The 72,089-nt window shown below is 44.7% G+C and overlaps 1 protein-coding gene and 1 long non-coding RNA gene across 4 annotated transcripts; one reads left to right on the top strand and one right to left on the bottom strand.

Moving 5' to 3' along the window:
* Positions 1 to 34,484: 34,484 nt before the first annotated feature.
* On the bottom strand, positions 34,485 to 48,321 carry Dyrk2 (dual specificity tyrosine phosphorylation regulated kinase 2). 3 transcript variants are annotated; one of them, XM_037196741.1, is made up of 3 exons: positions 47,485 to 47,503; positions 46,445 to 46,726; positions 34,485 to 40,321 (listed from the first exon to the last, which is right to left on the bottom strand). In XM_037196741.1, the coding sequence occupies exon 3, from the start codon at positions 40,292 to 40,294 to the stop codon at positions 38,708 to 38,710; it is 1,587 nt and encodes a 528-aa protein (XP_037052636.1). In that variant the 5' UTR covers positions 40,295 to 40,321; positions 46,445 to 46,726; positions 47,485 to 47,503; the 3' UTR covers positions 34,485 to 38,707. The 3 variants fall into 3 exon arrangements, with proteins under 3 accessions (XP_037052636.1, XP_028725459.1, XP_037052637.1); XM_028869626.2 differs by lacking the exon at positions 46,445 to 46,726 and adding an exon at positions 48,089 to 48,321 and having other exon boundaries at positions 34,662 to 40,321; positions 47,485 to 47,633; XM_037196742.1 differs by lacking the exons at positions 46,445 to 46,726; positions 47,485 to 47,503 and adding an exon at positions 48,089 to 48,173 and having other exon boundaries at positions 34,662 to 40,321.
* Positions 48,322 to 49,031: 710 nt separating this feature from the next.
* LOC119086191 lies at positions 49,032 to 61,680 on the top strand. Its single transcript, XR_005089417.1, has 3 exons — positions 49,032 to 49,457; positions 58,267 to 58,342; positions 61,374 to 61,680. It is a non-coding gene; the product is annotated as an uncharacterized LOC119086191 (long non-coding RNA).
* The last annotated feature ends 10,409 nt before the right edge of the window (positions 61,681 to 72,089 follow it).

Raw genomic sequence — 72,089 nt, 5'->3', positions numbered from 1 at the left:
GGCTAACAATTCCTGAGCATGGGGGCCTGCCCCGGAGTGTGGTTGATGCACCCAGTGTCACTTCATTCAAGGAAACTGCCTTTCCTTCTCTTAGCAGCTACCAATTACAAATAACTTGGAGTGGGACTTTGTGCCACTTGCCCTTTCTACATTGAGATTCTTGTCTGGCTCTTACAATCTTTCTGCCTCCTCTCCCCAGCAGATCCCTGAGCATAGAGAGGAGGGTGTGATAAAGACCTCCCAGTTAGGACTGTGGGTTTCAAAGTCTTTCACTTTCTGTGTCTGTAGGAATTGATTACCATCTACTACAAGAAGCAGCTTCTCTGACGAGGGTTTAGCCATACGTTGGCCTGTGCGTATAGCAGTACCATCAGGAGCTGTTTCATTGCTATGTTCATTTGGAAGAATAATTGTGGTGATATTGTGTTCTCCAAAATATCGTGCACCCTAATAAATTTATCTGGGGTCAGAGGACAGAATAGCCACTAGATATGGAGGTCGGAAAATGGTGGCACACACACCTTTAATCCTAGCATTCTGAAGGCAGAGATCTTTCTGGATCTCTGTGAGCTCAAAGCCACACTGGAAACAGCCAGGCATGGTTACTCATGCCTTTAATCCCAGGAAGTGATGGCAGAAAGGTATATAAGGCGTGAAAACCAGGAACTGGTTAACTAGAGCTGGTTAGGCTTTTAGGCTTTTGAGCAGCAGTTCAGCTGAGATCCATTTGGATGAGGACTCAGAGGCTTCCAGTCTGGGAAACAGGATCAGCTGAGAGGTTGGTGAGGTGAGGTTAGCTGTGGCTGGTTCTGTTTCTATGATCTTTCAGCGTTGACCCTAATACCTGGCTCCAGGTTTGTTTTTAATAAGACCTTTTAAGATTCATACTACAAATAATAGTAGCAGGGTTTGCCCCAAGACTCATGACCTATTTAATCCCAAGGTCTTGGTCTCATTAACTGGGTCAGGTATGGGCTCCATTAACTGGTCTTAACTCCAATTATAAAAAAGAATTGGTTACTCCCATAACATTTTGTGCCACTATTGTGTTAGGGGCTACGTGGCAAGGTGAAGCTGCCTGGGCTTTGCTACCTCTCCATTAACTCTGAAGTTCTATACTGCAGTACCAACAGCTCTAGACAACAGACAATACCCAGTGAACTGTTTTGATGGTGCATCAATGAAACTTTATTTACAAAAGCCAATGGCAGTTGTGTTTGTGGCATAGAGCTGTGGTCCGGTTGATCTGTGTTCTCAACGATGGACATGTTTATAACGACAGTTATAAGGCTGCTCCTGGACTCCAGGCTTTAACCATCATTTAGCCAATGTAGAGAGGTTTTTTTTGTTTTTTTTTTTTTAATGTGAGACATTTTTAAAGGTTAAAATGAAGATGAATGCTTTCATGCAAAACTATTTAAAAGGAATAGGTCGTTTCCAAGTATGATGAAGATTGGTTATTTTTCTGTCACAAGAATGTAATAAGAAATACATCACTGGAAAAAGAGCTCTTGCAGTGTGCTTAACCAGTGCATGAACTGGGGATCTGCAGCCACAGCCTCAGCATCGTTGGCCTCCAGCTGGCAGCAAGGCTCATAGGTGGTCTCCCTGACAGGAACGCTAATTGTTAGTCACGAGTTTCCAAGATTAGCCCTGCCTTTCATCTTGGTGGCATTGTTGTCCACTGCCCTGACTCCACTTCACTTGAGGCTTGTAGAGACAGGCTGGCTTTTTTTTTTTCCCCCAATGTCACTGAAAAAAGTCTTACTTTCCAATTGGGCAGAGAGAATGGCAACCATCTTTTCCTTTATTCATGAGTTCCCTGGTAGTTTAACAGATATTTCCTACCCATGATTTTGTTCAACTTTCAAATAAACAAATGGAAAAGCGCCCCATTCCAGGTGGGACACTGTTTAAAGTCCAGGAAAAGCAGTATTCTTCTTCCTGCAGAATCAATCCCCTGCATCACTTGTGAAACATCGGCAGGCAGTCTAAATGAATTATTCCAATATTAGTGCTTGCATACTAATAAAATTTACTCCAAAATGTGGAATGCAATGACATATAAATCAAGAGCCGGTGTAAACTGCTTGATCCTTACTGTGGTGTGAGTTGCCTGGTGGAGTCCCAGGAAACAGGAGGCAACATGCCAACCTGGAGCTAAGGAGATAGAGCCTGTTTCTCAAGTTCCTCACCCATGATTTCTTGGTTAGCCCTGGATTTCAGATCTTTTCTTGTGTCAAATGGGAGTTTTCTACAGCATAGCAATTGAGAACACCATCTTATGCTATCTTAGTAATGTGTCCCTCGTTCTGATATTAAATTTTGTGCTTGACATGTCTGTTCTCTTTGAGGTTCTCCTATAAACGGAGGGGCTGGTTCATCGTCGGTAGTCAATGTCTCTTGAATACATGAACCAATGAAAGTCTTTATTCACTTTTTCTTCTACAGCACTAAGATTCATTGAACGCTGGTATGTATTAGTAAACAGAACAGGAAAAACCCTGGTTCCAATTGAGCTCATATTCAGACCTTGAACTTAAAAATCCCCTACGTCATCTTCCTGAGCACTGGCATTGGTTACAGGCATGTACCAACCTGCCTAGTTTGATTTTCTAAGTGCCTGATTTTCTAAGATTTGAAATGGGAAGACCAGCAGTGGATTTTTCTTATAGAGACCTTTGAAGGCATCTAATGGCCACCACCATGGGAACATAACTTTAAACTGTGCTACAACCTCACCGCAAAGCTATTCATTTTATCACGAATGTTTAGATCTATTAAATGGTTAACAGAAGGGGGAGTGCCATTCATGTTTGAAGGTATCTAATGGCCATCACCATGGGAACATAAGTTTAAACGGTGCTATAACTTCACTGCAAAGCTATTTATTTCATCAATGAATGTTTAGGTCTATTAAGGGGTTAACAGAAGTGGAGGATGCCATTCATATTTGGAGCAGGCCGAAAAGCAAAGCAAAATCCATCCAAAAAAGAAGAAGCAAGACTGGGGAAATGAAGGTGTTAGTCCATGTTTCTAATAACAGATATAATGACCAGGACATTTGGGGCTGGACTGATACAGCCTTATAGCAGATATGGGACCTTGGATAAACCACTAGTACAGCGGTTCTCAACCAGTGAGTAGTGACCCCTTTAGGGGGTCGAATGACCCTTTCATAGGGGTCACCAAAGACTGTCGGAAAACACAGATGTTTCCATTACGATTAATAACAGTAGCAAAATTACAGTTATGAAGTAGCAATGAAAATAATGTTAAGGTTTGGGGTTCAGCACAACATGAGGAGCTGTATTAAAGGGTCACAGCATTAGGAAGACTGAGAAGCATTGATTCTGGAAAAGCTTAGTGATGATTCCTCAGTGATGATTCGACATTCAGCACGGACGCAGGAGGCCTCGTGTGGCTTGGATAAAGATCGTAACGTATAAGCAGTTCCAGGAAAAGTAGAAGATGGATTCGGAACTGAGCAATTCGGAAATGGAATAGTGCTGCTGAGCCAAGGCGGAGGGGATGGGGTTAACCGGAAGCCTGCTTTTCCATTCGGGACAGAGGAGGTTCCCGGCAAACACAGCGGAAAGACTTGACGCTCACGCGAATCTCATGAATCGGTCTGAATTGATTCTGCGGTGTAGAGGGCACCTGCCAACTCTTTACCTGCCTGGCTTCCGTTTACTGTGAAAAACTGCCCCTCCCCATCTCTGGATGATTCTCTGGAACCTGTCAGTCAAGGAGCCCTGCCCTCCCCGTGGCGAAGGTAGCTGCTTATGCTTCAGAAATACCCCAGTTCCTAGGCCTTAGTGATTGGTCCAGAGCTGAACATAGAACTCAAGCCGGATACTTGTCAGTGTCACGTGATCCCCGAGCTGAGTGGAGCTTTGTAGCTATACCATGGGGAGTGTGTGTGTGTGTGTGTGTGTGTGTGTGTGTGTGTGTGTGTGTGTGTTGGGGCGGGGCGTGAACACTAAGAATTAAGCCGAAAGGCTAGGCAGAACCAAACTGGAATCACAAGTAGAGAGAGAAAGAGGGAGAAGGAAAAGTAGGGAAAGATGGAGGGGGCGAGAGAGAGAGAGAGAGAGAGAGAGAGAGAGAGAGAGAGAGAGAGAGAGAGAGAGAGCTGTCATTCAGCCATCAATGAAGGAGCCACCTCTAGAGACGCTAGAATGACTTGGCAACTTGAACAGACACATTACTGTTTTTGCTAATTTAAATTTAAAATTTTAACGTATCACTAAAATAACCAATGAGGACAAGTGAGCAGGGAATGCAGCCCCGTCTCGGTGCCGTGAGCTGAAGCAGACCGCATGGAAGAACTACGCCGTGAGCAGCGGTGAACTAATTGGAGCATCTTCACGGAGCCAAAGCAGAAGCGAAGGACGAACAACCGAAGTCACAACAGCCAGCCAGCCAACAACTGATTCTTTCGCTCGTTGTTTTATTCAGAAGCTCCTTATCAAGCATATACTATGTGTCAGGCTCTGCCCCAGGAGTTCTGGAGTAGCGAACACGCAGGTCGGAGGTAGGATTGGAAAAGGCCGTCAGAGAGTAGCAGATAAACGTATTGAGAACAAAAGGCAGAGGCAGCTTTGCTTGAAGGAGGAAGGACGACCCTGTCACATCTCAAGTTCCTCATTTTTGTTCAGTGTCACAGCACAGGAAATAAGAGACGAGCACATCTCAAAGCATCCATGGAAGAAAGTGTAAGAAGGGAGAAAGAGGCAATATTTTCAGAGACAGAGGAGTCCAGTCTCCAAGGAAGGGGCCAGTAATGGAGCTCAGCACAGGAGGAGGGGATGGGAGGACTCAGTACAGGAGGAGATGGGAGGACTCAGTACAGGAGGAGGGGATGGGAGGACTCAGTACAGGAGGAGGGGATGGGAGGACTCAGTACAAGTGGAGGGGATGGGAGGACTCAGTACAAGTGGAGGGGATGGGAGGACTCAATACAGGAGGAGGAGATGGGAGGACTCAGTACAGGAGTGGATGGGAGGACTCAGTACAGGAGGAGGGGATGGAGGACTCAATACAGGAGGAGTGGATGGGAGGACTCAGTACAGGAGGAGGGGGTGGAAAGGGCACAGTCATGATGCAAGCTAAGCATCGGACAGCTGAGTTCAAACAGACACTTTCAAAACCAGTCTACAGGGCCCAATCACAGGCGGGAAGGCACGGAGTAGAGACAGACAGTCTTCCTACCTTGCTCTCTATTGCTGTGATGTAACGCTGACCCAAACTACCTTGGAAAGGAAAGAATTTTTATGACAACCTACAGGTCAGAGTGTGACGTCAAGGAAAGCCAGGTCAGGAACTGATAGGGAGGCCAGAGAGGAATGCTCCATATTGGCTTGCTCAGGCTTACACTCAGCTACCTTTCTTTGTACCTCCCAGGGCCACCTGCCCAGGGGTAGCACCACCCATCATGGGCTAGGCCCTTCTACAACATCCAGTAAGGAAGAACATGCCCCCTCACAGACTTGCTTGCCGGCCAATTTGATTAAAATGTTTCCCAGTTGAGGTTCCTCCTTCCCAGATGTCAACCAGCACCACAGTATGGTTAGTAAGGAAAAGCAAAGCTATACGAAAGCACTCAGTCTGTGTGATTCCAAGCAGACAGTATGAATGAGCTGATAAAAAAAAAAAAAAAGATAAGGCCAAATATCAAGACACCTTGCTCTACAGGACTTGGAGGTCTCTTTGTGCAGGTGTGAAGAGGGAGGGAGACCCACAGAATTTTTGTAGCTGAAGAGGAGAGGCACAGGGTCATACTGGAAAGGAAGATGGGTTTGCTCTTGATGGCTTGCTGTCCGTTCATGGACAGCAGATAGCCCTCAGGTCAATAGTCAGAAAACAGAGTGAGAAGGAGGTACAACTGGTACTGTGGGGTGGGCCTAGCTTTGCTTTGATTATTGTTTTGAATATTCATAATATATAAGTCAAATACATTGTGGTGGTTTGAATTAGAAACAAGCCTCCATAGGCTCGGACATTTGAACAACAAGTCCTCAGTTGGTGACACTGTTTGTGGAGGTGGCACAGCCCTACTGGTGGAAATACGTCACTGCTTTGTGGTTGTAGTCAAAGATGTGACCTCTCAGCTTCCTGCTCAGACTCCTTGATGCCACACTTTCCCTATCATTTCATTCCTTTTTTCCTAATATTTATACTTAATTTTATTACATGCATATGAGTGTTTGCTTGAATGTGTGTATGTATGAGTACCACGTGTGTGCCTGGTGACCATGGAAACCCTTGGAACTGGAGTTATGGATGATTGCGAGCCACCGTGTGAGTGAAGGGGACAGAGCTCAGGTCCTCTGCAAGAACAAGTGCTCTTAACCACGGAGCCACCTCTCCAGTGCCACCATTTCGTTCCACAAAAAAAGACGAACAAACAGACAAATGAACAGCAATAGCAACAACAAAGCAAGTCACCACCCTAACCAATGGCATTTCTAATTAGTCTTTCAAAGGTTCGCGGGAACGGTCAACCATCCCCAATCTGTCCTGAAAGGTGGCAGTGATGGTCCATTTCACAGGAAATGTAGTAAGCAGGATTACCAAGTTCCAGGCAAGAGGACAGCTTTTTAATCAACTAGTGCAAGTACCTGAAAGATACAGCTAGTGAAAGATACCTGCCATATCTTTTATCTACAGAGTTGCTCTCAAGCAGTTATCAGACTACTGGTCGACCCGAATATATCAGGATATATACATACATTCACACACACACACACACACACACACACACACACACACACACACACACGCCTCGGCCAGCGGGGTCTTCAATGGGGACCTAAAGGGAGGACCAGCAAATGAGAGGGACAAGAGACACAAAGAATGAGAGCAAGACAGGATGTCTGATCAAGCTCCAAAATTTTATTTTTCTCTCAAGGCATATATTGGTAGGCAAAGGGGGTTGCGAGCAGGAAGGGACTTAACTATGGGCATCAGCCAGAAGGAAATGTTGTTCTGAAGGTTATCTATCTTCCCTTGTCTAACTGCCTAATTGCTTAACTGCAGCTCATTCACCTGATATCTGAGAAGAGGTTCTGGTATTTGTGAGAAGAGGTTCTGGTGCTACGGAGACTTAAGCAAGGCCTAGATCTAAAAAAAAAGAGGAGAGAAACCCAGATATGGCAGCATGTGTGTCAAGGGGCACTTAGGCTTATGGCTCCCGGGTCTCTCTCTCTCTCTCTCTCTCTCTCTCTCTCTCTCTCTCTCTCTCTCTCTCTCTCTCTCTCTCTCACACACACACACAGACACACACACAGACACACACACACACACACACACACACGCATACACACACATCTATCTATCTATCTATCTATCTATCTATCTATCTATCTATCTACCTACCTACCTACCTGAAGGATATGGAGGATAGCATCAAGTTCACATATGACTAAGAACTATACCATGCTCACTGATCAGGCTAAGAAATACATAAGTCACTGAGTAGTGGACTCAGAGGGGGCTTGCCTCTGTAACAGGCAATGGTAGAAGATATAACAGTTGTCTTAACTTTTTTCCTGCTTCTGTAATAAAACACCCTCACAAAGACAACTCAAGGGAAGGGGATTTATTTTGGCTTCATGGTTTCAGAAGGAAGAAATGACCACTGAAAGAGAAGGCACCATGCCATGGGCAGGAAGCTGGCTGGTCACACTGCATCCATGCTCAGGAAGGAGGGGGTAAACAGGAAATAGGGCCTTCCTGTAAAGCCTGGGGATCTAACCCCAGTGACTCACTTCCTCTAGTAAGGCTCTACTACCTTAAGGTTCTAGTACCTTTCCAAATGGCCCCAACAGTGGGGGACCAACTGCTCAAACATGTTGAACCTATAGAGAATTCCAACAACAACGTTCTACAAGAATGCTGCACAAAATACATTTCAGAATATTCCATTACACTATGTGAAGATGTATCCCTGTGATTGGTTTAATAAAGAGCTGAATGGCCAATAGCTAGGCAGGAAGAGGTTAGATGGAACTTCTGGGGACAGAGAGGTCTCAGGAGAAGAAGAAAGGCTGAGTTGCCAGCCAGAGGCAGAATAACCAGGATGCACATAATGGAGATGAGGTAACAAGCAGGTAGAGGAACGTAGATGTAAAAATATGGATAAATTTAAGTTATATGAGCTAGTTAGGAACAAGCCTAAGCTAAGGCCAAGCTTTCATAATTAATAATAAGTCTCCATGCCATTTTTTGTGAGCTAGCCGCCCCCCAAAGAAAAGTCTGACTACAAAAATACTGTATGAGGCCTGAAAAAGTATTTCTTAAAGACAGAGTGTAATAAGCTATAGATGTATAAAATAAACATAAAAGCACACACACATACATTGACAAAGAGCCCATGTGCCAGAAGAAGACAGGAGGTGAAAAAATAAAAAGAATCCAAAAGAAGAGAGGAAAACGAGGGGAGGATTTTCATAGATTATATGTGGAATAAGTGGAGAACAAAGAGTAAAGTAATGAATTTCAGGACGTTAATAACCACATTTGGAATTATTATGTAGCCTGGTAGTGGTGGTGCATGTCTTTCATCCCAGCACTTGAGAGGCAAAGGCAGGCAGATCCCTGTGAGTTCAGGGCCAGCCTGGTCTACAGAGTGAGTTCCAGGGCAGCCAGGGCTACACAGAGAAACCCTGTCTTGATAAACAAACAGGCAAAAATTATTACGTAGTCATCACAACTGAGGTTTGTAAAACTGGACTACTAAATGCAAAAATCTAACTCTAGTACCTAAGAAATATACTTCACATATACTACAGAAATAAGAAAAAAAATCACAAGTTCAACGTGGAAAGTTGGAAGATATATACCATGCTAGTGTGGACTGAAGTGTGTCCTTCCAGAATTCTGTTGAAGCCCTGAGTCTGGGTGGAGCACATTCAGAGAGAGGTCATTAATGCTAGATGAGGTTATAAAGGGGGAAGCGCATTCCACTACGAGGAACATCCTTGCAAGAGGAGAAAGAAATGCCCTTGACTCTTTCCATCCTTTTCCATCTTCTTCCTCCCTCCTCTTCCTCTCTCCTCTCCCCTTCACTTTTCCTCTCCCTTTCTCTCTCTCTCTCCCTTTTTTTCTCCTTTTATAAAAAAAAAAAAAGGACCATTTGAGGACACAGCAAGAAGGCAGCCAACTGCAAGCCAAGAAGAAAGGCCTGACCAAACACTAACCCAGCACCTTGCTTTTAGACCTCCAGTCTCCAGGACTGTGGGGAAAATGGATTTCTATTGTTTCAGGCACAGAATCCGCTCTATATAGCAATAAGCCCTGTGGTGGTTTGAAAGAAAATGGCCCCCAAAGAGAGTGGAGTACTATAAGGAGCTGTGGCCTTGTTGGAGTAGATGCAGCTTTGTTAGAGGAAGTGTGTCACTGTGGGGGCAGGCTTTGAGGTAGCCTATGATCAAGCTACACCTAGTGTTAACAGTTCACTTCCTGTTGCTTGTGGATGAAGATGTGGAACTCTCAGCTCCTTCTCCAGCACCATGTCTGCCTGTATGCCGCCATGTCCTGCCATGATGATAATGGACCTCTGAAACTGTAAGGCACCACAATGAAATGTTTTCCTTTATAAGAGTTGCCATGGTTAGAGTGTCTCTTCATAGCAATAGAAACTCTAACTAAGACAAGCCCCAAACATTAAATACATAATAGACTAAACAAAAGGAAGATGAATGGATATACCAATTTCAGACAAAGAATATATCACAATAAATGATACCATCCTGGACAAAAAAAAATTCATAATGAAAAAGAAGTCAATTAATTGAAAGTATATTACAACCCTAAGTGCTTATGTAGTAATAACAAATATTCAAAATATATGAAGTAAAATTCATAGAACTGCAAAATATATAAATTTACATTTGTATGTAAACTATTAATAATCAATCTCAGTTATCAATAGAACAATAAAAAGAAAATTAAGTAAACAGATAGAAAGCAAGTCATCCATGAACATGACCTAATTTGTATTTAATTTGTATTTAAAAAATACTCCACCAAACCACAGCTGTCTACACATTCTTTTCAAGTGTACAGGAATGTTTACCAAGATAGTCTGTATTCTGGGCCATGAAATATGTCTTAATAAATACAAATGAATTCCAGTCCAAAAAAGTATGTGTTCTATTATTCAGATTAAATTAGGATAAATAACAAAAAGGTTTTCTGGAAAATGATCAAGTTTGGCAAACAAAATAACATATTTCTTTTACCACATGAGTAAAGAAAAAACTCAAAAGGAATATTAGAAAGTACTTTACATTAACTGAAAGTTCAAAAGGAACTGATCAAAATCTGTGTGATGCCACTAAGAAAGTGTGGTAGTTCAGGGGAAAAGATGTCTTTATGAGGAGAAAGAGAGAGAGAGAGAGAGAGAGAGAGAGAGAGAGAGAGAGAGAGAGAGAGAGAGAGAGAGAGAGAGAGATTTTAAGCCAATAACCTCAGCTTCCTCTTAAGAATCCAGACAAATTAACTGGAAAAAAAAGACAGTTAACAGAAAAAAAGAAGTTATAAAGACCAGAATGAGGTTCAGTGAAATGTGACTTTGAAAAACAGTAGAGAAATCACTAGTGAGATGTTGGTTCTTTGAATTAACCTACAAATCCAATACAGTCCTCAAACCAAGAGACTGATGAGCTGGTTCTAAAATTCTTATGGAAGTGCAAAAGACAAATAATAGTCAAAATAACTTTACAAAGAACAAAGTTTTGGAAAACGTAACACACTAGATGGTCTGGATTTCTTGTAAGTTTAACGAACGTTGTAATGTCAGTATCAAGACAAACAATGAATCAGAATAAAGGGTCCATGCATGGACCTGCATGTATGTGAACAGCAGATACTTGACAAAGGAAATTTACAAAAGAAATCAGGTGAAGGAAAGGACAAATGGTGCTGGGACAACGGCTTGTGTCTGCTAGGATAGTCGGTGTTGGTTATGATTTTGACAGAATCGAGAATCAAGGAGACAAGCCTTCAGGCACACTTATGAAGGATTGGCTTGACTAAGGAGAGCCTCTGAGAATGTCTTTGAGCAATCACTTTGCTTATGTTCACTGACGTGGGAACATTCATCTTAATTGTGGGTAGAACGATTCTTCAATCAGGGGATTCTGTCCTGTATGAAATCTGACTGAAAACTAGCATGAATTAATTGTTCTCTGCTTCTGGACTGTGGACATGATGAGGCCAGCTGCTTCAGGCACTGGCCACCTTGACTTCCCGGCCATGATGGACTGTACCCTTGAATAGTGTGACATAATAAACCCTTTCTCCTTAAGTTTCTTTGCTGGGGTATTTGATCACAGCAACAGGAAAAGAAAGTAAGACATTTGTTTAAAAAAATACAAACAAGATTTTGTTCCATATTTAACCATGGGTAAGAATTAACTTGGAATTGGTCACAGACCTAAACATAAACATAAACCTATAAAAATCTCGGAAAAACTATAACCATAGCAAAACTTACATTAACAAAAGACCAAAATACAATTCAGAAAGGGGGGAGTAAAGAAAATGTCTTTAAACAAATGTTTGAATTTGTTAAAAAATCTCTAAACAAAAATGTTGTTAAGATAATAAGCAATCCACAGAGTGAGAGAAAGTATTCATAAATCATATATTTGATCAAGGACTTGCATGCAGAACATATAAAGAGCAATACATTTAACTAATAAGAAAATAGCCACTCAATTTTATAAAAAGGCCAAAGACCTAATTAGATATTTTTCCATAAAAGTATACGAATCAGAAAAGTATGAAGAAAAGAGCAATAAATGTAGTCATTAGTGAAATGCAAATACAAACCACCATAAGATACTAATGTATATCTACTAGAGTGGCTGAAAAAATACTATGCCCAGATAAAGATTTAAAGACACGGGAGTCCTCAGACACTATTGATGGAAATGTAAAATAGCTTGGTGATATTTTCCCTGTGGCTATAATAAATATCCTCACCAAAGCAACTCAAAAGACGAAGATTTATTCTGACTCACAGCTCAAGGATACAGTTCATCATGTGGAGGATGTCAAAGCATCGGGAACTGGAAGCAGCAGCTGGTAACATTGCATGCAAAATCAGAAAACAGAGAGTGATGAATGCTTGTGTCCAGCTCCTCTTCTCTGTTTTCTGGGATCCAGAACCCAAGTCTATGGAATGGCACTGCCCACTTTTATGTGGCAACTCATACCTCAAGTAATATAATCAACATTTTTTATTTTATTTTATTTTATTTTATTTTATTTTATTTTATTTTATTTTAGGCAGAATCTCACTATGCACCTCTGGCTGGCCTGGGATTTGCTATGTAGACCAAGTTGGCCTCCAACTCATAGCGATCCAACTGCCTCTGCCTCCCAAGTACTGGGATTAAATACATATGCTACCACATCTAGCCTTCAACACTGTTCTTAACAGATACAACCAGAGACTAAATAATCCCTTATAGGTGTGCCTAGAGGCTTGTCTCCTAGGCAATTCTAAAACCTGTCAAGTTGGCAATTAACAATAGCTATTATAGATAGTGTCCTTAAAATGAAATCATATGGCTAACATAGGATCCAGATATCCAATTCTTAAGCACTTATCTAAAAGAATAAAATCCTATGTTCATAGAAAGCTTTGTATGTGAATGTTTATGGTGGTTCTATTTTTTTAATAGACAAAACCAGAAAAGAATCATCAATGAGTACTTCTTATAGTTTCTATTACTGTGAAGAAACACCATGGCCAAAGGCAATTATGGAGGAAAAGGTTATGGCTTACACTTCCACATCACTGTCCATCATGAAAGGAAGTCAGAGCAGGAATTCCAATAATTCCTGATGCACAGGCCATGGAGGGGTGCTGCCTACTGGCTTGCTTCCATGGCTTGCTCAGCTTACTTCCTAATAGAACCCTGGACTACCTGCCCAGGAGAAGGCACCACCCACAAGGGACCGGCCCCTCCCTCATCAATAACTAATTAATATCACCCTATGGATTTGCCTAGATCCTAGTCATATGGAGGCGTTTTCTCAATCAAGGTTCTCTTTTCAGTTAACTCTAGCTTGTGCCAAGGCGACAGAGAAACTAGCCAGGACAGGGCAAATATATTGATTGTGTTTATGCATGTGAGCAATGGAGCAATACACATTATGACGTGAACGAATCTCAAAACAGCTATGATGAAGAAAGAAGGGGGCCATAAGAGTACGTGCTGTATATTTTACTTATGCAGAAAGAGAAAACATGATCTGAGAGACGGAGACAGAGGGGAAGGCTGTGATTTCAAGACCTGAGGAAACTAGAGTGTGAAGGATATGGTCCTGCCTTGGGTTATTTTAACGGTTAATCATGGTTGTTGACTGGATCACACTGAGACATGACTAGGGCACACTTCTCTGTGTGTCTACTAGGGCATTTCTGGCAACAGTTGGAAAATGACGGCTCTAATCTCAATGGTGTCACGCTCTGAGGGTCAGAATCTGGATATGTTATTTGGCAGGTGGCAGGAGGTGTGACCTGGTGGAATGAAAGTCACTGGGAACATGCTCTGGGAAGATGAACTTTGAACCCAGCCTCTTCCTGTCTCTACCAAGAAGGGAGTAGCTCTTCTCTACTCTCCTCCGTAATGTGCTGCCACACTGTGTGCCCAGAAACAGTACAGTTATAGATGCAGAAGCAATAACAATAATAAAAAAAAAGAGGCCCTCTACTTGAGATTGAGTGGAGGGGTCATACAAGCCATTAGAGGTAGGGGACATGGATGTGGATATATATATATATTAAATTTCAGTTCATTAAAAAGGAAACAATAAATACTTAACATTTACAGTTTGTTACATGTCAGTTATACCTTGATGAATTTGGAAATGATAAAAATAATAAGAAAGTAAGGTAGAAGTAGGGAACAAACTTACCCTCTCCTTCCCTGGAGTTCTGCTCTCCAGTAATAGTTGCTTTAAAGAATAGCTCTGTAAAATTTCTTCTGAGCATTGCCTCATAACTCTGAGCATATTTACACCCATTTTTCTTGAGATGATCATAGATTTGTATGTGTGTGTGTGTGTGTAGATTTTTGTAAAAATACTATGTCTATTTTCTGAATTCTGCCCATTGAAATCTTAATATTGGTTTTCCTTCATCATCATTGAAAACATTCATGTATCTCCTTCCATATGCCAGACATTATTATTCTATCCATGTATATATATGAGATATATAATATATATATAATAAAAGCACATATATACATATATTCTTTTATTTTCAGAATAACTTGGTGAGTTACCTGCTGTAAGAACCAAGGCATTAGAAAGCAACTTGTCACACTGGAGTAAAATTTCAAATGCAAGAATTCTTACTCTTTTTTTTTTTTTCTTTTTTCTCGAGACAGGGTTTCCCTGTGTAGCTTTGCGCCTTTCCTGGAGCTCACTTGGTAGCCCAGGCTGGCCTCGAACTCACAGAGATCCGCCTGGCTCCGCCTCCCGAGTGCTGGGATTAAAGGCGTGCGCCACCAACGCCCGGCAAGAATTCTTACTCTTAAGAAGTATACCCTTTGCAAGCAAGGATGCTGTACTGCCTCAATGTATTATTGTGATTACACCATTTAAAATAATACACTAAAAACCTTATCCAGCCCTTCTAACCTAGACATACTATCTCTTGGTTCCCTTCACGTTTGACTACTTTTTACTCTCCAGTCTTCAGTTCCAGTATACTATGGCATTTGTCCTTTAACTACAATTCATTTTAGAGGTATTGTCTATAAATTTATTTTTTTTTGTTTTTTTGTTTTTTAAAATGTATTCTTCATCACAGCATCTGTAGGGAACTCCTTGTCACAACAAGCCCATGGAGTCTACAGAGGAGATGTCTCTGTGCCAGGGTCTTCGATAGTATAAGTAGCCTGGGGCTGAGAAAGTTAAGGTGAACCAAATCATGAGGACCTTTACCTTGTCACACGTCTACTCAGCTTCCGAGTCATCCTGTTTGTAGAGGAAATTCATGTCCTCCTGAAAGGAATTCTTCACAGAGCCAACACCTTTCAGTTCCACCTTGGCCTGGTGGCTCTCCATGCCTGCCTCACGGCTGTCGTCCTAGAATTGCAGTTCAGTATAAATCTGGAAAAGACGCACTCCTCCTTGGGGCTGTGGCTTCGTCTTGGATTCCTCTTTGGCTGGAATAACTCTTTGGGATCTTGTGTGTGGGTGGCCAATGCTGAGAGTTGTTGCAGGCTGAATACAGCCTCCCTCTTGACTGATAGTTTGGCTAGGTAGGGCTCTGCTAACGTGAAGTCCTGTGTCTTCACGTCTGGAAATTTGTCTCCTCCTCTGTTTAGCCTGGATTCTTGTTCTGAACATCTTCTATATATTAAGACTTTTGGATATTTCTGATATCATTTTTTTCTCTTTGTTTTTGTTGTTGTTGTTGTTGTTGTTGTTGTTGTTTTTTCCTCCTAGGCTGCCTCTTAAATTTCTGATTTGGACAATTAGTTTGATATTCTAAAAAAACAATTTGGTTTCTACTTTTTCTTTTTCTTGGCCTCCAAGTCTTACTCTACAAATGCTTTCCACTGAAGTTTTGAGGGTACTGTATGCAATTACTTCGAAGATGGTTTCTATTCCTGAACAACCTATTCCCTCCAGGGTCCGCGTGTTTTTCTCCACCTGATCTTCTCATCCTTATTTTTCCCCCTCTCGCTTTTTATGATCCATGACTTTCGATTCCTACTTAAACTGGGAAGGGCCAGCTTGTTCAACACACCTAACTGCCTTTGCTGGGCACAGGCCTTTCCTCTACTTGGAAGGATGCTTGCCATCCGCAACCTTTGCTTTAAGACTTTGTAATAATAGAGGAAGGAGTTGCCCCTGCTCCGCCCTCTCCCAGTTTTCTGCAAAATTGGGCATGGTTTTGCTCCGATGGGATTCACCCTGCCAGGCTCCTCCTCAAAGGCAAGTCCTCAGCTGCTGCCTGAGCCTGCAGCGCCGGGGAAGGATTGTGGACTATGATTCCTGGCTATTCCAGTTGAATCCCTTCCAAACCCTTCTTCTCTTCCAGTTTTTGCTGCTCTGTCTCTCTGGGTCCATTGCCAAGAAAAGTAGCCCTGGCCCCTCCTACAGGCTTCTCTTGTTAATATGACTTAATCTGTCACTACAATCCTAGGTATTTACAATTTTAAGACATTTGTCTACCTCTCTAGTTCCCTGATGTTCCTGCCTCTAAAGACCCAGGATTGTCCTTATCACTCTTCATTCTACGGATCTGCTGTGTGTGTGTGTGTGTGTGTGTGTGTGTGTGTGTGTGTGTGTGTGTGGTGGGGAGGGGCTGTTACATGTGTACCTGTGTTGGACAAACCCTAAATGGTCTTGTAATAAAAACTCAGAGCCAGATATCAGGGTGAAAGCTGAAAGATCAGAGAGACAAAGGAACAAGCCACAGCTACTTCTCACCTCGCCAACTCCACGAATCCTCTGACTGAATGTCTCTGAGTCCTCAGCTGAAAAAGCCTAGTTCCTGTCTCCTCATGTCTTATATGCCTTTCTCCACCCAGCCATTTCACTTCCTATCTCAGCCTTCCTAGTGCTGGGATTAATGGCGTGTGTGCTTCCCAAATACTGGTAGCAAAGGCATGAGATCTCAAGTGCTGAAATTAAAGGTGTGTGCCACCACTGCCTGGCTCTGTTTCTTTTAGACTGAATTAATTTCCTACAGTCCCGGTGGTTTTGAACTCACAGAGATCCAGACGAATCTCTGCCTCCAGAGTGCTAGGATTAAAGATGTGTGCCACCACTGCCTGACCTCTATGTCTAATCTAATGGCTGGCTCTGTCCTCTGATCTTTAGGCAAATTTTATTAGAGTACAACAAAATATCACTACATTTCCCCTTTTCTGTCTAAAATGATAAAACAAGGGTATAACTAATATAAGAAAAACTATACAATAAGTACAATAACTATCTACAATTTATACAGTCAAGAATTACATTAACAATGTCCAGTCCATTAATAATTGACAAATTCAGAGAAAATACTCCATTTTTTTGGTGAGTCCAAAGTGTTAGACCTAATTCACTTTCTATCCTAACTTACATTACCAACCAAAAACTACCTTCTGATATCTTTCAAACTTATATACTTTACACCTCTTTAGTGAGGTTCTTTTCTGAATCAGTTAACAAGGAAAACTATAACTATATAGTCTTCAACTCCCTTAGAGACCTGAGAAAGAAATAACATTAACTGAGTAAGCAGGAAGTGCAAACAAGTGACTTCAAAAGATGTGAGAAATGACAGAAACAGCTACATACCTGTCTGTCACCACTGTATCTCTGGGCTTCTCTATGACTGCTTCTTTATTTTGAGGCAGTGTGTGTGTGTGTGTGTGTGTGTCTGTCTGTCTGTCTGTCTGTTTCTGTGTTTCTGTGTGTCTGTCTGTGTGTCTGTGTCTCTGTGTCTCTCTCTCTGTGTGTGTGTGTGTGTGTGTGTGTGTGTGTGTGTGTGTGTGTCTTGCTTCTCCATTGGGCCACAGGGTCCCGTGAACAATTTCTTAATTTTTATTCTTCTTGTCAGTTCTTCAAATACTGAGAGCTGGGCTAATAGTCTCCTATCCTTTCAGAGTTACATATTTTTTTTTTTTTTAGCCATGACTCATGGAAAGCTCAGTTGTATTACTCTGGTAATTTTCTTCTGAACATCTTCCATCTTCCTAAAGGAATTCAGAGCCACATTGGCTCATGGAAGCCGAGTCCTGTCTACCACGTCGCACATCTACAGTGAGCAGCTACTCTTCCTTCTCCATCCCAGACAGATAAAATTAATGTTGTGTCACCTGCTGCTGCTATGAAGACGCTATACAGTGACGACATATTTAAAAGCTGTGAAACTGTGGGGAAGTGGCATTTCAACCCAAGAATTCCTAGGATGCTGGCAACGCTTCTAATGTGTCCACAGTCAGATGTGTCACCATAAACAAAAGTTACCCAGAACCTTTTGGTTGTAGTCATTTGGTTAACCGATGGCACTGTGTGTTGGGGACTAAGTTTGAAATGAATTATTCTTACATTGATGGAAACATGCATTGAACTAACTAGATATTTTTTTCAGTTACATAAAAGGCGATTTCAAAGCTCCAACTTATTTCTCATGAGCAAAAATAAACATTTTTAATAAGCACCCCGGATTGTCAGAAAGTCACTACTTAGTTCAAGAATATACAATATTTAAAAGTTACTGGATCATGGACAAAGATATGTATATTAACCTAAAACAGCACAGCTATGATGTTATTCCATTAGAGAATGCAGTTTTAAAAATTAAAGAAAAAAATAGTACTTGACAAAATTAGTGTTATGATCGACAATTATCACAAAGATTTTCCCAATATTTGTAGTTTCTTGGAATATTCTCTGCCTCTGGTTTCTTAAAAAGCTGATTTGTGAACAGGATAAAATCAGTTTCTTAAAGTCACATGTAGAAAAAAAAATCTCTCAGACGTATTTAAAAAAACAGACATTTTTTATAGGAATTTGGTAGAAGTTCTCACTGTCCATTTCTTTGTTTGTTTAAGGTGTGTGTGTGTGTGTGTGTGTGAGAGAGAGAGAGAGAGAGAGAGAGAGAGAGAGAGAGAGAGAGAGAGAGAGAGAGAGAGAGAGAGAGAGAGAACGGAGAAATCTTCACAGGCAGGGCATCAGTGATTTGACACTATACTGGAAAAACCTGCCCCGTATGTTCTCATGGGTCTTGCGTGGGTGAAAGCTACAGGTTCAAACTTGTTAATGCCTTTTCCCCTACTCGACTTTTGTTCAGAATGGTAGACTCAGATTCGGTCCACGTGTGTGCCAGCTTTTACACACAAGAAGCCTAAGATCTTTTCCACTCTCTAGGCAAATGGACTACGCCAGTAACATTTCTGGAATGTGAGCTATGAGGACTCAGAGACAAAAAGTTAGCTGGAATTTATGAGGCCATCTCAGGAAAATGACTTCATCATGCCATTTTCATTTCCCCCAGTCAAAGACAATGTGAAATATCCCAGTATCTACAGCTGTGTGGTGCTTGGCATGCCCAGAATGGGGTAGCCTCTGGGGTCTCTTGCCTTGACAGCTGGATCTGTATGAGTCTCGAGAATCAGGTGCTTCTGCCCTGGCTAGCTATTCGTTTGTTTTTCGAGACAGGGTTTCTCTGTGTGTAGCTCTGGCTGTCCTGGAACTCACTCTGCAGACCAGGCTGGCCTCGAACTCACAGAGATCCACCAACACTGCCCAGCCGGGCTAGCTATTTTTAGCTCCCAGACTGTGATGCACGTTCACTTCTTTCTCTTGGTCTGAAACTGGCCCTGGCTGTCCTTACTCACCTGGGGACCTCTGACTAGGTTGCAAGGCTCAGTTCAGTCTCCATTTCCTAGGGCAAGATTTCTCTGACTCTCTGGGGGCATTTAGCTCCATGAAGTTGTAGTAACAACTGTGAGAAAGGAGAATGGGGAATGCTGGGATATAACTTTCCTGGTGGTTCAGCCCTTCTCCTCCTTCCCCACATTTTTGGAAGACATGAACTGAACAACTTATAGGTAGATTGACAACAGTCCATACTGTGAAAAGCATTTGGATAACAATCCTATGATGTTTCTAATTAAAACCAGTGCTATATAAATAAAAGTGTATTTTAGGCTTTCTTTATTCACATAGCTCCTTCATGTAGGATCTAAAATAGAGTGGTGGTTTACTTAAGTGTGTGTGAATGAGACGTCAAAAGGCCCTGATCAAAAGACTGCACTGTGTTGCAATGTATAAATTTGAAACAGAGGTTAATGTTGTACCCTTAGTAATTACATCTAGTCTTGCACCCTCTATTCCAGACCTCTCAGATAGGCCAAGAACAACAGAGTTCAGTGACAGCGCACATTTCCCAAGGACAATAGTGTATCAAATGTAACGATTAATAGATGTCACAAGAATTAGTTCTCTCCCTTCAACGTTTTGCAGATGTTCGTCACCCTCATAGGCTCCCGGGTTAGGTCACATGTTTCCGTTTCTAGGATCACATGCAGAAGTCTTTCTCATGATAGCAGAGCCATGCAGCACGGCTGGGTGCTTTGTTCTTGTTGATAGGATATGAATACGAGGCTAAGGAATATGGGGTACTGCTATCCAGGCTACAAGTTTTCATGCCTTTCCAAGTGATTTTTATTCCCCACAAGCTCCATTTCTTTGGCCAAGTTTTCACTCTGTTTTGAGAAGTTAGGAAATTGCCAATGACTTACTCAGCTCCTCACTCACCAAGTATTTATAAACACCGTGATGAAAAAGCACAGAGTCTGGAGTAGAGCCTAAGTGGCAATTCCTTCTCTTCCACTTACTGGTTACGCGGCCTTGGGTGAGTTAGCTACATCCTCCGTCTGTGGACTGAATGTGTGTCTCCCCCTGCCCCCTCCACACACTTCTTCTATCAGAGTTTCTACACCCTGTGATGGGATTAGCACTGAATAGCTCTGGGAGAAAAAAAAGGATTTAGATACATCCAGGGGTACAGACCTCCCCTGGTCCCTCTCCCTCTCCCTCCCATCACTCATTTTCACTCTTTCCCTCTCTTGCTCTCCCAAAGAACTCTCTCCCCTGTCTTGGCTGTATGAAGACGCAGCAAGAAGGTGGGCCATTTGAAAGCAAGAAGAAAGCGTTCACTGGGAACCCAGTTTGTCAGTGCCTCGGTCCTCAACTCCCCAACTCCTGATACCCGTTCCACTCATCCCACCCCTGGCGGAAGCTCGAGCCAATGAAGAAGTCAATGGGTCAGCTTTCTTGTCTGTAAACCAGGGGTAGCAATAGTCTTGCATCGGGAGGCTTCTGGCAGCAGGACCCACATCTAATTAGTATTTCTAATTGCTAGGAACTAGTAGTGTTAAGTCGTATCCCTAAGAGGCAGTGGAGGAACAAAGGTTCTCAACAAATATTTAGTAGATGAATAATGCAAAACCATAATAGAGCGGGGCCATAAATATGGATTTCTGGAACCCAGGTGGTTTTGATGAATGGCTGATGTCAGAGAACAAAAATTTAAACATTCTTATGATTAAGCCCCAACAACAGATTCATTTGCCCAAAGGCAGAAATCAAAAGAAAGAATGAACTCATCTGCCTAACGTCACAGAAGCCTCCAGTGAAAATCAGCCAAGGAGCTCTTTGCACAAATGTTCCTTTTGCAACTTGGCGGCAGTTGGAATTGCTTCTTCTGCTTTTTAAAGAAGCTTCTAAACCCTGTTTAATTATTATCCAAACACACGAGACTCCAGTGAGGTCATATTTGGAAATACGCATATCCACATTTAAATGACTCAAAACCATAAGAAAATCTTAGTGCAGTTCATCCAAATTTCTGCTCAAAGTCAAATTCATGTGATAGAAAAAACAGGGGGAAACATCTCAGTTAGATGGTTGTTTTACGTAACATTTGTAGATAGTGAGTGTAGAGCAAAGGCATTTGGAGATGCTATCATTAAAACCACTGGCAGAGCCAGGCGCTTCTAACCTCTGGGGGAAGTAGAAACACTACAAAAACAAACAAACAAACAAAAAACCTTAAAACATAACTGTAATATTTACATCTTATTGTAAGGACATGGATATAATTATCCAAAAGTTTGTGTTTTTCCACTTGCTTGAGACAGGATCTTGCCCAGGCTGGTCTTGAACTCACAGCAATCTCCTTGCCTTAGCTGCCTGAAGGCTTGCATAACAGACATGGTCTATCATGCATGCCTTAAGCACATCATTTTCTGCATGAACTGTCTTTTTGGAGCCCATTCCCTATTGTGAGATACCTTGCTCAGCCTTGATGCAGCCAGACTTGATGCAGGCTTGGTCCTGCCTCAACTTGATAAGCCAGGCTTTGTTGACTCCCCATGCCTTACCCTGTCTGTGAAGTGGGTGAAGGGTGGGTTGAGGGGGGAACTGGGGGGGAGAGCAGGAGGAGGGGAGGGAGGGGGAACTGTGGTTGGTATGTAAAATGAAAAAAAAATAAATTAAAAAAAGAACATCATTTTCTTGAAACCCAGTTTTAAACGCATGTATTTTGAAGTTCCTTTAAAAGTGTGTCCATGAAAGAGACATTTAAAAACACTTGTATTGAAAGCCACCCCCACCCTCCCCCCACCCCACCCCCGCCACCTGAGCAAATGCTCGAATCAGAAGTAGCAGAGAGGGTTGGAGACTTGAAAGGGGCTGCAGGTATCAGAATCACAAGACCATGCATTCTTTTGCTTTACTTTCCCAGAGGTGATGACTTAAATACTAGGAACTCTAAGTTCTTAGAAAGTTGGTCAGTTTTAAGAAAACCCTTTCCAGAGAGCACCACAGATAACACTGCCTTCCACAGTGCAGGCTATTAGGGCTTCGTGCCTTTCTTTAGAAACAGACCGTGACAGGAGAGGCTGAGAAATCCAGAGAGAATGATGAGGCTGAGTTGCCCAAACATGTAAGGGAACCTGGACAAGGCGGCACAAGCCTGTCATCCCGGTACTCGCGGGGCAGAGGCAGGAGGGCTGTTGAGTTTAAGGTCCATCTGGGCTGTGCAGTCAGTAAGGGCAGCCTGAGGTACAGAATGAGATTCTGTCTCAAACAACAGACTGTACAGTGAGAGGGAGCTGCCTTCAGGTGCTGGGAGTCCTGGAACACACCTCTCATTACCTCATCCCTGAACAAGCCACAACTCCCTATCCCAGTAGATGCTTCTGCCCATGATGTACATATGTGTGCACAGGCAAAACACACACACACACACACACACACACACACACACACACACATACACACACATACACACATATACACACACACATGCACACACATACACACACATGCACACACACATACACACACACTCAGTATACTACACAACACACCCAAACCCTCTGTTGTCTCTCACATGTGCTGGCTACTGTTAGAGACTCAGGGTTTAACTTTATAATCCTTTGGGGCGCAGGCTTTATATTATCTTGATTTTTTTATTCTATTCAAATGGAGAGATAAGTTCATACTTGGTGTAAAGTTCCATTTGGACAGAGAAAGTAAAATAAAGTGAAAGTGTTGCGTTCCATGCTCTTTGGCTCCATTTCCTCCGTGTGGTCTTGGCAGGAACCCACGTGGGTGACAGACAGCGTTCAGATTTGGCACCTTAGCGCTCTTTTTCTTTCTTCTTTCTTGAAGGAGCAAATGAATTCTCAATACATGCAAATGCCCTAAACGTTCCTTTCAAAGTGCTAATATGCAGATACCACAGCCTAATGGGCTAAAATCTATTTTCTACTGAGGTGTTAAGTTGCCCCAAAGTTAGAGGCTTTTGAAACGAGGGACACCTGCAGAGTGAGTACAGCACACTTCCAAGTGTGTTTGATTGTGATAGTGCTTTCGGGGAAGAGGCATTGAGTCAGTCCACAGACCTGAGTAGAGAGGCTCTCCCTGACTATGAGCAGCGCTGTCTGATAGGCTGCGACAAAAGAGAGAAGTGAGGAGGTGGGAAACTCTTCTAAACTAGGTGTGTTCTCCGATGCTGCCAACTCACGGGGCATTCATCGCACTCCGAACTCTTCTGCCTTTGAAGGCGGGCTCATGCCAGCAACTCGGGGGGGGGGGGAAGTTTCGAGGCTCTTGGCTCAGTCTGGGCCTTCGTCATTACTTCCGGATGCTCCGAGGCTTCCATTGTTGTAGGCTGAGTAGCACCTGGCTTTTCTGCTCTGCGTCCTCTACAAAACAATTGTAGATTACACCGCCACTGACCCTGCAAGTCAATCTAATGACTGCCTAATTATATATGCATTCTGCTGGATCTGTTCCTCTAGATCTGTTCCCTGTGCTCAACCAGATTGGGACTGAGGTGTCAGCAGGGATGGATGCCTCCCTTCTAGCCCCTTCTACTTTTATGGACCCTTGGGCCCACCTGGGAAACCCAGGAGAACATCCCCATTCCATCTGATTCCTTGCCCTCATCCCGTCTGCCACTGTAATCTTCTGTTGTGTGTTTTCATCTCAGCTCCGGCCTCCATAATCAAATGCCACTGGGAGTTTGCACAAGAGAAGTTTGCCTCATGGTGGTTCTGCCGTTGGTTTCTGTGGGGTTTGCCTCCTCTGTTTACAGACAGCCGCCGCCGCAGTATCTTCACGGGGATTTCCTGTGTGTGCCTGCGCTCTGGTGTCTGTCCTTTTCTTGGAAAGAAACCAAAGTTTGTGAGCACGTCACCCCTTTCACGAGAGGGGCCTGTCTCTTAAACACAGCCACATTGGGGGTGGGGACTTCAACATAGGAGGTTGGTGAGACATGGTTCAAATATGTACAGTGCATAACCCAATAATACCCACAGGCTCCGGAGGCTAAGAAGGACTGTATAATAATAAGGCGTCTGTAGCAGAATCCCAGTGGTGCCTTATGCTGCTGGAGTCAAATAAGGAAACAACAGTGAGATTGACCTTGGTGAGGTGACTGGAAAGAGGAGAGATGTTGCTTAGGACAGTTGCATTCTGCTCGCCCTCCGAGTGGCGATAATGGAAGCTTGAACCACTTCTGAGAAGAGATCCAACCATCTCTGGCGTATGCTCAGGGCACAATCAATAGCAGCACTTACTCAGAGAGGATGGCGGAAGTGGCCACGGTGCCAAGCCCTCTGGACCACAGGTCTATGACCGTTGCACTTCTGGAGTGAGTCATGGGTGCCCAGAGATTAATCCAAACACTAATAAATGGCGTATGCTGAGCAGATCCTGCTCCGGGGCCCATGGGTCAAGCGCTCTATGCTGGGTTTTCAAATCCACATTTCAAGATAGCTTGATGCATGAAGGAGACAGGAAACAAACCCAGTGTGCTGTTTCTCACCGAGGAATGTACCCAGGACAAGTCTAGAGAGAGGGAAAGCTTTTATCTTTATAGTCACTTCTGCTCGTTGGTAAAGGTCCTTGGGTTAAATCAGCTCATCGTTTACCTGTTGAGTTGGGACACAAAGGGATATGACCACCTTGGTTTGCAGGCCTTACTGTTTTCAAGAGGCAATAAGTAACTCAGGGGGTGGGAGATGCAGATGCCCAGGCTGAAAGAAGACAGCAATGATCAGAACCATGAATACAACTCCACGGTAGCCTCCGTCCACCTTGTTGTGGCTATGGGGCTGCACTTACTTCAGGCCACTCACAAAATAAAGCGCTGAGAATGTAAATGTAAGAAGTTTATGATGAAAGGAAATGCTCTGTGTCCTTTTCCTGTCCTTCCAGATCCATAAGCATGCAAGGCAAATGCGATATTAGAGAATTAATACATTACACTGAAATGAATACATTATGTTCCTGGTGTTGTGTTGGCTCCAAAAAAAGGGAGGAGAGGAGCAATCTACTTAATTAAATCTTAACTAACATCTCATCTCAGCAATGTCTTGATCACCTTCCAGGTGTCAAGATTAGAATCCAAGCAAGGCATACTGAAATACAGAAAAACAGAGACATCTATCTCTACAGCTCCCCATTTCTTTACCCAGGGCAGATATTACTAATCAATCACAGCATTATTTCCTACTGAACCCTGAGTAAATGCCAATGGAGGATTCTAGGTAGTCAATGCCAAGCATTCAAAGATTGGCTTTAGAAAGAGTATCTATTTGCCTTTGTAAACACACAGCGTTGTTAATTTCTAACTTCTCCCTAGCCTAATTTCCTCCAAATACACATGGCCCTCAGTTATAAATAGGAGTACCTACGACACGACAGTACTGCTAAGGCAGTAGGAAATAGTCAACCAAACACCCCAAAATACTGTTGACATCTTGTTGTTTATCATATTTCTTCCAATAGAAGTATTCACGCCCAGAGTGAGGGGGAAGTTTATGAGACCCGGAAAGCTAAGGAAATGTACAAGGCTCAGGAAGTACATGGAACTCAGCAGATTCATAAAGCCCCATCCTCGACATTGCATAAGCAGTAAACAATTGGGAGGGGCAGAAGAGACTCTCCCATGAAGCCGCCTGCAAGTTGAGCAGGGAGATCTTGAGGATGCAACTTCTGTAAGGAGTCTCCCACATGGGTGTAGGCGTCCAGTGACGTAGCTATCTTTGACTTAGTCGCACTCCTGTACGTAAACCCCCTCACTCATGTGTCTATAAGTAACCCCAATAAAATTCATTGATTCACCTAGAAGCTAGACTTGTGTTGAATCATTTCCTTGGTCTTTCATTGGTATTATATCTGGAGGTTTTTTTTTTTTCCCTCACATCTAAGGAGGAAAAGTAGCACAACAAACTTAATGCAGGAGAAAAATGATAACTGCCAAACAGACAAATAAGATTTTTTTTCCAGATGTTGATGGGTGGTTTTTGTTGTTGTTGTTGTTTGTTTGTTTTAAATGGCGATGTGATAGGTGGGCATGGAGAAAGGGAGCTGTGTCTAATCTCGGGCTAAACAGTAAGACATAAACCACATAAAGACTGGAGAGGTGAGCATCAGCAGAGGGAACAGGAAGCATGGAGCTCCACAAGTAGAAACGAGATGAAACGTGCAGGGAACTCACAGAAGACCGCTGTGGCTGGAACACACCTAGCCAGACGATCAGGGAGAACCAAACGAGACTAGAAACGGGAGCCGAACAGCAAAGGGCTTCGAAGCCTGTGTCAAATGAAGTGTGCATTTTCTCCTCAGTGTGAGGAGAAACCCCTGAGGAGTTGAAGCGGGTGGTATCACACTCTGGTTTACCATTGTATAAACGGAGCTTTTCGTCCCAACTTCCCCATCCCAACTAAACACACAAATGCTTATATTAATTACAAAATGCTTGGCCAATAGCTCAGGCTTATTATTAACCAGCTCTTATATTTAAATTAACCCATTTCTATTGATCGATGTATTGCCACATGTCCCGTGGCTTTCCCAGCCCTCTGGCATCTTGTTTCTTGGAAAACTGGCTCCCGTCTCCTGACTCTGCCCTTCTCCTTCCCATCATCCTTGGTATGGTCACCCCACCTATACTCCCTGCCTGGATACTGGCCAATAAGCATTTTATTAAGCCAATTTGAGTGACAAATCTTTACAGTGTACAAGAGGATTATTCCACAGCACCATGGGCTACACAGAAAAAGATTCCATGGTTCCACAGCTCCATCTGCCCACAGTTATGACCAGGGGCTGTGAGTGCATCTGCACCCAGCTCCTATTTGTTCCCACCAGCCTCTCAAGGTACTTGCTAGTCCATTCCATTTCCTCTATATTCCTGAGATTTCCTGAGAGAGTATCCATGGTCGCCTTCCTCAGCCTTCTCCTGGACCCTCTCCAAGAACTTTATTCATTCCTTCATGGATTTATATGAAAAACCTGTTCTGCCCTAAAGTCTGTACTAGTCCTTAGAGGTACCATGATAAGAAAAAAGACAGTCCTTTGCCCTGATGAAACCGAAAGATTGACAATTAATTACCACCCTGATGATGAAATGTCTAAGAAAATGGGTATTGACATGAACAAGGGAGACCATAGCAGGAAGAGCTTGGTCAGTGTGAGCTGGCCAAAGTGGGGACCAGGCAGGGCTGAGAAGTACTGGCTAGCCAAGACTTAAAACCAGCCAAAGTCATGTGAGCCAAGAAGAGCTGTGTTTCAGGTCACAGAAAGTGGCGTGAGGAAGTACACAGCTGAACAGTCCAATATGGATCATCAAGACACCAAGAGTGCCGCTTCACCAATGCCAAAGTCCACACGTCATAATCATCTGCCACCATGTTATTGACTTCTACTGCATTATCTTTGACAAACAAATGCAATAAGTTTTTTTAAAGAATAAAATATGAATGCTCATTGTGAAAAATAAGAAAATGAAAATGAAAAACAGATACTATATGAGTTACTTCTACTGCTGTGAACAAATGCCTACCAAGGAACATTTAAGGGAGGAAGGATTTACTTTGGGTCACAAGTGAATGGTGTCATCCCTCAGGGCAGGGAGGACATGCGGTCAGGAACACAAGATGGTGGAGTAGACTGTATCCACAGTCAAGGAGCAGAAAAGACTGCTACCATCCCACTTGCCCCCTTATATTCAGTCCAGGCCCTTGGAATAATGTCACCCACATTTTAAAGGGTCTTTCCCCTAAAATCAACCCAGCCTAGAAACTCCACCACAGCCATGCTCAGAGATTTGTTTCCATGGTGATTTTGAATCCAAGAGAGTTGACAAACAAGGTTAACCATCCTGGCTCCTCGTCATAATGATATCCTTCTTTCTAATCTTTGTACGGATGACAACTCTCTGCCCCTACTTTTTGGCAAGGAGAACGGTCAGTCTTGTGTCTTATTTCAGGTGGAATGTGTGTTGTTAGTTTGAGTGGTTTTTTTTTTTAATTTGTTTGCTTCTAATTGCATAAAAACTTAACTGAAGTGTAATTTAGTAAGCAATCCTTGGTTGATGCACACTAGTGTTTTCCCAGGTTTGTGCTACTTGATGTGATTATTCTGTATACACATTCTGTGAACATCATGGACTTCCTCTGATGACACATTCTTGAGGTCAATTGGCAGGCAAATGCAACTGTAAGTTTTTAAAGCTCTAGGGCAAATTGTCAAGGTGCCTTCCAGAAGGTTCTGCTAATTTTAGCCCCTGCCGCATCTAATGAGTAGATTGCGCCACCATGTTCTTTTTGGAAACACTGATCATGGATGTTTCTTCGATTATTGATGAAAAATAAACCCACGGCTTAATTTACATTGCTTTGATTCACAACAAAACCTTTTGATTGATTTCTCGTGTAACTTTTTTTTTTTTTTTTTTGGTTTTTCGAGACAGGGTTTCTCTGTGTAGCTTTGCGCCTTTCCTGGAACTCACTTGGTAGCCCAGGCTGGCCTCGAACTCACAGAGATCCGCCTGCCTCTGCCTCCTGAGTGCTGGGATTAAAGGCGTGCGCCACCACCGCCCGGCTCTCTCGTGTAACTTTTAAGACCAGACTTTTGTCTACTTTTTAACTTCTTACTGTCTTTCTTATTGACTAGAAATGTCCTTTCTATGTTTAATTAGATCTGTGGAACTTGAAGTTTCAGAGGCTTCTCAAATTCTTAAGGTAAAAGCCACTAAGCCTCTTGTGAATGACCTGGTCTCCCCCTCCCCCCTTTCCTCTCTTTGAGAGTAAAACCTGTGATCTGGAAACATTTTTTTATATCTATCAAATTCCTCCTCAAAGCCAGGCACAAACGATGCTCCGTCCTCATGAAGGAGAACGTCAGCACCGACTTGCTCATGGTTCTCTTCTAAGTTTTCTCCATGAGAATCCAGAGGGGCTGCTTAAACAACTATGTTAATTGTTCCAATGGCTTTCTGGTATAATCACACTCAACTCTGGGGCCTCACCACGGTCTGGGTAGCCCGGTTCACAGTCTGGCTTTGCCTGCCCCCACTTCCCACTTTGGACCATCCAGGCACAAGAGGTACATCAGGTCCTAGAGAGGGCTCCTGGAGAGCCCTCTTCCCAGGCTGAGCTTTTACATCCTGCAGAATGGCACATCCTGTACAAAGCATCATCTCCTGAGGGACCTTTACCTTCCTCCCAGCATCTACTCACTGTTGCTTTCCTGTGCTTCTCACAGCTGGCATTCTAGCAATTACCTGTTAATCACCCACCTTCGAGACTACAGCGTTATCTGCAGACAACACTTGTGTTCTGTGCCTGGGACACGGTGTGCCTGGGAGCGGTGAGGGAAGGAAGTGGTCGAGGAGGATGCTGTCTCTCTCATCTCACTTCCGCTCACCGAGCACTGAGATCTTCTTCCCAGGTGGAGGGAAGGAGATGTGAGGGTGGGCTTTGGCAGTACCACCTTGCCCAATTTTGTGCCTTCCAGACAGAAGGCACTTGTAAGTGCCTGGGACACTGCACATTTGAAGAAACCACGGGATGGTGATATGCACCTTCCCATAGACTTATGCTTCACTCTCCTGCTCTGTCTAGGTTAGGCCCCAAATTATACTGTAGCTCCATACATGTTGGGTGATGAACAATACCCACCTCTGTGAGAACAATTCTCTTCTCTCAAACTGCCTGTTAGCTCTGTACCCATCTGAATTCCACTGAGACCTGGCTGGAAAAAACAAAACCCTTTTGAAGCTTTTTATCCAGCAACAACACAAATGACCTTCCAAAGAAAACATCAAATGCTTGAGATCAGCAAGCTACTTCCTTCTTTCCTCATTATTACTGTTTTGGTAAACCAGACACACCACATACAACTACCATGTTCCATCCTTAAAGTTTCTGTAGCAAACCTTATTTGAGGTTTCTCTTCCCACGGTGCCAGTTACCATCAGGCTCTCAATTACAGGCTGGAAATACTAAATGGGAAATCTCAGAAATAATTAATACATTTTAAACTGCATATCACTCTGAGTAGTGAGATCTCATACTATACTACCTAGGACATGATACGTCCGTTATGTCCAAGGTATACATGCTCTACACATCAAACGTGTTTCAGATGTAGCCACCTTGGTTATCAGATCCACAAGGCTGGTGTTCAAGTGACCTTTATTTATATAGCCTCAATGACAAAAGTACTGACCCTGATCATTTTATCACTGTATATCATTCTAGTTCATTATTAGCTATTAGTCATCTCTTTCCAAACCGAATTTATAAATTAAACTTTACCACAAGTTTGTAAAGAACTTTGTCTATGCAGGGTTCATTCCATATAACCAACAGCTTCAGATATTCAGGGAACATGGATCTGCACTATTCAGTTCCATCTCTAGAATGTTTAATTTCTAGGAGAGAAAGGAGAAGCAGGAGAGGTACCCTAACCAGGGGGATGTTATGGCTGTTTGTTGGAGAATTTGGCTTGGCTGGTCTCTACAACCTTTCCCTACGCCTGTGTGTGTATGTTAAATCATCTCTTAAATCTGGAAGTTCCTCAACGTGTTTCCCATGAATTAGTAAGTGGGATTTCACTCCAAGGCTTCAAGTCTTTAGCAAACGATAGTTCATCGGTCCTTCCCAGTTTAACCAAACACATTAATCTCCAATTCGCTCTGAACAAATAGGGCATTACAATTCCCTTCGATTCCGAGAAGCAAACCTAAAATAGTTGTTTTTCATACACTAACACCTGCTTTCTCTTTTCATAGTCTTCCTATCTATTTGTCTTCTGCAGATATCTCCACACCCAACCTCTGTCAGTTCTTATCAATACTTTCAAGTGGCCTTTCTTCATCTGCTTTTCCTTCCTTCAGTCTTCTAGAGACAGCCAGGGAGAGCCAGTTTGCTTGTGGCATCTTTTTTTTTTTCCCTTAAAAAAATCTGTTGGTCAAGGTTGGAGAGATGGCTCAGCAGTTAAGAGCCCTAGCTGTTCTTCCAGAGGTCCTGAGTTCAATTCCCAGCAACCACATGGTGGCTCACAACCATCTGTAGTGAGATCTTGTGTCCTCTTCTGGCCTGTAGGCAGAATGCTGTACACATAATAAATAAATAAATCTTAAAAAAAAAAAATCCGTTGGTCACTTCCTTGTACCTGAGATAAAGGATGTCAAACTTTCAACGTCATCTACAAGCTTGGCCTGGTCGGGCACGCAACCACTACAGCTGCATTTCACACCAAGTTTCTCCTTCTCCGGAGTGCCTCCACAAGGACCTTCCTTCAGCTGCCTGATCACTTCCATCTCCCGACCCTGTTCTTGCTTCCTCAGAAAAGGCCATTTCCTAGAGAAGTCACTCATGACCTACACAACACCACACAACACAGCGCAACCCAACACAACTGCTCTGCGGTTGTGCACACACTCACTGCCACGTGCTTCTCTTTCACACTTGACTACATTTGTAGTCCTTCATTCATGTAATTATTTGTATTAGGCTTGCCTTCACAGTCAGCCTAACAACTCTCTGAAGACGGGATCCAGGTCTGGTTTCTGTTCAATACTTTTCATTTCTAGTGCTATGACCCAACCTTACACGTAGGCATTTAGGGCGATCTTGGCAAATGAACGCAGTCTGCAACAGATGTTAAAAAAGATTCTATGGCGTCAATGTGTTTCTTGTTCAATTTAAGCAAACTCAGGCCGCAAGTCCAAAGATTTTAATTCTTGGGAAAGGAGAAATTAAGTAAGGTACTGACTTTCAGAGAAAAGGATGACAAATTAGCCCCAATTTAATCATATGCGTATTTACTAAGTCTGATTATAATCACTTACACACCGAGATTGCCCCTAAACAACTAAATATTCAGAATTTTTATTAAATGATCTTTTCATGGGCCTTGGTTTTATAAAGAATACTTCATTTTTTTCCCATGAAGAAATGGTCTCTTTATTTAAATCTTCTTAAATGTAGGAGGTAAGTAACCTTTAATAGAAAGGAAGGAAAGACACAATCCTTTAGTTTGTCAAAACTGATTTATTTACAATTTGGTATTTTAAAACTGTATCTGAGATGTTTATATTTATATATTTCCCTGTTAAGCATACTATATTTACTTAAATATGGAGGCAAAGGGTAGAGAACCTGAGCAAATCTGAATTTAGGAGACTTACCTACTGCTACAATCAGTGTAATTTTTTAATTCCCTGAGAAGTAATGTGTCAAAAATATTTTCGTACACTCGAATGTAAGAAAGAAACATTTTAAGAACACAGGAAATAAGAACAGAGCTAGTCACCTTTCCCACAAATGGCCACATGCGACTCTCCTGCAAATTAATGGGTGTGTGCAGTTGCATCTAAATTTACAGACTTAACTAAAGAGACTAAAATGTTATAGTCATCAATTTTTTTTTTTTTTTTGCGGTTTCTCAATGGAAAAGATTTAATTGGAAATTGATAGCTAGTAAAAATCCCTTTCTTCTTTCTAAACTTCTTCACTTTAGACCTATTTCTGTTTTTACAGCCTGACATCAGTCATTTAATTTTCTTCAGAATTGAGGATAATTATAGCTCAAAGGAATGTATATGGATGATGCCCATATGACACTGGGATCTCTCCTTTGCAGGGAGCAATGTTCCTATGCTCTGCCAAACCCAGTGCAATTACAGTACATCTCTGCACGTCCTTGGTAGACTCAGTTAACACTCCAGAGAGTCACACTCACTCTTGAAGTGCGTACTAAACTTCCTTGAGATGCGAGGGAATGGCAATCCCTGTCTGCTTCACAGTTACTAAGGATGCGATTACAGCCAACCAGTTAAGTCGAAGTGAAACCAAAGACACTAACCACTTTGCATGAAGACACAATTTTCTCGTGTATACCCAACACAGCGGTCAAACTTTCTTTTGGGAGGGACTTATAAACCACCAGTGACAAGGGTTTTATCTGCATAAAGTCTGAAGGAAGAGCAGTGTAATTCAAACTTAAAAAAAAAAAAAAAAAGGAAATAAAGCCACCAATACCTGTGGTTTGAGGTTCCTTCTAAAGCCCTCCCCAAAACACAAAAGTAATCAAAGTCCCACCTTCTTGAAAAGACCCATATTGATGCGAACAAGGAACGTTCTCTAGGGCTGCTTTGAAAGCAATTTTGAAGTCCCTCATTTCTGAATACTTATTTTTTTTTTATAGCTGCTGATTCCAAAAGGTAAATGATTAGAGGGACTCAAACAGAATACAGCATTAATCGACTTCAGAGTTCAGAAAGATTTAATGAAAGAGTGGCCACTCATCTTTCCTGGGTTGGACAAGGGCACTGTGGGTCTGCCTGGGCTTCCATCCGAAGCAGGCCCATCACTTAAGACATTTCCATTTTGTTTGGCTCTGGGTTGGTCAGTTACTCTTCTGATTGTTGTGTTTTCACACCGGATGTGAACTCTGTGCAGCAAGAGAGGCGACTATGAAAACCTCTGCATGGTGTGTGAGGACAAAATCTGGGCTTGGGTATCTCACACCCCCTTCTTTCAGCAAATCCACTTCCTATGGATAAGATATGGGAAGCCACCGAATTCTCCAGCAGCAGGGACGTAAACAAGGTGTGAGGTGGTTCTTGCCACAAGGGAAACACTGATCTACATTTATGTCCCAGCGCCGTCTGACAGATCGCCTCGTTGGTTGCCATCGGTAAGTAAACTCTTCAGTTTGGAGTTAACTCAGCTTGACACATTTAGAGTTGGCTGCAGTTAACAAGCCTTATTTCCTGACCCAGTCATATGTCAGGAGCCACCAAAAACCCCCACAGACAACACCACAGATAGAACCAGCAAAAGCATGCATATTTGGGGTCCACCCAAGAACATCTGGGAACAGCCAACCGGAACTGGACACTGGAAAGGATGAAGGCTTTCAGGGAGGAACTGAGCATCCCATCCCACCCCACCCCACTCCCCCTTTGCTAACTGCAAGCTCGAGGGAGAAAAAGATTTGAAGCTCTGATATATACAGATTGTAGTAGAAAGAAAAACTAACACAAAATTACTACCGATAAGTAGAATATCTTGAGAGCTCAGATTTAGTAGGAATTTCTTCTTAAAACCTCATTTAAAGAAAAAAAAAACAACTCAAAATTTGCACATTTATAGTGAAGAAATAAGCCACAGCAGGTGAACAGATTAGCAGAAATGGACCATTTGAACGTCTCAAGACATGCTCACGTCTCTCCAGGTTTAACAAACCAGGAATAAATTGTACCAGAAACAGATGGGGAGTTAAATTATAGTTAGAAAAGGGGGGAAAAGTTAAGGTAGGACATTAAAATTTTATTCTGAAATTATCTCTGGCCACAACAATAAAATTTAACAAATATTCACTAAACAGTCTTCCTCCCGCCATCTCTGTACAATACATACAGTATCATAGAACTGGCCACTAGGATTCAAACCCACTAGAACACGTTCCACGTTTAGTGGTGACAGCAGCATCTCACAGAAGTTTGTACATACATATATACACAGTCCACATTCAAACATTTTCACATATTTTCAGTACACACAGTTGCAGCATTATTACAGTCACGTGTCTAAGTTGTTGCTCGATAGAAACCCAAGCCACTGCCTAGACATAACTGTAGCAGTTGAGCGGAGTTTAATTACAATGACTTTTATATAATATGTCCATAGCGGAGAGATGTACAAGCCCCTAAAAACAAAAGAGTCCACAAATACTTTTGTTTTTTTAAAATGCTACCACAGCATTAGGTTGGGCGATATTAAAACCTTTGCCAACCAAATCAGTTGATTTTTATTTTAAAAATCTTCTGCTTACCAGAAATATTCTTGATGGAAAAAAAAAAATTACAAAAAAACGAATGTTCTCCTCGAAATAATTCGCGCTTTTAAGATTCCAATATGGCCCAATGCTACTGATGCCTACAGTATTTCCTAACGTTCTGATGGAGCCATTTCACGTGACTCCACACCACCCAGTAAGTTTAAAAGTGGCTTAAGTGCCTTGCACCCAAATTGTAAAAATCCTGGCCATCCTTGCTAGAGCCAGGTATATAAAAAAAGGAATGCACTTTGGTTCATACCAAATGCCCTGGGATTAATCACACTATAAAATTAAATGGTTTGAGGTAAATTTTTACAAATACAGTTGATTTTTTTTTTTTGTCTAGTGTTAGCATAACAAAAAAAAAATATCATTTAAAAAATCAGTCTGATGTTCAGAGACAACAAAGACCATCTTTAACCCCTCAAACACCGGAATTCCTGGTGTAACTAACCCATGGTTATCTTGCTCAGCGCCCAATGACGATTCACGCCTTATGGTTTCTATTAAGGCCTATAAATCTAGATATTTAAGACAGATGTTATCTTTGCAGAGGTGGCGTCCATCCTTACTACCTCTAGTTCAAAGAGTTAAAGAGGCCAAAAAAATGCATGCCCTACAACATGGCATTCAGAACAAAAGGCACATTGTTAACACTAAGAGCACATTTCTCCTGTAAGATGTTAATCCACACTGTCCTGCACCACGCGGTGTTCCACGGTTGTGCTAAGAACACCCTGGCCGTGCAAGAAACGGAGCCCAAAGAGACTGCAACCAAAGACGAGACGACACTGTGCTACTCCTAAATCCAAAAACAGCTCAGACATCCCTAGACAATGGTAACCTGTGAGACCAAGGACCGTTTCCAAGCCGACTCCTAGTAGCCTATCAGAGCCCTTTATTTAGGTTTTAAGATCACGAAGAGGCAACAGGTTTCATTTGAGACACAATAATTAAATAGGATTCTTCTCAAAGCAGCTGTATCAGTAAATGCTGAAACACGTCGGCTTTTAGGAATTAAAGGAAATTTCACCGTGGCTGGGGGGGGAGGGAGAGAAAAAAAGACAGCGAGAAAGAAAGAAAAGCCCTGTAGCACTGCACGTTGTAGTTTGGCTTCAAAGTTTCCGGTTGCATTTGTGGATAAAGCTCCTCATGAATGTTCTGCTGGCCTCAGAAGAACCAGTTTTGTGTGGTGGCGGGGGGGAAGACAAGCAGGTTTAGTCCACTGTGGCAAGTACAGCTGTGTTACAGGGGGGTTATTAAGAGCGGGGCTCAGGCTCACAACTAAGTGATCGTGGGAACAGAGCTGGAGCCGTGGAGGGGAAAACGGCTTTTGTAGCTTTTAGATTAACTGTAATGACCTAAAGACACTAGCCATCATTAAGAGACTCGTAGTTTTTACAAAAGTCCCCAGACCAAACCTTATTTCTCATGCCTTTACGCCAATTTTTAAAAAAATAAATACACAAATTTTTAAGTCCTCTAAGCCACTGATTTGGGGGGTACTGTCACATGAGCATCATTTAAGATGTAACTTACTGACATATTATTGCACTTCACAGATTACACAGAAATGTGTATAGTATGCTAAAGAATTTGACTAGGGAACTAAGCTATCGTTGCTAAGTACAGAAGGTACAAATTAATTTACCAATGGCATCCTCAAATAGTAAAGCAAACAGCGATATCGATAACTTATTAATAAACTAATCTTATTACTCATTTTTGGCAAATATTTGAAATAATTCCTGAGCATATTTTTCCACCATCAACTGGCAAAGCCTCAAGATAAGAAAAATGTTTTATTCAAAATGACACTTTTTTTTTTTTTGCTTTTTGTTTTTTTAAAATAAGAGAAAACATAGAATTTAAAAAAAAAAAAAAACTTAACCGGAAACTTTCTTGGCCTCACTGGGGACCATGCTTTAAGTACTTGTAAATCGATTTACAGGCAATACAATAATATCTGTGCATATAAAAGATTATTTATCCTAATTTTTACTATCCAAAACCTATTGTCCAAACAGGCAGAAATCTTTCTCTATTAAATTGCACATACTAAAAAAATTCTTTCCACGTGCCTTGAAATTGATATATATCACCGTTCATCCATTAGTGATAAAATACTGAAATTTTCACTGTGAAAATAATTATTATTCAGCGAAGAAAATATTCTTTTACCTAACTCTCAGTTACTTTCAGGAAAAGTGTCATCATCCCCACAAAAACACTCCGCGCAATGCAAAAAGAACGTAAAACTGAACAGAGGGATGTGGTTTCCGTGGCTCTTCTAACGAATCAAAGGATAAGTCAAACCATTTAACTGGAGGTTGAGTTCCTCCTCCTTTCACTGTGTTATTAAAACTGGCCCAGCGGAGTGGGCCACGGTGACTTCTCTTCACCAGGAGGATTTTTCAAACCCCCTTTTCTTTCTAACGAAAGAGTTGATGCTTTCCCAGGCTAAGGGAACCTCCGTGGCGCCTACAGGGTGAACGCACTCGGGCCGGCTAAGTCTCCTTGGGAACTATTCACATTCCTACCTAGGCAGCTAGGCCGCTGTTCTTTTGGAAACTGGGGTATGACACTCCGGACATAATGGCAGCCGCAATGGCTCTCTGCATTAACAGTCTGGGATAGACAGCTGAAGGAAGAAGACGCACGAAATGCAGGCGACAGAGGTGTGATAAAGGAGGGACAGAGACAGAGAAGGGGAAGCGGGGCACAGTGGGGGGAAAAGTCCTAAAATTAGGCGAAAAAGCAATTCTATAATCAGAAGGCTTCCCGATTATGTGACAGCTTGCCGACTTCCCAGAGCCTTGGGAGGAATTCACACATCTCAGTTTCCATCCATCCCCTAAATGCTGCTTGGTGGCTTAAGAACTTCAGAATGTTAAGTGGGCGGGCTTAGACCTGGGCAATCTATTCTGTGATTGTTTGAACACACCTTAAGGAAAAAAGACAATCTCTAAGGTGCAGTTTTTCTTCGAGATTTTTCACCGGGACCCTTCTTCCTCCACCTCCACTCTGACCCAGGTTAACTGAGGGAAAATGGAGGCAAGGCGTGCGCTCACGCTCTTGTGTGAACCCGGAGCGCGGGAGGGCCCCTGGGGCCCACCTCCCTGGGGAGCGTAGAGGACGAACCATGAAAACATAGTGAATATGCGTGACCAATCTGTAAGTGGGTGTCAGTCATGAAGAAATCAATGGCCTGCCACTGATACGATCACTCTGCCACGAACTACAGTAAGGCTCATCTTACTTTTAGAACACAAGGAAGGGGGCAAAAAAAATAAAATAAAATAAAATAAAAAAAGGTTTCAGAAAGTATAAAAACTTAAAGCATTGTCCCCATGTATTTATAAAAACAAAACAAACTGTCTTACATCAAGTGCTGAAAAGATACAAATAAGTCGAGTTTTTGAGCAAATAAAAACAGGTCTGAGCTACACTTTCCAACCCAATAAGGCTCAGCTACAACGCATTTCTCAGCTTGCCAGCATCAGGGGACTGGAGCTCAGCTAACGAGTTTTGGCAACACTGTCCTCTGCTGAATATTCCCATTGGCATCTGTCATCTGTGCCAAATTAGTCCTCAGCTTGGAAGCCGAGCTGGAAGGTGGAGGTAACTTGGAAATGGACGTGATAGCACCAGTGCTGTCCGTGACCCTCTTCACCGCCGTCTTCTCCCCGGTCGGAGGCTTTGGCAAGCGCCTCCTGAGCCAAGGGTGCCGCAAAGCCTGGCCCGGGGTCATGCGGACCGCGGGATCCCACTCCAAACACTGTTTTAAGAAGTCAAGGAAAAGAGGATCATCGCATCCCTTCAGTGCGTTCCCCCACTCTCTGCTCTCCGGTGGACCCCTCAGTTTCCCTCTCCGGGAGCGGCCTCCATTGAGGACCACAGAGCCGTCCGAAAGCGTCGTGACAGTGCAGTATCGGGGATAACCCTTGGAGCTCACGAAATTTTTGGCTCGTTTGGACGCATCCAGGAGTTTCTGGGAGGGCATGCCCAAAAGCTCAATCATACAAGCTAGCTGGTCCCCTTCATCCTCCCCAGGCAAGAGGGGATAACCCGTCAGGAGTTCCGCGAGGATGCAACCCAGGCTCCACATATCAATGGGCATGCCGTACCTGGCCCCAAGGATCACTTCCGGGGCCCGGTAAAAGCGCGACTGGATGTACGTGTAGACACGCTGGTGCTCGTAACAACTGGAGCCAAAGTCAATCACTTTAATACTGCTTCTCCCCTGCTGCTTTAACAAAATGTTCTCGGGCTTAAGGTCACAGTGGATTATTCTGTTCTTGTGCAAAGCATCCAAGCACTGTAGAATCGAGTGGGCAAACTTGCGCACCAGAGGCAGGCTGAAGCCCTGGAACTTATTCTTCTTGATGAGCTCATAGAGGTTCATGCTCAGCAGCTCAAACGTCATGCAGATGTGGTTGCGGAAGGTAAAATTCTCCAGCATGTGGATGACGTTCATGGTGTTGTCCTTATCCTGCTTCCGTAGGTGCTCCAAGATCCGGATCTCCTCCGCCGCCTGCCGGTGGAAGCGCTTCTCGTTCCGGACCATCTTCAGGGCCACGTGCTGGTGGACTTTGTGGTCATAGGCCTTGACCACCTGCCCAAAGCTCCCCTTCCCAATGACCTTGAGGACCTCGTACCTGTAAGCCACGTGATCATGGGGCACCTGCACATAGGACCCCTGGTCGTCATCGTAACCACCGTTGTTGGGCCCGCCTGTCATGCCTTGGCGCTTCTTCGCATTTGGACCCAAGAAATATATTTCGGGGTAGCTAAAAATCTCATGGTGTTCGAAGGCTGTGAGTTTTTGCATGTATTGCTTCATCGCTTGTTCGGGGGTCATGGGCGTGGCTTTCACCTTCCCCATGCCTTCCATGGACTTCAGAGAGGTGGAACTCCCCTGCCGTCTGTGGATGCTCTCCAGCTGCCTCTCTGGCACCACAGGCAAGCCCGCCTTGCCCACGGCCGTCAGCCCATTGGGCTGTGTTGTGAGCACTGTCCTCTTGTTACTGTTGTCCTCGAAGAGCTGCTGAACCTGGATCTGTCCGTGGCTGTGGCTGCTGATGTGGAGGTGGTCATTCATGGTGTGCTTACCGCCGCCGCCGCCAATCTGGAATTCAGACGAGAAAGCATCAACAGAAAGGAAGGGGGCCCTGCCCTCTGCCCCCCCCCCCCCCAACGCGATGTCAGAAACCAGTCCTCATCACCCGACTCCCAGTTTGGCAGGAACCCACAGCCACCATCAGTTTTAGTCAATGGAAAGTGCTGTGTCCCCAAGAAGTCCCATGAATATACCGGCAGGGAGAATGAATAGGATGCTTATAGGCATGCCAGTCAAGAAGGACGGACAATCGTGGATCGGGCAAGGTTAGGAAACACAGGGCAGTCCTGGGAATGCCACAGCTACAGAGCCTTGGTCCTAGCAGTAAGTTCTCCTGGAGGCAGGGATCAGGCCTTCACGTTACCATTCTGCACCTAGTGTTTAATAAGAGGCCTGGCACATGGCAGGTGTTTTAAGCCATATCAGATCTGGAAATGAAACAGGTAAAGCACGAACAAATGCCATCTACACCGTTGCCCACGCCCAGACCACGATGCCTTCCACACTTCATCGAGGCATTCTTTATTTCTATAAATAAAGGATGGGGCGTCACACCTGTCCAGCACTCCCCACCTCGTATATATCTGGAGCTCCTCCAGAAACACTTGACGCTTCCTTCTTCCCCGGAAGTTCTAATTAACCCTGGAACTCACACAGTGACAAACAAAATAAGCTTCTATTGATAGAGTCTCCCGTAGATACGTGTGTCCTAGTTACCCGGCAAACTTCAGACCTGTTTTCTTTCTATACAGTTTCTGGGTGTCACTGACTTCTATCAGTTAAGGTCATTCTGTCCAACAAGCTGAACAACTGCCATTCAGTCTGGGCCTCTGGTCCACGGCCCGGTACCCACGCACGTATTTCTATTTCTACAGGCTGCTAGGATACTCAGCTTTCCAACAAGGAATGACATGACGTTAATACTGCCACCTTGACAGCATCTAGAACTTCCTAGGGGGAGCAAAACCTCTCTGAGCATGTCCCCTAAAGAGTTTCCAGACTGGGTAAAATGAGGCAGGGCAATCCAACCTAAACACGGTCGGCACTGTTCCATGGGCTGGGGTCCCGGACTGAATAAACAAAGTGAGCCGGGCACCAGTCCTCATCTCTTCCTGCTTCCTCCCTGAAGAGGCAATGTGACAGCCGCCTCGGGTTCCTGCCACCGTGCCTTTACCACCCACGACAGTGTGACCCTTCTTAAACCGTCAGCCAGAACGCACTCTTCCTCCTTCTCAGTTGGTTCCTGACCAGGTATTTGCTCAGAGCAAAGGAAACAGTAACCACTACAAATACAAAGTGGCAATTTCTATTTCTGGCATACACTCCATCCCAGAATAGTCCTGTCTAAACAAAACTGAGAGGGCAAAGGCCGATCCCCCCATTCTCCTAACCTGCATCGGCTGGGATTTCCTTCCAGCAGCCTTCTGGGGAAACTTTTCCTTGCAGTCTCAAAGAATCAACTTGTCATCAACATCCACCTCACTCACCCACCCAGCCAGCGCTAACGAGGGGCTTAGTTAAAAGCGGCAGGAGCCCTGCCCATTGGGAGTTTACAGTAAGTAAGACGAGTCTTTTGCCATCGGGGCTCAGTCCTCTGTTTGGGGGTATCCAGACTCCCATAAGAAAGAGGTGAGGGAGAGTAGCACAGTGATTCAAGAAATGCTTTGGGAACCCCTGGACTAGAAAAGGAGATTCCAAACCTTCCTTACTAGCAGGCCATGATCTTGCCCCCCCCCCTTTTTTTTTTTTAAACTGACAAGCAGCAAGCATAATGGCCATCTATGGAGCGAGGCTCTGCTCCCTTCTACAAGAGAGAGAAGCCAGTTCCTGGGCCCGACTCTGACTTCACAGGATCCAGAATTGTATTTCTCAGAGAGACTTCTAGCAGATTTCTTTTATTGAACTCAGAGATGATACCTCCAGGTAAGGTGACTTTATATTCCCCTATATAGTAGTTGGTATCTTTTCTACTTCAAAAGCAAGGAAGTCCATAAAAGACACTGGAAAAGCCTTGAGCATATGTAAAAGTAGTTCCAACTTGTTGACTGCTCTTTCTCTCCCTCCCTCCTTCCCTTTTCTCTGTCCTTTTCTTCCCTTTTCCATATTTTTAAGATGCCAGAGTTAGCCAAGAACTTGCTAGCACAGGCTAGCCTTAGGGAAAGGAAAAAAAAAAAAAATCAATCTTTCCACTGCCACCAGCCTCTCAAGTGCTAGGTGGCTGAGTGCTCCATCATGCTTTTATTCACCTCTGTGCTCAGTGAAAGGACTCCAGATTTGAAATCTCTCTCTTGCCTGGGGGGCGCGCAAGGTGAGACACACACACACACACACACACACACACACACACACACACACGACTGTGGCTGGTATGTAAAATAAATGAAAGAAATGTTATATTTAAATAAAATTAAATTAAAAAAAGAAATCCCTCTCCTCAGGGCAAGATGGAGGGTACTTCAGAAGAAGAACCCACATAACCCAGATCTATACAACTAACTTAGGAAGCACAAAACCAACCTTGTGATTTTAAAGATTCTTAAAATGTTAGCAAAATAAAACTTTTTGAGCATCGAGAATTTACTCTGATTTAGGTTACTGCAATCAACTTTTGCATAAACTAAAAAAATTATTCCAAATGTTTCAGTGACCAGAACTAAAGAGCTTGCCCATCAATTGGTCCACCAGCTCTCTCTCTCGAGTATCAGCCATGACTCCTGCTGGCAGGTGGGTCTAAGTTTCCATTCTCTTGACTTTCCGCTCCTGTTTCCTGGTCGCTCCTGAGCACAGCTGGGCTATCAGGAGCACCCATCGTTGGCTGCAGTCTCCTCTGTGTCCTTTTGCAGACCTGCCCATCCATACCTCCTGGACTCAGGCCCCATGTCCAACTGCTAACGCGTTTCCACTTCCACAGGCAACTCAAACAAACACACTCATAATGTCTCTCTATAAAACCATGCTTTCTTGCTGTCATAATCCTCAACTTAAAAATCAAAAAATTAAAAAAAAAGAAAGAAAGAAAAGAAAAACCTCCTCTCCCCAAATAATTGCTCTGGCTGAATACCTAGGAATCCCTGACAGTGTATATACCTGGAAAACACTCTCAGCATCCACCCTCTTTCCACACTATCATGAAGCCTCCTGTGCCCACTCACTCAGGTCCTATCGGTTATATTTTACCTTATATTGCTGTTTTCACTGGGACAATTGAGGCAGATATGCAGGCAGGCAGACACACACACACACACACACACCAGGCACGCACGCACGCACGCACGCACGCACGCACGCACGCACGCCTAAACTCCTCAAGTCTTTCTCCACACTACTTCTTGAGTTGGAATGTACATATTGTCCATCTGAGACTGCTCTTGCTTGTGCCCATGGCTACATCCCACCACCACAGCATGCAGTGAGAGCACATCTCGCCAGAGTTCTCCCAGTCTGATCTACACATTGGTATACCCCTAAGAGGAACAAGGCTGAACCCCGAGGACCCAGGGACACCACGCACTTTCACACCCCTCTCTTGTGGATGAAGTCGGTTTGATAAGAGCCCGGATATTTCTCACACATGAAATGAATCCGGCTCTGCCGGTTACTCTGTGACCTTGGGTGATCTACCTTATCTCTCTGAACCGCACTGTCCTTGTGTGCAGAAAGGTTCCAAGCTACCTCGTTAGGGCCACTGGGGAGAGTAGAGGCCTTGTGTGTGTGTAAAGTGTGTGTGTAAAATGTGTGGCATAGTACTTAGCAAGGACAGCTACTGCTACTATCCTTTTCTCACGCTGCTTCGAATCTCCTTCTTTCCACTGTTTGGATGACAAACTCCTACTCACTCTTCAATGCCCAGAACTCTCACCTCCTCCGATCTATTAAACATCTCCCTCTGTACCTACAGTGTACTGTCTCATCATGAATGCTTCACCTCACTCAGTTTTGACAAAAAGCGCACCCATCTGGCTACAAGAAATTACTGGGGTGAGGGCGGTGGTGGTCACCTCTTTATTTTTCTAAAGTCCCCGTTAACATAACCTTGGGTACACAGTAAACACCGAATATCTCCTGACTAGAAGCAGAGAGTCAAGAATGTCCCTTCAAGTCACTCTTCAGCAACAGTGTTTGCATCTTCAAAACATGAAGTCAACACTGAGGGAGTTGGGAAATATCCCCAGAGGCCCAAGTCATAAGATCTCGCCGGGCCTCCAAGGCCAAGGATGGCTGGTTAAAAAGTACCTGTAGCAGACATCTTACAACACCCAAGAGCCTTACACATTCCAGGAGTTGAAGATATTGACTTGAAGCTTCCAGTAAAAGAGGGGATTTGGGGTCCCAAACAGTGCTGGACCCTGAAATCACAACCAAAATCAAATGCACAAAATCGATACCTAATAGGAGGGATGTCCAGAAAAGCCAGAGATGCTAGGACCATATCATAAACTTAAGGACCTTGAAGACCCTTCGCTCCTACTTCAGCCTTTTGAAGCCAGAAACCATGGGTCGGGCCTATTTGCTAATGTGGTACAACGTGCCACATTTAAGACTACAAGCTGAAAAGAACCCAGTGGTTTAAATACCTACAACTGTATGTGTTAAAGTGGAGAGATCCACAAACCCCTCCTCTAATCATGAGCTATTCTGCATGAACAGAAGTCTCAGAAGTTGGGCGCTTTTTCTCTTGTAATACCAAAATGGCAAGCAACATGTGCTTCTGTGTGCTATGACTTCTGGGTGTTTTAAAACCTCCCAAAGTCACCTTAGAAATTTTGGGGGTGTTATGAGAATAAAATTGAGCTTAAAAAAACCAACAACAACAACAAAAACAAACAAAACAACCACAACAAAAAAATTGATAGTAATTTAAATATTCAAAGTTATAAAAGTATATACCAATATTTTGGAATTTATAGAAATGAAAATATTTTAAAATAAATATTTTGTTATCTGCCACATATTATTATAAGGGAAAAAAAAAACTAACAAGAATCAAGATACTTATTGGTTTTACTTTTAGGACAAATTGGCCTAAACTAAATTACTGCAGTATAAAAGTCACACAAGAAGCAGAAAAGAAACTACCGTGGAAAATTCCAAAGTTCATAATCCTATCATGTGCTTAAAAGCAAAGATGAGCAAGCTCCTATGATAAATCATTTTTCACTTAATGCCCTTTCTTCTCACTCCTCATTTCCCAACAGTTCCAGATGTAACTGCTCTGGAAATAAACACGCAAACACTTCTGAAAGTGTGGAAGCCATGGGAACATACACCTGTAAAGACGCTAGCATTTACAACAAGGCGAACACCGGTTCCCAGAACTAGTCCCAAGCAGCACATTAAACTCGGAGGCAGGACGGTGTGCAACTCTGTAGCACATATTTGAGTTGGCTACCTACTCCTGACAGCTCAGTGAACCTGTGGAGTCCGAATCCTCAGGTCAAACTGCAGGAGAAGAACCAGATAAACTCTGTGGTCCCGAATGCCCTTGATCTGGGCAAACCGCACTGTTACACAAACCAAGTCAAAACCAACAACATGGGAAGCACAAAGCCTCACTTTCGGAACCAAGCATCCAAGGATGCAGAACGGCTGAAATCTACCCTCCAGTTAACAACAGCCACACGGCACACAGGCCGCAGCAAAACACTGGCATCCCTCCTGAGAAATACCTTCCCGGTGTCTCCCGCAGGCTACTCTGCTACTGGCAACTTTGTCTTCTCCCGGTTTTACTACATATTTCCACATGGCAAAGAAGTTCTCATCAGGTAAAGGTCATCCTTAAACCAAAACTGGGAGTCAGAGGCAAACCAAGTCATCGTTCCTGTCACATCATGTCACGTGATCACATCAACACGTTAGGAGAGGGGGAAAAAAAAATGGATGTTGTATTTTCCAAACTGTCAGGTGATTCTAAACCAGCCCAAACAACAGCACATCCAAACCTCGAAAAGCCATGGTGGTTCCTTACTAGGGATGCCCCTGTGACAATAACATCCCTCCTACCTGTAGGCTCTCTCTTTCCCAGCAATAGTCCAACCCTGGGTAATGAATTCCCAGCCCCTAGGATAGACACACCGAGAAAGAAAAGCAAAATGAGAGCTAACAAACAAAACGTGTTCAATGAAACTGCTTTACCTCTCTACCGTGTCTCCAACCACAACTGAGGCCTTTCCTCTCATCAAGTCTCCCGTGATAAACAAGTTTCAGTCACATATGACCCCCAGAGATGCTCCCTGCAGGCCACACATGGTGCTTCCACGCAACTTTCACTTAGTCCATCCTGCAAGCAGCCTCACGCAGAACCATCCTAGGGTGCTCACACTGTCAAAGAGCCTTCGGGAAAGAGACCTCTGAAACCGTCACCTTCTCAGAGCGGACACCTCCTCTAGGCTGGAGGTCACCATCCAAAGGCCATCTCTAGGAGCCGAGAAAAGGTACATGGTGAAGTCGGATCCAGTCTCTGCAGCCGCCAGTCCCAGCCTTGGCTCTCCTTCCCCACCGGGGCCTCGGGGGACCACAGCCCTGGTCAGGTGCCCTTCTCCGGCCACCTACACAGCACAGCTCGCCCTTTCCTTTTGAGTAATATCCATGTTGAGACTCCTACAGGGGGTGGGTTGTTTTGTTTTGACGACTGCCGTGGCTCTTATTTTTGTTCATGTTAATTACAATTTCTGCTGTGCTCAAACCTGTAGCTCTCATAAAACATGCTTCCACACGCGGGGGACCATTGGCGGGTGCTCCCTGCTGGCTGGAGCCAGGCCTCGGAGGCTCTTTGGGGGATCGATTTTCCGGGCAGGGTGGCCTAGATGTCCCCTAACACATATGTTTCTATAAATATCCACTACCCCTGGGGTTGGGAGGAGATGTTTACCGGGGGGGGGGGGGGGGAGGGAACTCTGGGAAGCAGAGATGAAAAAAGAGGGGGAGGAAGGAAAGCCGCAAGGAGGAAGTTCCCAGGAAAAGGAGCTCTGGGGTGGGCGGGCTCCAGAGGGAAGCGAGGGGCCCACGCCACGAATCTCCTTTGTGGCAGCAGCTCGGGGCTCGCCCAAGTTGCAGAGGGCGGCGTCGAGGACAGGCCCCCGCCAGGGGCGTGGAGCACTCGGCCCTCTCTTCCCACAGTCAGGACCCCACAAGCCCAGGATCTGCCTGGCACCCTCCCCGGAGCCGGGTCTCACCGTGTGGGCTGCGGTGGCAGCGTTGCTGGCCCGGAGAGGCGGCAGGGCGATGGGAGAGGGTGGGCCGGTCCCCACTCCGCTTCGGGGAGCCCCCGCGCCGATCCCCGGGGAAGCCTGAAGCTGGCGAACGGCGGTGTCCCCTCCTCGGCCTGGGAGCCACGCGCGGGAGGAGACAAAAGAGGGTCAGGGTGGGGGAAGAGAGCCACCCAGACCCCCCCCCTCGCCCCTGTCCCCGCCCCGGTGGGCAGCGAACCCCCTTTTTTTTTCTTCCCCCCCGGGAGAAGATGGAAGGAGACACCCGGCCCGGGAAAAGCCGGCAGCGTGCGGGAAAGCGAGGGGGGGTCCGGGACGCGGCTCCCCGGCGCGCACCCGCCAGCTGCAAAGTTAAGTTCGCGACCCGGCTGGGAGCAGCGCTGGGCCCGGAGCTCCGGGGCCCACGTCGCCGGGGCCGGGGGAGGGGAGGGCGAGCCAAGCGAGAGGGCGCAGCGCCGGGGCCCCCGCGCTCCGGGCGCCCCTCGCCCAACCCGCCGGGTCCAGGGCTCCCCGGGGCACCAACGCGCACAGCCCGCGCCCCGTGCCGCCGCCAGGGTCCCGGAGCCCTTACCGGTCGGGTAGGCGGCAGGAGCGGCGGCCGAAGGTTTCCTGGCTAACATGGCCGCGGGAGAGGAACGTGCATGGCAGGGCTGCCCTCGCCGCCGGTCCCGCCGCTACTCGTCGCCGCCGCCGCCGCCTCCTCCTCCTGGTCGCCCCTCACGCGGGTCCCCCGCGCCTCGTCGCCTCCTCGCGCCCGCTACAGCCAGACACACGCAGTCCGCTGCATCCCCTCGGCCCGGGCCCGCCGCCGCCGCGAGCCCCCCGCTCTCCTCCTCGCCGCCGCCGCCGCCGCCGTCGTCCCCCTCGTCCTCGGGCGGCTGCTGAACCCCCCGGCCCGTGCACATGCCTCGCCCTCCCCTGCCGCACCGCTGGCCTCCCCGACTCCCTCACATCGGGGCCGCGGGGAGCAGGCTGCGGCCGCCGGGACCCACTCGCTCGGGAGCCTCCTCCCGGGCCCGCGCGCGCCCGCCCGCCCGCGCACACGCTCGCCCCCGCGGCTCGCGCGCCCGAGAAAGGCCAGCCCCGCCCCCGCCGAGGCCCCGCCCCGGGCTCCCCCGCCCTCTTCCACCCCCCACCCCCCCCACCTCCCACCCCGGCCCCAGCCACACAGGCTCGCCGCCACCCCACCCCACCCGCCACCCCGGGAGTCCCTCCCCTCCGATCTTCCGCAGCAGAGCCGCCCTCCGCTCCCCGGGAAAACTGCGGCTCCCGCTCGCCCTCCGCCTCCCCTGCGGCCATCTGCCCCGCTCCCCGGGTCCCCCGCGCCCTGCGACGCCCCTCCCGACGCTACCGCGCAACCTACCGCCGCCAGCCTCCTCCCGAAATTGCTGCAGAGACCCCTCCTTCTCCCATCACACCCCTAAACACCGCTCCCAATGGCTGCTCCCAGACAATACTGTGCCCCCCTCCACCCCTGCCGCGCCCCCCCCTCCCCCGTCCCAGTGGCTCAGCCAGCCCCCTCTCCCCAGTTCAACCTAGAGAGAACTTAGTTGTATGAGGGGGTCACCTCGGAAAGTCAGGCCCCGAGGAGGGACTGCGGCTGAGCCTGGTGACCCAAGCATGGACGAAGGAAGGGGCTGCCCTTCCACCTCCATCTCGGCCACGCACGCCCTCCCTGATTCACTGACACCGGGTGACCGCTGCCCTCCAGTCGCTAGGACAAGGGGAGTCGGACGGGCGCCTGTGGACCGCAGCTGGGGTAGCAGTTGGCTGTGGGTTGCTAGGCAAAAATAAACATCAGAGACACCTCCCATTTCCTTACAACTTCAAGCCTTTCCCCAGCATCGCCACTGGGAGAGACACACCGCACACCTTCCTTTCAGCTCTCGGCTGCAAGGGTAGGGCACCTCTGCTTCCTCTCATCCTCCGAGGTTTACAAGGTATCTTTTTTTCCCTTTTCCTTCCCAGACACGTGGAGAATTCCCCCCGCCCTTTTCATTTGTGGTCTACAGCCTCTTTCCCCCAGGAAAAACAAAAATTGGCTTCCCCGTCTCACACCTGTGCTTTGTCGTGTATATGGATGGCATACTTGTGCACCGCTGCCCACTTCACCCGTCAGGTATGGAGGGGAAAGCGCCACAAATCCTACAGACAGGGAAGAAAGTTGGGCCACCTTGCATGCATTTCCTTCCTGGGAGGTGCCTCGTTTCTGAAGCGCTCCTGGAGCCCATGTGTCCATTCTTTTCTATCCTGTTCCTCACGTCTCCAGGTCCCTGGATGGACTAAGAGTGCAGGCCCTAACTAGTGCAGACCTCAGTGTAGGGGGAGCTACCTCCTGCAGAGTTCCATGGGCTCTGCTGTTTGCAAATTGTCATAGCAACCTCCCACAAAGATCACCTCAGCTTGATACAAATGCCAAAAGAACCGTTCCCCGGTACAGTGTGAGCCTCGCAGGCTCTGGGGCTCCTGCGGGGCTATAAGGGGAGGGCACGGGGGATGTGGAAACCTTTGGCAAAGAGAATTCCACCTTCGGAGAGAAGGAGAAACAGGAGAGATACAGACAGAGACGCAGAGACATGCAAACGGACTAAGTTCCTTAACTTCTTTCCTTCCTTCCTTCCTTCTTGGAGTCTTTCCCAAGAAAGTAGAGCCACGGTAGTGTATTAATAACCGGCTCATGCTTAACTCGGCACCTTTAAATGAATCATGACCTAAATTTCCCCCAGCAAGAAATCTCTCCCTGTACTTATCACAAGAGACTATCTACGTTCAAACCCACCAGGGAGAGCTTGTGTAGAGTTCAGAATTAAGTACCAGAAAAAGGCTACTAAGTAGCAGAAACAAGGCTACAATGTATCTGAGACTCTCCGTGTGTTTTCACTTATTCTCCCACACTCTGCTGGCTTTCAAGAAAGCGCACACAGCTTCCCCCTCCCTTCGTCTTTCCAAACAATTATTTCCTTACCCTTGTTGAGTACTCCATACTACTGATGTTCAAAATTAAATATCAATTTCAGCATCAAATTATCCATACAATGTTTCAAACACCATTGCTTTTTTATAAATAAATACTCAAGTACGGTAGGCTGTAGCTTGATTTCCAAATTAATAATATATTTGTAGATTAAAAATAAGGAAAAAGGAACACATTTTTACAAAGAAACAAAATTATTGATTTTAATTAAAGAAAAGTATATACGCCATGCTTAGTGAACTTTACACTATCTTTTATTCTTTGACAATTTCACACTGCAAACAGTATTGATCATATCCACCCCAGCTCTCCCCATCCTCTCCCCCCCCACACCCCATCCCAGCTGTCTCTCACTCATCCGCCCCCAGCAACTCCCAATAATGTCCTCCTCCCTCTTGACCTCCTTATGTGCTTTTGTTTTGTTTTCCTTAACCCAGTGAATCCAACTAGCCCTGTCTGTAAGAATGTGACTGCTCTTGTCTGGTGTGGTCTTGTGCAGGTAACAGAGATCCCATGAGTTCATGGATGCAATGGCCATGTCATGTCTGGCAGACAGCTCGTGGGTGCAATGGCCATGTCATGTCCGGCAGACAGCTCGTGGGTGCAATGGCCATGCCATGTTCAGCAGACAGCTCACGTGTGCAATGGCCACATTGTGTCCAGGAGACAGCTCATGGGTGCAATGGCCATGCCATGTCCAAGAGACAGCTCATGGGTACAATGGCCATGTCGTGTCCAGCAGACAGCTTGTGGGTGCAATGACCATGTCATGTCCAGGAGGCAGCTCATGGGTGTAATGACCATGCCGTGTCCAGTAGACAGTTCATGGGTGCAATGGCCACGTCGTGTCCAGGAGACAGCTCATGGGTGCAATGGTTACATCATGTCCAGCAGACAGCTCATGGGTGTAATGGCCATGTGGGGGGCCCCAAGACAGCCTGACCACACAGCTGCCATGACAGGCTTGGAGGCCCAGATACAGCTTCTGGCAGACCCACCCAGTGGGGCCTGCATCTAAGAGGAAATACCTGACATTCCAAACATTCCCTATACCCCTAGACAAATGTCAGTCAGTCAGGATCCTGGACCCTGGAAAGCCCCTCACTCCAACCTCTGCTATGATTAAAACAAACAAACAAACAAACAAACAAACACCCTGCCTGGGCTCTGGGCTCTCTATTCTTACTACTGTATCAAACAGACAGAGAGACCGAGTTCAGAGCCTGAAGATAATAAAGGCTCTTTGCTTTTACATGCGGGATTTGGTCTCCATGGGGGTCTTCTGGCGGTCCCTACGATCTGGGCATAACAGCCACGTCATGTCCGGCAGATGGCTCATGGGTGCAATGGCCACGTCATGTCCAGCAGACAGCTCATGGGTGCCATGGACACGTCATACAGCCATGTCTAGCAAACAGCATTTCAGTCTTCCTCCCAACCCTCCAGCTCTTCCAGTCTTTCCGCCCTGTCTTCCAAGATGTCGTCTAAGCCTTGTGGGGGGAGGGACGGGATCAATATAGACACCCCATTTAGAGCTAAGTGGCTACTAAGTAGAGTCACTTATTCGCAGCACTCAGTTGTTGGATTAACTGCAGATCACTGATGTGAAGTGTTTCAGGGCAAGGACTCAACCGCACTACCCTATGTATGCAAATATAACTACTCAGAAGCAGTTTGACAATACCTCAATTTATCATGACAATTAGTAGTAGGAGATTCCCCTTGGGAAGTAGGTTCCCCCAAGCCACGGTCTTTTGGGTCAGTTAACAATAACAGGAATGGATTCCTCGAGATGGAGCAGGTCTCAAATCCATTACAAGCATGGTCGGTAACCCCCTATAACCTTCAGGCCTCTGTTGCACCAGTAGACACACCATCCCTGGAAGATTGGTACTGTAGCCTGCAGAAAGCATTATTGTGTAATGTCACCGATGGCTCTTCTCCTCCAGTGATCTGTATAGAACCCTCTAGCACCTTTATCCCCTAGCTAGCCAGCAGGGAAGATATTTTCAGGTCAGTTCCACCATGATTATATCCTACACTCAAGTGTGCTGTGTCTCCAGCAATAAGCTCTTCTTACTCTCTAGTTCTGGTAGGCAACCATGGACAGTGACAATGGCCTGTGTTGTTTGGGGTGCCTCTGGGGTTCCCTGACCAATAAATCATAGGAACATAGATATAGATAGATAGATGACAATTAGCTAGATAGAAGATAGATAGATAGATAGATAGATAGATAGATAGATAGATAGATAGACAGATAGTGATATGTTTAAACTTTTTGCAGTTCTGGTCATTGAGCCTAGGGCCAGATGCATATTGGGCAAACACTCCTACAACTGATCTATACACTGATCCGGTTGTTGCTTTTTTTTTTTTTTTTTTTTTTTTTTTTTTTTGTCTACTTTGCTATTGTTGTTGTTTTAACTTTTTATTTTGAGACAGAATCTTGCTAAGCTGCAGAGGCTGGCCTTGAACTCACTCCAGTCACGCAAGCCTTAAGCTTGTGCTCTTGAGTAATTGGAATTACTGCTCTACACCAAATAGGCCAAGTTTAGGATATTATTTTATATGACAGGACAAACATGATTTCAATGGAGTGTGTGTGTGTGTGTGTGTGTGTGTGTGTGTGTGTATGTGTGTGTGTGTGTTTGTCTATGTCATGTCCATGTCCATGTGTGTGTGTGTGTGCATGCTTAAGGGAAATTTGCAGCCAACCTAAATTTTAGCTATTTTGATTATAAATGGCCCACTTTTGAAAACCATATTAATTCTTACTGACTTCTAAAATAGCTTGGATTTCCCTCATTCTGTTATGTGCTGGTGACCTGAGCGTTGATGACTGCCCAATAGAAATGTAGGCTTTGGAGAAAGAAGAAACTGGGAAATTCTGGGAGATACTTTCCCCAAACTGTATCAGTAGTAATTATACTATATAATCATATGATGAATGTTCCTCTTCATTAAATGCTATAACTCGTACTTAATCTTCATAACCTGCAACCAGACCAGAACTGATTTGACTTTGGACAGTAGCCCTCTCAGGGGCTCCATTCAGTTAGCAGCCCCGTTGTTTTTTTTTTTTGTTTTGTTTTTTTTTTTTTTTTTTTTTTTTTTTTTTTTTTTTTTTTTTTCCCCTTTGGCTTTTGCCCATTGTAGATCCTCTGTGTGTTCTGGAATATTCATAATCTCGAAAGCCAAATTACCAGCAGGTAGGCAGGTATTGGCAAGAGCAGAGAGAGGGACTCACAGGAACTTAGAACGGCAGCTGTAGAAAGCAGTTGATTTTGTACTGGGAAAAATACTGATCACAGGAAACAACATGTGAACGAGCAAGAAAATGGCTTCCAACTACCGGCTCTCATTTAATCCCTTTATCCCAGAAGCATTTTCAAAGAACTTAGTATATGCTAGGCATAAAAGACATAAGGACTCATCAGACGTAGTGAGCTAGATTTCAGTCTGATAATCTGTTAGGACCACATTCCTTTATCCATTTAAGCAAACAATAGTAATCAACTAGCATATGTTGACCCCATTAGTGGTGGATTGCTAAAGTCTAAATGTTTCTATCACCCCAGAATGCAGATGTACTGATCCTAGCCAACAAAATGACTGTTCAGGAGGCTGGTCTCTAGGGAACGATTCAATCCCAAGAGCAGGCACTCAATTCCCTCAAGATTGGGAATAGTGCCTTGACACAAGAGATTCCGGGAAGCTTGTAGCCTTTCCACTAGGTGGGTTAATAGTGAGCGGTACCATCTGTGAATCAGAAAATGGGCCCTCACCAAACACTAAATCTGCCAGCTCGTTTATCTGGATTTTCCAGCCTCTGATCTGTGAGAAATAAATTTTAGTGCTTTCTTAAGGCTATCAAGTTTCTGGTATTTTGTTATAGCACCTTGAGTGGACTAAGACAGAAGGCTACACATTTAAGCAAATAGTCATGGCTGCCAGAACCCTGTTTAGAGTTCAATTGTCCGGTAGGAGAGAGAAGATACGTAATGCTATGTTGGGGCAGTAAGCACTATTGGGAGATGGTGGGACCTTTAAGACATGGGCGTGTCCTGTGAGTGGATGTTGAGATTCCAGTTTCCTCTCACATCTGTCTGCTTCCCAAACTTAGAGGTGGGGAGTTTTGTTCTATGACATACTTCTCACCGTGGTATAACATCTCGCCACAGACAACCCCACCCCACAAACAACCACAGACTGAGCCCTCTGTAACACTGAGCTTAAATAACTTCTTCCTTATAAACTGTTCACCTAAGGTAATTTGTCACCACAATGGGACCTTAACCAACAAAATGGGGGAAAGAGAGAAAGCCATGTCCTAGAAGTACAGGTGCTTTGATAAAGGGCCCACCGAGGACCTGGGAGATGGTTCAAAGGATGAAGAACTTGCTGGTCAAGCCTGCGGACTTGTACTTAGATCTTCGGGATCCACACAAAGATGGACACAGAAGGTCATCTGTCATCTCAGCACTCTTAGATGGAGATGGGAGGTGGAGACAGAGGGATCTTGATAGAAGCTCATGGCCAGCTAATCTAGCTTGTGCAGTACCAAACAACAAAAGACCTGGTCTTAAACAATGTAGAAGTCAAGGATGACCCAAGGAGCTGCCCTTTGACCTCTGTACTGGCCGGTTTTGTGTGTCAACTTGACACACGCTAGAGTCATCAGAGGAAGGAGCCTCAGTTGAGGAAATGCCTCCTTGAGATCCAGCTGTAAGGCATTTTCTCATTTAGTGATCCATGTGGGAGAGCCCAGCCCATGCTGTATGGGGCCATCACTGGGGTGCTGGTCCTGGGGGCTATAAGAAGGTAGTTGCAAGCCATGAGAAGCAAGGCAGTAAGCAGCACCTGCCCATGGCCTCTGTTTCAGCTCCTCCTCTAGGATCCTGCCCTGTGTGAGTTCCTGTCCTGACTTCCTTCAGTGATGAACAGCAACTCTGAAGTATAAGCCTAATAAACCCTTTCCTCCCCAACTTGCTCTTTGGTCTTGGTGTTTTGTCGCAGAAATAGAAACCCTAACTAAGACAACCTCCATATGTATGTTGGGGCAAGCTCATACCTGTACTAATTCATATATGAGAACATATACACATTCAGGGGTGCATGCACATGTACACACACACACACACACACACACACACACACACAGAGAGAGAGAGAGAGAGAGAGAGAGAGAGAGAGAGAGAGAGAGATTTGAAAAAAAAAAAACTTCCAGATAATTTCATTTTATATGTGTTTTGCCTACATGTATGAGTGTGCATCATGTATATGCCTGGTTTCCAAGGAGATCAGAAAAATGCATTGAACACACTGGAACTGGAATTATAGATATGCTTGTCAGTCACCCCAGGGTGCTGGGGACCAAACCTGGGTACTCTACAAGAGTATGAAATGACCTTGACTACTAAGCCATCTTTCCAGCCCCATTAGAGATTTATAAAAAGGCTGGAAGACACAGCCCAGAGGAACTTCTACTTAACCTCCACCTCAACAGCACCAAGACAAATGCTAGCCTGAGAAGGCCAGCTGCCCCAGAGTTGCTGGGGAACAGGAGAGCTGTGACTATATGGGGCTCCCAGCAGCTGGACCCCCTCTCCTTCCTCGTGGGCCCGGCCACAGCACTGCCATCCCAGAGAGCCGTGGCTGATGGAGCTAGCCTCCCACAGAGAAACCCAGGGCTGCAGTTAAAGCCACCAGCCTGGAACAGGATGATTCCAGGGCACCAGGGAATTTCTGCTGACGGCTGCACCTGGGAGGAGACGAACCTGCAGAAGGAGAAACGGAAATGATGAAAACCAGCATGGAGTTTGCTGTTGGGGAACTAACGGCTACCTCACAGAGAGGAGAGAGGGGAAGGGTCCCATGGCTCAGGTGTCCTGAGTCTTTGGTGTCATTTACCAGAAGCGATGGCCTCTAGTAGTGAGGGACAGGTGAGGAGGAAGGAGTCTGTCTGGGAACATTCTCACACCAGATGTTGCTGCTGGCTGGTCTTAGCACAGACTAAATAAAATTTACTGAATGGAACTAGTTTATTTTAGCTAAGGGTGGGCAAGGTTTAGCTATGGGCAATCATCCAACTTTGGACTGTCAGGACTTCTGGTAAAAATGAAACTTGATTCTTTGGTTCTTGTGTGTGTGTGTGTGTGTGTGTGTGTGTGTGTGTGTGTGTGTGTGTGTGTGTGTGTACAGGAGGCATATGAATTATTCTGGGTCGGGTACTGGTTTGGTATTTGGAACAAACCAGATAAAGTCTTCCTTCGTGCGGCTTAACGATCTAGTGCGGTGGTTCTCAACCTGTGGGTCGCGACCCCTTTGGGGGGGCTCAAACAACCCTTTACTGGGGGGGGTCACCTAAGAATATCAGAAAGCACAGATATTTACATTACAGTTTATGACGGTAGCAAGATGATAGTCATGAAGTAGCAACGAAAGTAATCTTGTGGTTGGGGGTCAGCACAGCATGAGGGACTGTATTAAAGGGTCGCAGCGTTAGGAAGAGTGAGAACCACTGCCCTAGCATAAGGAGAATACATTTAACCCTCAATCCATACATCACGTCTGGCGGGGGATAGCACTACCTAGAAAATGAAGAGAGGGACATGGCTCAGTGTCACCGAGGGTCACTGCTCGGGCATTTCTGTCAAGGTAACCTGGCAGTAGATTTGAAAGAGGTGAGGAAAAAAGTGCAAATCTCTCGGAAGAGAGCCTAGCAGACACAACGGTGCTCAGTTCGCTGCACATTTGGAGGACAGTAAAAAGGAAGTCAGGCGGCTGAAGGGACAAAGTGAACAAGGCGGAAAGCCAGGTGACAGGCCACGTGGTGAGACGGGACCTTCCCCTGGACACAAGAGGATTTGAAAGATAGGTACTGGAAGACACATCAAACCAGGATGGAAGATGGAGGATCAAAACTCTCTACCCCCCCCCTCTCTACACACACGCATACACACACGCACGCACACCGCAATTCTCCCTGATCTAAGTAAGCATTATGAAATATTAGGAACCATGTAAGTGTAAGACATGGTCTCACCTCTTGAGGAACTTCCAGGGCAGAGTAGGAGAAGAAAAGCCACCATTAACACACGCATCCCTTGCACACCGAAGACGTGCCCTCTCTCTCAAACTCGCTCTCTACATTTCCACCCACTCCCTACCGCAGGAGACCTGATGGGCGGCCGCGAGGGCTCTCTTGCCCACTGGCTCCCAGCGGATTGGACCAACAGGCACCACCAGCCAGAGATCAAAGGGCCTAGGGACAATGAGGTCGGCCACCCATCTCTCTGAATCTTCCATGTCAGCCCACCAGTGAGTTGTCACTTCCCATCTTATTCGTTCTGTGTGCTTGGCATGGAGGCTGGTGCCTTGTGCGTGTCCAGTGATGACTTCACCACTCAGCTACACTCCAGCCCTGGATGTGACCTCGACTGAAGCCCTCAGCTCCTGTTGGGCCGCCTTTTTGCCGTCCCCCTGCCCCCTTCAAGCCTAGAGGTAGCAAGGACTCCTTGCGGTCGCCAACCGCGCGCATGCGCGTTCTTGATTTTCTTTTATCAGTGGCCCTTTGCCCTACACTGCTTTGCAGAATCCTTCAATCAAGCAGCGACTGTGCCATGTTGTGTTACGCCATGTTCCGGCTGATACTGATCATGACTCATACAGTTCCTGGTTTGGGATTTTTCCACTTTTATGAGGGTGCGAAAGTGATATGACTTCAGTAGAAACTGAACTTTGACCTCTTTGGTTTTTGTATCTTTTCCCAGGATAACGACACGTGAAGTAATTTTCTCAGCAGAATGCGCGGCAGCAGTGAGCCGCAGCAGGCATGAGCTCTCAAGGGTAAGCCCACCAATATTCTTCAAGGCCCAGTTTGCCTGAGCTCTGGGGGGTTCCTAGATTAGGCAGACTTAATGTGTTTTTTTTGACTTAACGGTATTTTCAGTTTAGGATGGGTTTATCTGACTTTACCCTGAGAGCAAATCAAAAAGCACCTCTCTAAGTACTCTACCCTGTGGACTGCGGAGGCTAAGTACCAGATAACTACACACGGCTAGAGAATATGGGTTTGGAGGAGTCAGAGTAGATTCCTCAAAGAGGGAGAATTGCATCATGGCTTAAGAAAATGGGCAGACGGGCTTTTCCTGGGCAAAAGAATGGGCATTCCACGCAGAAGGGAAAGAGAAAATGGAGACAAAAAGTAAGGACCACAGACAGAGATGCTCATGGGTGACTCAGCCCTCCACCACTGGCAGAATCCACAGGCTAACTCGCTACTGAGGAGGAACGGTTGTTTTGTTCCATTTTGTACGTTTTTAATCACCGATCAATGGTCCTGTTACTTTGGGACCTGTGATGAGGACAGCATCATGGCAACTCTGTGTGGTGGAACAAGACCGCCCCTGTCATCCTCAGAAGGTGAAAGGGCACAAGAGGAAAGAGCTGACGTCACAAGTTTTCCTCAAGGGAATTCCCCAGTGACATGAGGACCTCCCACCAGTCCAACCTTGTAAAGCTTCCACCATTTCTAACATTCTTGAATAGTTCCGTGAAGGAGACAAAGCCTGCCACACAGAGCCCTTAATTCCAGCACTCAGGAAGCAGGGGCAGGTGGATCTCCATGAGTTCAAGGCGAGCCTGCTCTATACTGTAAGTTCCAGGTCAGCCAAGGCTACATAGCATAGTGTTTCAATAAAACAAAATGAAACACACACACACACACACACACACACATACACACACACACACACACACACACACACACACACACACACACACACACCTAGATCCAACTACATCATCCCTAAAATGGACAATGACCTAAGAAAGGAGAGACTTGGCCGGGCAGTGGTGGCGCATGCCTTTAATCCCAGCACTCTGGAGGCAGAGCCAGGCGGATCTCTGTGAGTTCGAGGCCAGCCTGGGCTACCAAGTGAGCTCCAGGAAAGGCGCAAAGCTACACAAGAGAAACCCTGTCTCTAAAAACAAAAAAACAACAACAACAACAAAAAAAGGAGAGACTGAGGGGCAGGGTACAAGGCATGCAGGTCAGGCACATTGAACGCTGGAGAGGAGTTGACACACTCTGTAGACGGAGTTCACAGGCCATGCATTGACGAAAGGAAAGTGTAGAGCACACATTGTGCATCGGTTTGACTGCCATGGAAGGCAGACTGCAGCCAAGGCGCCGGTTTGGAGGTCATTTCCAGGAAGAGCTGAGGGTGGTACCCAAATCAGTGCCATTTATTTTGGTGCTTCCTTTGGGGTCCAAGAGACCTGCCTACATTCTGATGCCAGGAGAGGCCTGAAGAGGCCGGGCGGTTTTTATTTTGCTTTGTTTTCTGATACCATGTGCTTTGAGAACTGACATACTCCTTCAGCCTACTTATCTAAGGGTTGTATCATAAAGCTCACTGGCACAGTTACCGGACATGAGATACAATGGCAAGATAGGCAGTGAGTAATCTTGGGATTGTGGCTATGGCTGGACAAACAACAAAGAAAAGAAAAGAAAAAAAGGTTTAGAATTCAAAGTGCCCTGCTAGTTACATCCTTTCCTAGTAGCCTGGGCACAGACCTAAGAGAAGGAAATGAGAGATTACATGAGGGAGAAATAGTGTCTGCATTCTGGAGCCCTTCTGGGTTTCTGGGTCATGTAAAGAATGGATTGGTGCACTAGCTTCTGGATGACATGGTATCTAGAATGTTCAATTATAAATTGAAGAGTTAATATAATTAAAAGAATATGCGCTGGGCAGTGGTGGTGCCTGCCTTTAATCCCAGCACTCAGGAGGCAGAGCCAGGTGGATCTCTGTGAGTTCGAGGCCAGCCTGGGCTACCAAGTGAGTTCCAGGAAAGGTGCAAAGCTACACAGAGAAACCTTGTCTCAAAAAACCAAAAAAAAAAAAAAAAAAAAAAAGAATATGCAAAACTCTGAAGACGCCCCTCAACCATCTTGTTTTTAAAAGAGCTGAAAGGAAGGCAGGATGGAGAAGACACAGGAAGAGTAAGATGCTTAGAACAACCCTGGTTCCCTGGAAACCCTGGACCCCAGAGTTCCCACTGCTTGTGGATGTGATACACCCTACTACAAGCTCAGGTTCTCCAGCTCCAGGTTGCATAGCTCAGAACAGGACACAAATTGATTCTGTCTTTGAATACAGGTCCATTTTGAAAAAGCACAGGAATGTCTAGGTCACTATACCCCCTAATCATTAGGGGTATAACCCAAGATTTCTAAAATATCCTTCAATCTAAGGGCATCTTAGACTAGTTTAGATGGAAAGAGATGCTATAAGACCCAAGGCGAAGGGGCCCTTCCGGAGTGCTCTCACAATAGTACACAGTATTTTTATTTTTATGTGACACTTTGTATTGATTGCCTTGGTGTCCTAAGACAAATGCTTGACAGAGACAACTTAAGGGAGAAAAGAATTTGTTTTGATTGACGGATTCAGAGTTTCAGTCTAACAAGACATGATGCAACAACTCAGGTCATGGTGGAGAGGTATGTGGTGGAAGATATTCACATGATGATGGACCAGGAAATAAAGAGCAAGGCAGAAACCAGGGACTGGGCATTTTATATATACATCCTTCACATATATATGTATATGTGTTATATGTTATATATATATCCTTCACATATATATATCTTTCATATACTATATATATAATATATACATCCTTCATACACACACGAACACACATATATCTCCTTCAAAGTCCTACCTAATGACTGACCGTCTAGCTAGGCTTCACCTACGAAAATAGCATCAATAGGTAGGCTCAAGTGTTAAAAACATGAACCTTTTGGGGGTGGGGAGGGTGTAAAAAAAGGTTTCCTGCAAGATCAAAACATTTCATCCTACAGGAAGACAAACACTCAAAACAGCTTCAGGAAGTCCCTGAAATTGGCCAGATTCACTAGGCCCCTTCCTGCCAGAGCAAGTAATAAAAGCCGAGAGTGCCTCAGACCGAAGAGAGCCAAGCTGTAAAGAAGATTCTGAGACCAGACCAGGCACCTGGAAAAAGCTAAAACCAGCCACACTACCTGGAAGAGGTTTAGACCGACTGAGGGACCTAGGAAAGACTCCCCAACCTATGGAGCTGCCTGCAGGCTGTGCACTGTGCTCCAGGTTCCCAGCTTTGTGGGCGGGTACCCGTGGTGGGGTGGGCTTTGGTGACGTAGCTGTCTCTGAGTCATTTCTGCTCCTGTAAGTAACCCCTCACCCATATTCCTGCAAATAGCACCAATAAAACGCATTGCTTCACCAAGTTGGACTTTGGTGGTATCTGTACTTTCATCTGTCGTGGGCTCCCTATCTTGGGTGAGTAGATATGTGTGCTGCATCTCCCCAGGATAAATTTTTTACCCAGTGGGGGGACATTTCAGATCCAAACCACAACACACTTATTATGTTATTGTTCTTGTAACTCTGCCTATATCGACTATCTCATGTATGTATACTATTACATACTATTAGTCATTAAAGACAAGGCTGTTACAGCAATGAGGGATGAACTACCTTCCCCAGATCCATAACAAGAGTCTATGTAGTTACTGTTTTCAGACTGGTTTTTGACCAGCCGGCTAACTACCAGCATCGCCTCAAACTCCTTATCACCACAAGTAACATTTCAGCACAAAATGAACTCTCCAGTTCTATATGGTCATCTTTAACCCATTGCCCAGGGCAAGCTTCCTCCACAGATGCTCAGTGAGGCACAAAGAATGAAGCCACATGCTCAGCGTCATAGGCGTGGGAGAGGAGCATTGAGTTAGATGTCATATTTTATGGTGGCTAATAAATCAAATTTAAATTTTTTATTACAGTATTTATTGTGTGTGTGTGTGTGTGTGTGTATGTGTGTGTGTGTGTGTGTGTGTGTGTGTGTGTGTGTGTGTGTATGCGTGCGCACGCATTGTCACGGCTCTGTGTGGAGGACAAACTGTAGTAATTGGCTCTCTCCTTCCATCATGTGGACCCCAGGATTGAACTCAAACTGTCAGGTTTTGCTGCAAGTACCTTTGCTTGCTGAGCCATTTTGCTGGCCCCTAAGTTTTTTTTTTTTTTTACAAAATTTCCCAAAGATTTTTAAAATCACATGCCATAGGTTGGTCAAATCTGTGATGATGTTTTGACTTAGGGTGGGGTGGGAATTCCTATGATTCCCCTTAAATGAGTCTGATCTTTAAAAATAGTCTGCCAGATTCATACTCACACACAAATGACTGAACGCAAGTTCGTTGTTTCCTACGACCTTATTATAGAAAATCTTTGCCCTGTGCTTCAACTGAACAGAGAAGGTCTCCACAGCACCACGAATGAGTGTTTTCTATCAACGTGGCCTTTGACACAGTAATCCACACACCAGAGTCTTACAGGGTTGCTTTTAATGAAGTATACAGGGCTGGAGAGGTGGCTCAGCGCTTAAAAGCACTGGTTGTTCTTCCAGGGACTGGGGTTCAATTCCCAGCACCCACATGGCAGCTCACAGCTGTCTGTAGCTCCAGTTCCAGGGGATCTGACATCCTTAGGAAAAACATCAATGCACATAAAGTAAAAATAAATTATTTAAAAAAAAATAAGTATACACTTGTCCATACCTACGTTCTTCAAGTTAAAGACTAGATTGACAGTGTGCTGACTTATTTATAATCAGCAGCTAAAAGCAAAGACCACTCCCCTCCAGCCTGAAAGAAAAATAAGAATAAAAAACAACAACAACAAAACCTTTGTGTTTAATTAATTGATCAGGAGCAAGAGAAATTATCTGTAGTGACTGAATAATTTGAGTAACTATTGTTTATAGCCCTACATAAGTTTTAAAATTTTCCCCGTATTTCTTTGATCAATCAAAATCCACTTCCAATACAGACGATGTCTTTAATTCTTGTCAGTCATCTTTCTGGGGTTGACACTTCAGAAACCCATTGGTCATAAGCATCATCCTCGGAGCAAAGTTTGAAACACAGAAACTCTAAAGCAAGCACTTACTTGCATTCAGCACACACGGGGACAAACAGCCCCGGATCGCCATCTCCAACTGGCACAAATAATAGAAATTAGCCAAAAAATAATGAACTGCCGGTAGGCAGAAAATAACTGAAATGGGAGAGAGATTAAGAGGGAGCTTGCTGTGTGAGCATTGCTCTGGGGAAGAAGAAACGGACAGCTTTCTTATGATTTAGAGGAGGCAAATGATAAAGCGGCTGGCGGGCTCTGTAGAAGTACGCTCTAAGAGAACAGAGAGGGGAAAGAAGCCATGGGGGGGGGGGTTCTTGACAGAAGGGAGAACAAGAAAATTGGGGTACGTGGGGAAGGAGGGGAAGGAGGGAGAGGATGAGAGGAGCTTTATAGAAACTTTTTATAAGAATGATGAGTGCATGATGAAGTGTCGGGTAAGGTTGTGCCGGAGATAAAAGGTGAGAAAGCAGAACACAGAAACGTGATTGAATCCAATCCCGGGATTGAACTACTTTCTAGTCGTACGCGTTGCCTGGAGCTCATCTTTCAATGGCTCTCTTTGCTTTGGTCTCCTCCCCTGGCTGGAGATCTGTGTCTGCTCCCTCACTAAGGAGGTTGCTCTCTGTCTTCCTCCTCTCCTGCCTCTCACACAGCATGGACTCCCTTGCCTAATTAGTCCATTGTGAATGGTGGACCCAACCAACCCTTCATAGAATGCATACTTAAGGGAAGAATTCCTACTTGCTTTATTCTCGACTTACTTGCGGGGCTCTGGGTGAAGTGGTTTGCCTGAACCACCCCTTACCGCCAGTCAGTGCAGCAGATCCATCATTAGCCTGACTTTAGAGACAAGGACTCCCAGATTGAACGGCTTGGGAGCTTGCTTGTGATTGGTTGCCAGTGCATTTGAATTTGGCGAAATCTAATGGAGCTCATGCTTCCCTGCTCAGCCCAGGTTGCTAGTTGTTCAGATGTTGTGGGGCATTGGAGACCAGCAGGTCCCGGTCTCGTGCTCTCTGCCTGCAAATTTTTATCTGACTTAGCAGTGCTGAATGCCACCTTCATCCTTCCCTAATGACCGAGAAGCAGGAAGTTAAAGTCCCTATAATGAAAGTCCTGTGTCAGCATGCCCCGCCCGAGTGTATCAGGGTCAAATCCTTTCTGTGTGCCTGTTTCCATGGTTCTGTTTTCTAGTGTGTTCTCAATTCGCCTTCACTAATGTGCTTATCTCTTGGCCAGAATTGCTCCCTCTATCACATGGTCTATTGTATCAGTCAGGGTTCTCCGACAGAACTGATAGAATAGTTTCATATATACCCAAAAGGGATTTATTAGAGTGACTTACAGGCAATAGTCTGAGTAGTCCAACAATGGCTGCCTCCTGATAGAAAGGCCACTGCTCCTTTAGTTGTCCCGTCCATGAGACCAGACATCTCAGCAGTTCCTCTCTGGTACAGGGAAGTCCTAAGGAGCTGTCAATTTTTTTTTTTATTTTTTTGTTTTTTGTTTTTCGAGACAGGGTTTCTCTGTGTAGCTTTGCGCCTTTCCTGGAACTCACTTGGTAGCCCAGGCTGGCCTCGAACTCACAGAGATCCTCCTGGCTCTGCCTCCCGAGTGCTGGGATTAAAGGCGTGCGCCACCACCGCCCGGCGGAGCTGTCAATTTTTAGTCTATATTAGAATCCTAAAGACGTAGGTTCCAACACCAAAGAAGGGGTGTCTTGGCAACAGGCCAGAAGAACTTGCTGGCCAGAGTGAGGACAAGCAGGCAAAATGCAAAAGCTTCCTTTTTTCCATGTCCTTTCATGTGGGCTGCCACCAGACGGTGTGGCCCAGATGGAGGACCAGTCTTCTGACCTCAGATTATCTGGATTTAGTGTGGGTCACCCAACTCAAAGAATCCAACTAAGACAAATCACTCACAGGGGTGTCCAGCTGCTTGAGTTTTAGTGAATTCCAAATGTGGTCAAGTTAACACCCAAGATTCGTTATCATAATTATCAGGACAGTATATAAGAAAATGAAGACCCAGGGGCCTAACGTAATAGTCAATCCAATATGAAAGCTGGCCTAGAATTGTTCATTTCCTATACAGTTAACTCAAACACCTTCAAGTTGGAATGTTGGTGAACAATGGAAATTGCTAGCAAAATAATAATAATAATAATAATAATAATAATAATAATAATAATGATAATAATAATAATAATAATAATAATGCTCAAGAATCAATGGTATGTTTCAAATATTTGAAATAAAGTGTGTGTTGGCATGTCATCAAGCCAGGTCTCTCTTTGGAAAAAAAACAGTTGACATAAACTTGTGATGAAATCATTACTAGGTATAAAGCTGTTATGGATTGAGAACACAGATCCCATTAGATGAGGAAATAGCCAAAATCCAGTTATTACACACACACACACACACACACACACACACACACACACACACACACATAACATGATGGTCCTCCAAGTCGAAATGTTCTCTACTTGGAAAGACAACAGAAAAGAGAAAGGCATTGGATTTTCTTTTCTTAAAAAAAAAAAAAAGAAAGAAAAAAAAAGTAATAGATTGACTTTTCCATGCGGCTAATTGGCAGCAAAAATTGTCTAAACTCTAAAGGGACTCTAAAGGGAATGTTTGTAAAGAGTGAGTCGGGGGAAATGCTAATATCCTGAAGCCTAGAACATGCCAAAGAAATCCATCAACCCATCGAGCTGCATTTGGCTGGCAGCAACTTCACAGCCTTTCCAGTGACAGCATCAACTCTCCAGGACACAGAGGAAGAAAACAAGGCATTTAAAAAAATCTAGATAAGGGCTGGAGAGATGGCTCAGAGGTTAAGAGCACCGACTGCTCTTCCAGAGGTCCCGAGTTCAATTCCCAGCAACCACATGGTGGCTCACAACCATCCGTAATGAGATCTGGTGCCCTCTTCTGGTGTGCCGACATACAAACAGAACACTGTATACATAATAAATAAATAAATCTTAAAAAAAAAAAAAAAAAAAAAAAAAAAAATCTAGATAAATACAGGTGGTATTGCAAAGTCCACGTACTGCGACCTTGGCACCTTATTAATGAAAAACTTCTTCATCTCTTTGCTTTGTGTAAAATATAGTACAAGGGTCACGTGGTCTAAATACTATTGTGACTCAGCTATGGACTAATAGTATGTCCATCGGCCTGTTTCTCAACTTCTCCCTCTTAGTTCCTCACTCCTAAAATATCATCTTTATCATAGCCTTCCTATGAAGCTTAAGTAATATAATCTGTTTCTGATGCACACGACAGAACCTAGCACATAGAAAGGGCACAATACATATGACTTTAGTATCGTTTGATAACCCTGTGGGTAAACAGAGATGCTCCTAGATTATTGCCTATCAGGATTAGCAAATCAAGAGAGGTAGAAAGGTGTTCTGCCAATAAAATAGACAGCAATAAACACAATAAGGAAAGAAACAGATAAACTATTTCAAAAAAAAAAAACATGCAAATAGTATAAAGGCATTTTGGCCTTTTGATACTCTAGAATTTAAAATGTTGAATGATAATGTAAATATTAGTTTGCCACAGGAGTCACAAGTCTACCTGAAGATGTCGCATTCATTTAAACTAATATTTATTTCCAAAGATAGGTACCTCACCCTGTAACAGGCATAGCAAAAGAGCAAAAAATGTGTTTGAAACAATCTGTTCTCCTTAACAAGCCTGTCAGCCCATTCAGGCAGTGGATGGGGAACCCCACTTTGCACTGTGCCCTTGCAGCCTCCACCATGGCTCATCACTCAGAATGAAGGCTTTGGGTGAGGAAGAGATGGCGGATATCCTGATGCCTCCAGTTTATCCCTTGACTGTGGCAACTTCTGCCATTCTATGTAACCTTGCTTTTAACTCGAGGGGAAAAAAGAAGTCATTCACCCACCTCAGCTATTAGAATTTTAAGAACTCACCCCACGTGGACATCTATTCTCTCAATTACTGCAAAACAGAACCATGAAGAATAAAGACTCTGCCTTCCAAATGTATAGGTAAATGTGGAAATGAAGCCACCCCAAGACAAAGGACCTGAATTCCCAGGGAGATGGAATTCTTCCCAGCTCTCTGTCTGTGTTTGTTTTGTTTCCTGTTGTGATAAAATATCCTGACAAATGCAACTTAAGGGGTAAGGAATTTATTTGGCTTACAATTTCAGGTTTATCATGTGGGGAGGTAAAGAGAGCAGAAACTTGAAACAGTTAACTCACATCATACCCCTAGTCAAGAATATAAAGCAATAAAATTATAAATGCATAATAGTGCTCAGCTCACTTTCTCCACTCTTACAGAGCCTAGCATCCCCTGAATAGGGAATGGTGCCACCCACTGTAGGTAGGTCTTCCAATTGGGATCAACATAATCATAATAGTCCCTCACAGATATGCCCACAATCTAACCTAATCTAGACAATCCCTCATTAGGACTTCTTTCTAGAAGATAAGTCTAGATTGTAGCAAGTTAACAATTAACACTAGTTACCACGGGGTCCCTGAAGCAGGGTCCAGTCACCTATTAGAATAAATAAAGGTTAAATATCCCATGAAGTCTATTCAGTCACCTTGGATTCCCTCTTTTCAGTGAAGATTTCCAGAGAGAATGATGGAGAAAATGACTTGCTAGGAAAAACACTCAGGATCATAAGGAAATTCCTTTCTACCATGTGCTGAATCTAGTCAGAGTCAGTCCTTCTTCCTCAACCTCTGTGATTTCTGAAATATCCTTTGGAGAAATATTTCATGACAATCTTTCAAAATGTCAACCTATTTTGGAGTCAGCAAGCATGCATCTGCCATATTGTACGAGCTTTATGCAAAGAACTATAATCTGAGAAATTTTTACACACAAAAAAATAATAACAAAGCTCACAACTTTCATTTTAAGAAATCCTGAAAAGGTAAGGAATTATGTGTATTGTATTATTATTATGCTTTTACTCCTGTATATGTGAATATTAGCACTTCGTATGGAAATAAAAACGTTGGGTCATATATAAAAGGAATAGTTTCTCCTGTGCAGGGGAAATAATTTTCCAAGCCATGTAGGGATTTAACAGATCGGTTCCGTCAATAATTAAAACTGTTTGCATGTAAAGCGGCAAATTTAGAAAGTGAAAGTTAAAAGCTATAAATCAATAGCATTTCTGCAGATGTTTTGTTCCGCTCTTAAACAGGGCCTTTTGTTCATATGAATTCAAGTCCCGCATTTTAAAAGTAGATTTCACGTAAACACCCATATTTCTGTTCTTTCTAGAAACAATGCAAAAATCTGACCACATTAGTCTCCCTTCCATCTTTCAGAACAAGGACATATATGTGAGGCTCCCTATCCCCACCTCCACCGCAGTCCCTACCACTTCCTGTTTTTGTATGTGCTGGAGTCTGCTTTTGGTGGTACCTGCTCTTCTAGCATATCTGTAACCTCTTACATGAGTTTTGTCATTAATGAAATTTCCTCCTCACTTTGGTTCCGCAGATGTAAATCCTCCCAGCCCCGCGCCCCCGCCACACACACTCTCTCAACTCTGCTGATTTGAGTATTCACACTGAGAGTGTTCAAACCAGTTTTCTTTATAAAGACATATTGGTGACAAGAACTACTGTTTTGCTTTGTAGTTAGGTGTGGGGACTCTAAAAGCACCGGTCTGTGTGAGATCTACCCGGGGTGATCTGGTGCAGCTCCTGGAGACAGCCCTATGGGGGTTCATCCGGCTCTGTCAAGAGCATACATTGCTTCCTTACACTACCAGCTTGCTTTGTCTGGAAGTAGTTAGGGGCCTGAAGTTTCTGTAGAAGTTCATAAACACGTTTTGAAAGGGGTAGAAACTCCCATGTGTCTCACTACAGTGGACCAGAGCTCAGATGATGAATACGTTTAGGACAGGAGTGACTCTTGAAATAGCCTGCTTATTCAACAGCGCTGCATAAGTATCTAGCACGCATTTCAACAGATCCTAGCCAGCATTACATGCCGGACTTCAACCTTTCCAAAGGGTTTTTCCCTAGGGTGTTTCCCTTCTCAGCCCAGGAAAGTTCCAATGTTCCAGCCATTCAGGCCAAGTGCCTTGTTTGTGCTGGTTGGTTCTATTTGTCCATTTGACACAACCAAGAGTCACCTTGAAAGGAGGAACTTTAGCTGAGGAATTCCCAGATCACAGTGGTCTGGGATGGTGTCTGTGAAGGTTTGTCTTGGTTGATGATAGATGTGGGAGGACCCAGCCTACTATGAGCCTACGCTATGGAAGGAAGTTAACTGAGCATGAGCCGGCGAGCAACTGTTTCTGCTTCAGCTACTGCTCAAGATTCTGTTCTCATTTCCTTCAGCGATGAACTGTGACCTGGAAGTGCAAGCCAAATAAATCCTTTCCTCCCCAGGTTACTTTTGGTCCGTGTTTTACCACTGCCACAGAAAAGTGAGTAGAACTGTGGAGGGCCCCAAGACAGCCTGACCACACAGCTGCCATGACAGGCTTAGAGGCCCAGACACAGCTTCTGGCCGGCAACACCTGGACCCAGGAAGAGCCATAAGCTGACCCCACCCACTGGGGCTTGCATCTAAGAGGAAATAACTGATATTCCAAACATTTCCCCATACCCTTAGACAAATGGTCAGCCAATCAGGGTCCTGAACCCTGGAGATTCCCTCACCCCAACCTCTGCCATGATTAAAAAAAAAAAAAACCTACCCTACCTGGGCTCTGGGCTCTCTGCCCTCACCGCTGCATTGGACAGGCAGAGAGACCAAGGACATAGCTTGAAGATAATAAAGGCTCTTCGTTTTTACACGCGGGATTCAGTCTCCGTGGTGGTCTTTTGGGGGGTCCCCACGATCTGGGCATAACAGAACATGGTTCTTTATTCCCCCTTTGCTCTTATCCATCTATCCTAACTATCCATAAAACCTATTAATTTTACACTAAAAAAAAATCCTACCATTCACTCCCTTCTCACTAGCACTAATATTATCATCATTGAAGGTCATGCTGCCGCACAACTGTATCATGAGAAATATCTTCTTACCTGGTCAGCATCGCTCCCTTTGTTATCAGCATAGTGACCACGGGGATCTCTTCGGACCATCTTTCTCACGTCCCTTTCAGATGTCTCTTTCCGATGACTGTCACACCACTTCGCCAAATCCCCTGATATTTCCCACTGGCCAGAGTAAAAGCCGAAGTTCTTGGTGTCGCGAAAGGCTCCCAAATGATTCTCATCCTCCCGTTTTCACCGGCTGATGCGAAGCGCCTTCCTTGCATGCCGCTTCGGCGACACAGGTCTTTGTGATTACCGCTCAAAAACACCACACTCCGCGTGGCTCAGGGGGTAGCGCATTTGTTGTTACAAACACAAAGGCCTGAGTTCAAACCCCCGGCACTCATAAAACAGCTAGTGTTGCAGTCTTTGCTTATAACTCCAGCTCTGGGGAGGAGGGGACCAAGGAGAAGGAGGGGAGATCCTTGAGGCTCACTGGCCAGTCAGCTCTAGCCAAAGAGGCAAATGCTAGGTTCAGTGATGGAAAGACCATATCTTAAAATTTAATTTGGAAAGTCATAGAGGAGGACTCCCAAAGTTAATCTCGGGCTTCCATGTGCTCAGACATGGGAGAACAGACCTGTGCACATACATGTATGTATATAGTACACACAAAATAACATGTCACACTCACACACACACACCCACATACCCAGGGTCTTATTTGTATCAGCTCCCTTGCCTTGACTGTTCATTCTCTAAAAAGCCCTTACTTCTTTCACGTCTTTGTTACATGTTACCTGTTTGTCCCTAGTCACTCTGCTGAAGAGTGCACACATGTGCACACACACACACACACACACACACACACACCTTTTTATGCTCTCACCATCTGGCATGTCATGTGTCTTTGCTCCCTTGTCTTCTCCTCTTCTTCTAGAATACAGGCTTTCTCAGAACAGGGATTCTCACTGTACTTTTTTTCCCACCTGCTGTTTTTCCAGTGACTAGAATAGTTCATGGGAATGAGAGTTTCCTAATAAATATTCAATGAATAAATGAGGTAGAAATGCCATTATTTAAATTCTTTTATTTCCCGAGTTAAAATCTGTAAGGAAAAAAAATGTATGCATCCAATCATGCATGTGTTTATACAATCTTCAGAAGTAGAGCAGCCAAAATAAAAATGTTTAGTTCTTACATTCTTTGGACATGACCCACAATTTCTAGTTTATCAAAACCAAGGCCCTTTGCTCAGTCCCAAGCTTGTGGAATGTCTATAGATGAATAAAGAAAAGTTTGTTCTTTGAATTATGCCACCAGGGGCTCAAGCTGATATTTCGGCGGCTGCCCGCTTGAGTCAGCTCAATACAGGATTCTCATGCATCTTAAGAAGGTCCTTCATAGGCCACTGTGGATCTGGGCATGGCTCTTGATCTGTCTTTACTCTATGAACTCAGCAGAATCCCTCACATTTGTTTTAACATCTTCCCGTAAGATGTTACAACTTTTGGGCCTATATTGTCTAAATGCACCTTACATCTTCCGAAGATGAAAAAATAAAGTGGTGTAAGAAATAATATAAAACAGTGTAAGAGTCTATTGC

The sequence above is a fragment of the Peromyscus leucopus genome, chromosome 18 (assembly GCF_004664715.2).
Source record: "Peromyscus leucopus breed LL Stock chromosome 18, UCI_PerLeu_2.1, whole genome shotgun sequence".
NCBI lineage: Eukaryota > Metazoa > Chordata > Mammalia > Rodentia > Cricetidae > Peromyscus > Peromyscus leucopus.
This window is presented reverse-complemented; position numbering and strand designations above follow the sequence as displayed.

Bases quoted from the DNA above. Each gene is read 5' to 3' on its own strand.
- Dyrk2 (XM_028869626.2), bottom strand. From the start codon at position 48,137: ATGTTAGCCAGGAAACCTTCGGCCGCCGCTCCTGCCGCCTACCCGACC. The intron at 47,634-48,088 runs GTAAGGGCTCCG...CGTGGCTCCCAG, and splicing joins TCCTGCCGCCTACCCGACCG to GCCGAGGAGGGGACACCGCC. The intron at 40,322-47,484 runs GTGAGACCCGGC...TCTGAATTCCAG, and splicing joins CTGCCACCGCAGCCCACACG to ATTGGCGGCGGCGGCGGTAA.